Source organism: Mytilus californianus, unplaced genomic scaffold (genome assembly GCF_021869535.1).
Source record: "Mytilus californianus isolate M0D057914Y unplaced genomic scaffold, xbMytCali1.0.p SCAF_4, whole genome shotgun sequence".
NCBI classification, from domain to species: domain Eukaryota; kingdom Metazoa; phylum Mollusca; class Bivalvia; order Mytilida; family Mytilidae; genus Mytilus; species Mytilus californianus.
Window position 1 is genome coordinate 42646113 of NW_026262690.1, and position 72089 is coordinate 42718201.

At 32.8% G+C, this 72089-nt stretch overlaps 3 protein-coding genes and 1 long non-coding RNA gene across 4 annotated transcripts in view; 3 read left to right on the forward strand and 1 right to left on the reverse strand.

Moving 5' to 3' along the window:
- The first annotated feature begins 3323 nt into the window (after nucleotides 1–3323).
- Nucleotides 3324–9241, forward strand: LOC127698373 (uncharacterized). The gene is made up of 4 exons (XR_007980809.1): nucleotides 3324–3632; nucleotides 5752–5912; nucleotides 7851–7971; nucleotides 8922–9241. It is a non-coding gene; the product is annotated as an uncharacterized LOC127698373 (long non-coding RNA).
- A 12722-nt stretch (nucleotides 9242–21963) lies between these two features.
- Nucleotides 21964–29239, forward strand: LOC127698350 (mannan endo-1,4-beta-mannosidase). Its single transcript, XM_052201763.1, has 6 exons — nucleotides 21964–22010; nucleotides 25252–25440; nucleotides 26547–26967; nucleotides 27309–27462; nucleotides 27749–27820; nucleotides 28127–29239. Exons 1-6 carry the CDS (start codon nucleotides 21971–21973, stop codon nucleotides 28352–28354), a joined length of 1104 nt encoding a protein of 367 aa, XP_052057723.1. The 5' UTR covers nucleotides 21964–21970; the 3' UTR covers nucleotides 28355–29239.
- A 22428-nt stretch (nucleotides 29240–51667) lies between these two features.
- On the forward strand, nucleotides 51668–54576 carry LOC127736927 (mannan endo-1,4-beta-mannosidase-like). Its single transcript, XM_052247492.1, has 6 exons — nucleotides 51668–51680; nucleotides 52350–52538; nucleotides 52733–53153; nucleotides 53432–53585; nucleotides 53884–53955; nucleotides 54349–54576. The coding sequence occupies exons 1-6, from the start codon at nucleotides 51668–51670 to the stop codon at nucleotides 54574–54576; spliced, it is 1077 nt and encodes a 358-aa protein (XP_052103452.1).
- Nucleotides 54577–65517: 10941 nt separating this feature from the next.
- The window catches only part of LOC127698361 (deubiquitinase DESI2-like), a 9984-nt gene continuing 3412 nt past the window's right edge, over nucleotides 65518–72089 (reverse strand). The window contains exons 3-5 of the mRNA XM_052201781.1: nucleotides 71376–71469; nucleotides 70988–71129; nucleotides 65518–69904 (exon numbers count right to left, since the gene is read on the reverse strand). Coding sequence (XP_052057741.1) covers nucleotides 69665–69904; nucleotides 70988–71129; nucleotides 71376–71469 — 476 coding nt within the window. The 3' untranslated portion in view covers nucleotides 65518–69664. The remainder of the gene's footprint in view (nucleotides 69905–70987; nucleotides 71130–71375; nucleotides 71470–72089) is intronic.

The window sequence follows — 72089 nt, forward strand, 5'->3', positions numbered from 1 at the left end:
AAAGGAGAAAACAATGAGAAATATTAGAAATTTAAAGAAACAATGGCTTTTATTTTAACAAACAAACAAACAAAAAAATATCATACCTGTATCTGTAAACAGCAAGTTGATCTTGTCACCGTACTGAGGCTTCATCACCTTGTAATGGAATTCATACATCAGTCTCTTTGAAAGGTCTAAAATAGCTTGCCCGGCATAGATGGGTTTATTGAGAGTTAGGTTGATCTGTTGGTTGTGTACTCCAACGAGGTCTTCATTGAAAATTTGGCAGCATAGAAACGACGGCTGAGCTACTAACTTTTTTAGTTTTTCTTCCGAGGCTGAATTGATTAGTCTTAGATTCATCCTAGCACGCAAATTTTCCATACATTTACCAAAAACACTGAAAAAGTAGGAATACTTTTAGATAAGTACTAGAAGCTGACACAAAAAACCACAAAACATAATTAAATCAATGTGGGTAATGCGACAATGAGACAACAAGCAAACTCGAGATCTTGACAACACTTTAAAATCTTACACATTTAAAAATAACATAGATATAGGAAGATGTGGTGTGAGTGCCAATGAGACAACTCTCCATTCAAATAACAATTTAAAAAAAAAGTAAACCATAATAGGCTAATGTACGGCCTTCAACACGGAGCCTTGGCTCACACCGAACAACAAGCTATAAAGAGCCCCAAAAGTGTAAAACCATTCAAACGAGAAAACCAACGGTCTAATCTATATAAAAAAAAAAAAAACGAGAAACATACCTATTACACATCAGTTTGAAAAAGTCCTTCTCAAAGTCGTTGTTTGCCTGTTTTCTCATGTTGGTGTTGAATTCTATGTAGGTTTTAAGCCATGCCTTTTGTTGAAATCCTAATACTCTATGTATTTTAGTTATTTTCATTCCAAGTTCTGTATAAAGTTGTAAATTTTGATAATGCACCACATAGTTTGTCTTTTTCTTCAGAGTTGGAATTAATTTTCGGGTTTTAATCCTAGGTTTCACTTTTTCCACACCATTTGCATTCTTCACAGAATTTAACTTTCCCCATAAATCAGTACTGTATTTCGATAGATCTTTGTCTTCAATGAGTAGATGTTCGGGTGCCAGAGGATAATCGTTATGTTTGTTGTGGAGATGTTCAGGATATTCTATGTCTACTTCTAAAATGTAGCCTTCTTTTGCGTCTGACTCGACTTTCTGTAACTCAAAATGACTAATTTCATCTTCATTTAAAAAATGGAAAAAACCATAAGGCAATGGTTGAGACATTGCCCAACCGTACAAATTGTTAGCATCTAGATACATGATGTGTTTTTTCACATCTGATTCATTAAAGTCGTCAACATATTGATGATTAGCTCGACTGTATTTTTTGGTAACCATACTGACCCCACCTCGTGTTCCAAGCTCTATCATGTTGTACATGAGGGGATCAGTTATTAAATCCAGGCAGACACCGCTCATTTTCAATGCTGCTTGCCTTGCTAAACCTGGACTCGTGAAAAAGTGACTAGCATCCAACTTGTAATATTCAAGAGTCATGTCACGGAATCGTTCGAAAACATCTGCTAAGAGTAGCGTATCTGTTAATACATACAAATTGTGAAAATCCCCTAAGGTTTTCATATTGAACGTGTTCCAGACCTTTTGAGCGTGTTCATACTTTTCATCAGAAATAGCTTCTTTGGTTAAGGAATTATAAAAAGCTGCTTTTGAAGGGAGAGCTGTCTCTTCAAATCTTTCAGAACAATTCACATAATCATAACAGTATTCGTTTTTCTGTAGCAAAAGTTTAGCGTGTTCGTCATTGGGGAAAGCTTTTCGAAATTGTTTGAAATTTTTAAAACCGTCTGCCGCTAAATTAGCAATTAACGTCTCCAAAGAGCTACTTATGCACTGGTATGTGTCTAAAAACCTCAGTTGTCCAACAGAAAAGGACACATATTTCTCCATATTGTTTGGTATACATGTTAATTTTTTGTCCTTGAATTTACCAGCTTCCGACAGCAAAAGGTGTGCATCAAAGTTCCGCAAATTATGAAAATAGACCGGAATGAAATTTGGATTTTTCAACATCAAGTTGCATCTCTGACAGGCTGCCCCTCTGTAATTGCTATACTTTGGTGATTCGTTATCTTCGTTTATACCTAAATGGTCGTGGTCACGAACTTTGATTATTTTGCCTGAAAATGGTTGATTGCATACATAACAGTTTGTAGCATTTTGAAATTGCGTTTCGGTTTCCACACTCATAATTAACTCCTCATAAATGTTCCTCAATATATCATCTATGTATTCTTCCTCTGTAAATATATTTTCAAAAAAGTGTTCGACTGCGTTCTCTCCTCTGTATACAACGGCTGGCTTGGAATATCTATCATTTGAACTGACCACAACGTAGGAGTAACCACATGGAACAAATTTTGTTTTATGTGTTGTTGACGATTGATTTGGGTCTGGTTGACAAGTATCCATCTTTTTTGCAAAGCATTCAAAGTCTGCATAGATGACAAAAGGAACACGCATTTGTTTATGAAAGTCTCTAAATTCTAAAATGGCTTCTCCTTCTTTTGGATAAGTCACTTTTTGAAAATCAAACTTATTACAATATAGTCTGTGTTCATTTAATAAGTCTTGTCTTATGAATCCGTGAAGACATCTTCTACAGTAAAACCGTTTGGTGTGAAATTTAGTCATTGATCCAAGGAAACGATCTAAATTTTTGATCCAACAGTAGTGAGTTTCCCCGTTCTGTGATAAATACAATAAATCGATCTCCCTATCTACATTTTCTAACTTTGTTAAATATAGTGGGAACACTTCTTCGTTTTCAAAGCCAAAAACATTGATTGAAATATTGTTTTGTTTCTCAAATTTCTCCATTTTTGTTAAAGACACAGGATATTCAATATCGTTCATGTTCAATTCATTTTCGTGTGCCGTATAATGTGACTTCCGATATGGATTATATTCCATCGGATGTAGGGCTGCCAGTACAGACCATAGGAAACACTTTTGGTCATCATTTCTAATGTTGATAATTCCACCAGTGGCCTTAATTTTGTATGGTAATTCCATATAATTTGAACCAGCTATGGGTGAGTATGGTAAAGTATGTACTTCGAGGCATATAACTTTATTCAATATCCAGTTAGATCCCTTGTTGATAAATTCTTCCATTACTCTGTTAATCGTTTGGAAAGCTTCATTTAAATTATGATCATTACTCTCATTCTGAAGAGATATGTAACTTTTGCTGCGGAAATGTGGGTGTGCCTTTTCTTGTTGTCCATCATTAATATCTCGAACCATCTTCACTCGAGCATTTACATACCATTTGACATTTTTTTGTTTCTTTTGCTGAGATACTATTATTTCTTCAACATCAGTTTTCGTATTAGCCAAAAAACGTAATAAATCATATTTTTCATCACCAATAGGCATAAGGTCTACACGATTCACTGATTTGTTAATGGCGCTTTTCTTAAAACGAAACCGTTTACGTTTTATCTGACTGACAACTGGCTCCTCCGTTTTAGGCATTCTACCTCCTGTTTGGTTTAACGGATGATGGTTGGCAACATGGGTGAATAAAGAATCAACATCATCAAAGGAGACATCACAGTGTCTACATGTAAGTTGCTTAGATAATTGTTTATCTCGTTTGTTTATTGTGCGCTGTCCAGAACACTTATTACCATGTTTGACTAAATTATGTTTTTGCGTAAACGATTTCCCACACGCTAAACACTGAATTCTGTTAAAATGTGAATTCATATGTCTGTTCAAATTTCTGTTGTATTTGAAAGTTTTATCACAAATATCACAATTTAACTTTGGTCTTTTGACATCAACATTTTCAGCACATGATTTCTTACGTTTGAGTTTATTCTCAACCTCTATGGCTGCCTTCACCAACATACCATCATCAGATTCGTTAAAATGTAAATCATTGGTATGAACACCGCGGTGAGCCATGCTTTTCACTTTACACAAAATGATAACAGCTACCTAATTTCCTCAATTTAAATACACGTGACGATGTCACATGACATCTAAATTCGAAACGATAACCATTTCATCTTTGGTTTTTGTTTACTTTTCTCTTGCAGCATTGTTTTAAGGGACATAGCGATATATGGTTTACTTTCCTCGTGTTGTGTAATTTTTCTCTTTTTGTTTGACTTCTTCAATTTTTCAGGTTGAAAGTCCTCTACTAACTGTTTACTTTCCAAGTCATCGATATTTTCTTGTTTATCTTTCGGCTGATCTTGATCTCGATTTTCTCTTTTTTCCGGCAATGTCTCTGGATTTTTTAATTGTTCATACCTCAGTTTAGGAATCAGAATCAGTTCGCGAGACATAACGGAGATATGTCTTTAGGAAAATAGGAAGCAGTCCTCTTATTTTTAATAAATATAATTTTCTCTGTTTATATGCTGCTCCTTTGGAAACAATTTTACGTATGAGCTTCTTTTTCTTGGTCAGCAAAGTTTTATCAACACTTGAAATGGAGCAAACTCCTTGCATCACATTGTATATTATTTCAACCAACCATTCCAACTGTTCCTTGCTTAGTGATTTAATCGCTTGAGAAATTTGTTTTGCAGTAGCATTCAAAAGAAAATGTGCTAAATAGTCCTTCATTCTGCAGAGTGATATACGATAGGTGTCTGTCCAACTCCACGATCTGTTGTCAACTGATATGTTTTGTCTGTATGTGGATTTAAATCAATAATTAATGGGCGATAGGCTACAGATGTCGCCTTCTTGTATGCATCTAAAAAGTATTTAGACTGTCCGGGAAAAATCTGCCTACCAAGAGTTTGAATTTGTAACTGATCTCTATAATTCCGAAATAAAACAAAGTAATGACAATTGAGGGAGGCTGTTCTCATGGCTTTACCTTTACAATACAAGTTATGTAGAATCTGAATCAAAGTGATTGAATTATGGTGAATTCCTACAGTTAAGAGATGAACCAGTTCTTTACTATCTGCAGATTCCACCATCAGGTCATCTAAAACAAGAACCTTATGCCCTTGTAAAGTCCCCCATTCTGATAAAACATCCATATGGGGGAAACCTTGAAAAAATTCAATGTTTGGTATTGCTGATTTCATTTCATCGAAAACTGACTGCCAAATACTGTAACAGTAAAATATCTTCGACGGTGGTACTTGAAACATACCATCTGCATTTTCAAGAAGGTTTTTGGTATACATTGTTTTTCCTGAATTTGACGGACCAACAATGAATATTGATGTTGGACTCTGAAATTTGAGCAAACTTTCCTTCTCCCACCAGTCAACCATACTGTTCAAGTGAAATAATAAAAATAGCTGAGAGACAAACTGTTTTATATGTAAAAAAAAAGAGAGGCAACAACAACACCAACAATAACATATAAGCATTAATTTTTTATTTTGATACAAGATTGATTCACAACATTACACACATTGTTCACACAGCAATGAAACCGATTGTCTATAAAACTGTACACAAAATTGTCATTCAATTGATAGTCTTCTGAAAACACATCTGTTATCTGTTGCATGGTAAATCCTCTCACACGACACATTAAATAAAACAAACAATATTGTCCACACACAACTGTGTCATCACCTTGTAGTCTTTTCTCGTTTGATTGTATGTATGCATAATTCCGCATGAATTTGTTAAAATAAACAGTGAGTTCTTTTTCTGAATACCCAAAAGAGTCAAATACTTCAAGACTGTTCTTTCTATTACAGAAAAATGCTACCCAATGTCTTCCTGGTAAGCCTGCGACATCTGTATTGGCTATCACACCCATTCCTGGTAGTAGGTGAACTTGAGACAGTTCATCAGATGAGAATACACCAAGAACAGATCGTTGTAAGTCAACGTCTGAAACAATGGCACACTTGAGCTGGTAAGTATTCATTCTAAAATGATGTTTCTTTCTAAATTTATTTCAAAATAAGCTGGAAACTCTGCATACACAACACACGTGGACGCTTTCGGCAGTGGTGCATTGAAATTGACTTCTAGAGAACAAGTTCCTTGTTTCACTAAGTTTAAGTACTGTCCCTCGTCGCTGAAATTTGGTTCTATTTCAAAACAATATAAAGCATTTCCTCCTGCTATATCATTTCTACTCAACTGATTTCCACTGTCTCTCATCCACTTGTTAGTCACTTCAAACATACTATTAAAAGCAGGTAGTATAGTTCGACTCGTGGCTCCATAGTTTAACTGCATAATATTCCCACCTACAGGAACTTGGTTCAGTTTGAGCGTTATTTGACTAAGGTTGAAATGTTGAAAGTTGAATGGATTTAACGTATATGAACCACTAGAACTAGCGGACTCTGTAAAAGCTATAACGCAACGAGTCGGTCGGAGCCCGTTGAACAAATTATTGTAATTGAAACTAAGACTCCCAGCAGGTATAGAAATAAGGCGCACTTCTGTTCTGGTATAGGGATATCTAGCATTTGTTGTTTGTAGTTTCTGCGCATGTGCCATAATGACAGCAGGGTTTAAACGTATTTTGCACACTTTTAACACTATGTCATCGATGATGACTTGAAAATTTGGATCTTTTTCACTTGTCATCAAAGCAAACTCAGGTCTTGAACGGTAAAGTTTAACATTAATAGCTACTTGATTCAGCATGTATCTGTCCAGACTACATAAATCATGAAATAACGGACCTTCTAAATCACACACTTGACTTTGAGTAAAATACTGTGCGCGATCGAATAAGGAAGAATTGCCACCATTTTCTACATCACTATCATCAAAATGTCCTGGTTGATCTTTTTTCCATAACTGGCTAGTCAGCTGAGATTTTTTTGCTTCAGATCCAAAAGATAAAAGAGTTTGTATCATTGCCTTGTATGGATAATGTGTGGTAGTTGATGTCACCAACTTATTTTGTAATGTTATATCAATCTGTGAGAACATAGAATGTAGAAAATTGTTAACTGGACCAACATACTCAGTAGGTTTTAGACTGTCTCCATTGATATGTTTTATTCTCGCTTTTACATATAATTTTGTTTTTCTCAAATCTATATACTCCAGTGAATTTTGGGCTGCAATGTTAAATTCTACTGGCGCAGTTCCAGTTAGCTGTGCTGTTGACCTATGCTCATCATAATACACTGAATCAATCGCTGTCTGTGTTGGTGGTAATGAAAACAGATCCAAACCACTTGGCTGAGCTTCTTGGAACCCATCTAACGATAAAGCAGCCATTTACTTGAATATGTCTTTGAAGGTTTTCACAGAGCTTTGCAGTTTTTTCTTGTTGGTTTTTTTCTTCGTATGTCTCTTCTTGTTTGATGCTTTGGTTGTCTTTCTTGACTTTTTGTGCTTAGTCAACTTTTTGGTGGTTTTACTGGGCTTTTTGGAGGTCTCGTTCGTTCGACGTCTTTTGCAAGAATTGGCATCATAACTAGATGGCTTTCTTTTTAATGTCTTTTTCTCTCTTTCAACCATGTCCTTGGCCATTTCATCCGTTTGATGGACGGGGGAGACAAGTTGAATTTTTACTTTCTCATCAGAAGGGGTTTTGGTTGGTATGCCGATTGGTGTAATGGATGACCTTGAGGTTCCAGTTAGAGACCCACCTCCGATTTGTTTTTGACCTTTGTTAGTATTGTGATGACCTTTTCTGTCTAGCTTCTCATAATAATTAATCCAGCTTCCTACATTTGGCACATACATCTTGTTCATTTTTAAAAGAATGGAAACGATTTGAAGTGTAGTGTTACCGTTGCAGGAATATCTAAAAATGAAGCTAGATTGTTGTCACCATCAGTTATATAGATATCAATATTATAGAGGTCATTTATTTTTACAGGAACATAATGCGGAACTTCGAAAATGTTTGACCAGTTTCCCATAGAGGCTGCACTTAACCTTCGAAGAAGTGGCTTTTGTTCTCCATCGACAATAGATTCACCACAAATATTAGAATACAGGTAAATGGATTCTGATTTAGATATGCTACTTGAAATGTCTGCTTCAACTAAGGCAACTCTCCAATTTCCATTTAAAAACACAGGTGAATTCAGTTGAGAAGAAAAAGTATATGCTTTGTTGTTTGGAAAATAGTTCAGAGATTTTTCACTATTGAATGTTATGTAGATGCTCATCTTCAGGAGTCATTTGGATCTGTGATATCCTCTTCATTCAACCACTGATTATATTTATCTGGCCACCCTTCAATCTTAACTAACCACTGAACCCGTCCATTTCTCTTACGTTTTCGAATTTTTTTTTCTACATACCACATAACATCTTCATCCTTGTTCACTTTAACCATCTCTGATTCATAAAATAATCCTTTTATGGAAGTTCCATCATACTCCTTTATTCTATAAACCGGTATAGCCTGCATTCGAAATCTTTGGCTAATTTTAAAAATTTCTCTTGTGAAATGTTCATCATATGAACGGTCAAATAGCATAGAAATGTAAGAAATACGAACGAAGTCATTAGCCTTAAAGTGGTATGATCGAGGCTTTTTTGATGTTATTTTCTTTGGTTTTAAATACATATATGCCCATATATCTGCTTCGTTTGTTTTGCTGACGTCTTTTGGTTGGATATTGTTTAAGCTTCTATGTGGAGTAGAATTGTATACTTTAACAATATCTTGAAGTACATCCAAGTACCTATGATTTCTCCTCTCTGTGAAGTATCGATACATCATATTTTTCACAGTCTTGATAACTCTTTCAGCGTAGTTAGCCTTTGTTTCTGAATTCTGTGTGGTGAAATATTGTATACCTTCATTTTTCAGATACGATTTCATTATGTTGTTGTTAAATTCTTTTCCTTTATCAGTTCGAATCTTTTTACATTTTCTGTTACCAGCTAAAATTTTCTTCATTGCCTCGACTACAACTTTTGCTGATTTATTTTTCAGAACCTGAATCCACAGATACTTTGAAAAGATATCCACGACGACTAATAGGTATCGAAACTGACCGTTTTCACTTGCAATGTTTGACATATCAGCGAGGTCCATGTCCCACTGATCATCAATTCCAGATACAATTACACGTGCATGACGAAAAGAATGACGGAGTTCCTTTCTTAAAGTGTAACTGTCTTGACTTCGTAATAGTCTTTTTATCCTGGATCGTCCAACATTAGTGATTCCTTTGGATTTTAATATTCTGTATATTTTTTCGGGACCTACATGTGTGTTTTTATATGTGTTTGATATTAAATCATTTATTCTATCTTGTGTGTTCATCTTGGATTTTTTTTCATTCTATGAAAGGTAAGACCTGTTCCCTTTGTATTTAAGGCTGATAGTCTTGGTTTGGTATCTCTACTGAAGTAAAGTTTTGAAAGCGAGAAGGAATTTAAATTTTACTGACACTTTCTTCAATTGAGATACCTAACCAATATGCACTTTGTGAAAATATAATAAAGAGACAAAAAACAAAATACAAGTAACTAACTTTTATTGAAATATCATTAGAAACAGTTCAAGCATCTCATTGTTCGTCTAGTAAATGCAACAGAGGCTTAATCAGGAGTGGTATTAATTTGTGATACACTAACAGTACTCGTCTTTTCCTGCTTACACTAATTCTCCCACTGGCTAAAAACTGAATAGTTTTCCGAAACTCTCGAAGTTTTCGTCTATGTACTATACTAATCATAAGTGTTGCATGATAAATTTTATATGCAATGTGTGAAATGGTTCGAATTTGATCATCGGAACTCTCCTCAATCAATTCTTTTCTTCTTCGGGGTCTATCATAGTAAAGTTCTTTCAGGAAGGTTGAGTTTTCAAAAATACGTCTGTTCATGATGAGTGTTTCACATCAAATGATAACCAATGTTAATGATCGGTGTGTTTTAAATTAATTTAATTCGTTTGTGAATCTTTCTTCCAACAACACCAATCGTTTGCACCAGTGTGACACATTTTTGGTACTTGGTTTATGTAGAATGCACCAATCCTTTAATGTAGATAAAACGTCATTTTTATAGTCATCTGGTACATCCATGAGCTTCACTTGATTGGACATCTTCCTAACCATGTCCTTCTCCGCTATCTGTTTATAAGCAATATCGAAATAAGTTTCTAAATGTTCCATTTTTGTCCACATTAAACAAGTGTGTTGAATCTGACTCGGGTGGTTTACTTCACACCCATAACAATGTTCTTTCACAATATCCGGTAAACAGTCTAAGACCATCCTAGCATACAAATATTTAAGTGTGTGATGCATAAGTTTCTCGGCTTTTTCAAATGTTGCATCCATAGTGTCTTCTCTCTACAACAATCAATCTGTAAATGAACGGAATTCGAGGATCTTCTTATAGTGTATCTCAGTCATTACGTAACATTCTTATTTCATAAGTATGTTGGACAAGGTTTTACTAGATACCATCTTTGCAAACAAACAATTTGGATCCCATTTTATATGTTCTGTTTCGATATCGTCTTCTTTAGTCCACTTTTTTAGAGTAATGTCACAATAAAAACATGTCACTCTATCTCCTATATCGGTGTAAAAAAAAACCATTATGAGCTAGATCTTCTGGCTTTTGTTTAATCTGATCCGGCCAATTTGTATATGTTTGCATTCTATTTGTGAAATACATCATATTCAGATGGGCTGGTTTGAAACGGAGGATGTCTGAAAAGTAACATCCCGAGTCTGTTTCTAAATCCATGATTAATCAGTAAAGACTAACATTTACTTATATACCACCACCACCTGAAGTCTCTACAATTTGTATAATTAAATCGTACTTCCAGTCTTCAACCTTTAATTCAACAATGTCATAAAGCTGCTTTAATTCTATGAATCTACTCAAACCATACTTAAATAATAAGATATATATCTGCCCTTTTTTTGTTGATAACAAAACCTGGTAATGTAACCTCAGAATTTTCATTTTAAAATTATTAACAACATATATCGTCAAAAATAAATATAGTAACGTAAAAAAAAAATGGATGCCGCTCACTTAAATAACAATTTTGACAAGCAAGGCAACCCAAAATTCTACAACGTGGACAACATGGACGTCATCTCAAACGTACCCTGGTTACCAACCAATGTTGCTCTACCTTGAAAAAGTCAGCAACGTGGAAACAAAAATGGACGACAAACATACCCCTGGTTACCGACCAATGTTGCTCTACCTTGCAACGTGGAAACAAAATGGACGACAAACATAACCTGGTTACCAACCAATGTTGCTCTACCTTGGTCAAAAGTATGACACGTGGACACAAACATTCCACCATCACTAGCACAATATTTACATAAGCTGCTCTACCTGCTCTACCTGCTCTACTGTTTTCTTATCCCTATTCTACTACTACTGTTATATGTTAACGAACTGAGGTAGTAGTACTTCGTATATTTCAATTGTTTGTCAATATCCTATCCTTGTGGTCAATTTTGATTATGTTAAATTAGGTAAAAAATCTAACGCCTGAGACACGTTTTTTGAGCCAGAAATAAAATACACTTTCAAAATGCTAAATATTTTGTTAATTGCTGTTGAAGTTCGAATTCCTCTTGTGGTTATCTGTTATGTGTAGCACATTCAATTGAATTGATCACACATTGTCGCTGTTTTTCCACAAAACATCATCTAATAAAGTTTATTTTGTAAATGTGTTAGGAATGTTGAAGAGTGTCAATTATTTTTGTGTCATTCTAAGTAACTGTAGCTTTAATGAAGGAGATGTTAGATCAATGAGACAACAATAAATAATTGAATGAACAATGAATTTGGTACAGATGTAATTATGTTTATATGAATTATGGAAATGAAGTTCATTTATCTGTTACCATTTAGAATAGAAGTTATAATTTCTGTAATAAACTGTTTCTGAGAGATGGTTAACCAGTTAGTCGGTAACTAAATTATGTATTACAGGTCAGAATATAATTTGATTACTTGTTTCCTTGGTATGTAGTATAAGTCCCACTCGAGTTGAATTGCAATAATATTTCCTTACATGTACCAAATGTAGCAAAGCAGTAAAAAATTCTTTAAACTTATACGAACACAAAAGAAAACAATAATTCTAAATTTAATATCTAAATTGTGAATTTGATTTTCAAGATTGATTTTTTTTTTATCTATTGTAAATTCAATATCCGAAAGGAAAAACAAAAAGATAGCTTGTAACCGATGAAGCTTTTACGAATGATACATCTTTTACCGAAATATTCCGTTGTGAAATCTTTCAAAATTGAAATGAAATTTAAATGACAACTATTTTTCAAAGCTCCTTTCGATATCAATGGACCTTTTTGTACAAAATTCTTACAAACCGGCAACACCCGAATACGGTAGACAAACATGTATTTTATAATCAGTAAGGTAACGAAAAATGTTGATAACGACGTCAGCTTTTTTTTTTTTTTTTTTTTTTCATACTATATATCTTTTAATGTGTTTCCTATCTGAAAAAATGTCGAAATTATCAAATGAAAAAAAGTCTTGTCATTCTCATTACCTTTTTTATTCGAAATGTGTGCAAAACAAACATAAGAACAAAAACGTCATTTTGTTTTTGTCAAAAAGTAAGTCTTGATAGTCTGTAAAGATCGTAAAAGTTGACGAGGAATCGCCTTTCCTACTCGAATGATTGTGTTCAAATTTCAAGGATGGATCGGTAAATAAACACTTGCATGACATAATTGTATAGTTACTTTGAGTCAAATAAGACAATTTAAGAGAACATTAAGGGTTAAATAGAACAGACAAAATAGTATCTGGTCCATTTTAAAGGAGGGAGCATCAAGTAGAAAATTAAAAGCATTAACAAAAATACCGACCTCCAAGGTAAATTAAAAACGGGGAAGTTCATAATACATGTCAAAACCAAATGCTCGACTATATCAACCAACAGAACGAACAGGAAACAACTGTCATATTCCTGACTTGGGACAGGCATTTTCCGAGAAAAATGTGGGTTAAACCTGATTGTAAAGCTAGCTAGAACTCCCACTTGTATGGCAGTTGTTTATAGTTCCGTCATATTGATATGTGAGCAATCCAAACAGACACATATTTTGCAGCAAATAACCGGAAATGTAGCATTTAAATCATGCCAATTACTTCCGATCGGATGGTACCCTCGAGGACTGAAAGTCACCTCATTACATTTTCCCATAAGTATGTATACTATTGATTAAGGAGAGATACCGCAAGATCCGATGCAACGCCATCATAATACGAGAAGGAATATATCAGATGTGTAGCATATAAATACTCGGCAAGAACATATAATAATTCATTTTATTACGTTTTGATGGATTTTGTTGTGGTGCTTTAAAATGTTGTAAATAGAATTTTACCCCGTGATTTTAGTAGATGTAAACAGAGTTTTATACCAGTAAACATGGTATATTTGTAATATGTTCATATGTAAATTCGAAATTTGTATTTCGATAACCGGTGGTTTGCATTTCTGTTATGTGAAAAGTGTACACAAACGGTATAACAGTTTGTTTGTTTTTTTTTTTGTAATATTGCCCTGAATATCCTATCTTGCTTGTGATAACATAGGCAAACAGAAAAGCACGTCCTAATTTTTACGGTGATGTTGTTTATATAGCCAGTTAATTTAGATACAATCCATGTAAACTTGTGGATAAAAAAAAAACTATCAATTCAACACTGTAGTAAGATTTTTAATATTGTCTTTATTGTGTTTTTAATAAATTTAAACATAATTTAAAATATATCATAATGGCTATACTGTTATGAACACTTTCTTTCCTACATCCTGTCGAAACTTATTTTGGCATTGCACAAGGTTACGCTTTTCCAAGACTGTATATGGAGTCTTCATTCTTAAGCTGTTCAATTTGTATCTATTGAAACTTTAGTTTTGGAAAACTTTAAATTTATCTGTGAAATTGAATTTGCTTTGCATCAGCTCTTAAAATCTGTCGGGTGAGTTTTTTTTTTTTTTTTTTTTTTTTTGTAATGGTTTCTTCGTATACCCGATCTGATAAGTCAAACTGACTTTAATATTTATGTCTCATGTTGTGCTGTTTCACCTTTGTCCAAGTTATAAAGGAGAGGGTTGAGCGTTCACAAGAAGTTTTTTCGCGTAAATAGTTTGCGATGCTATTAAGCGAATAATTTGTTTATATTCTGTAAATTGTGTATGTTTTTATATGAATCGCTATACTCAAGATAAATACATTTGTATAGTTTATAGGATGCACTTACCTACAAGTTTTGAAGAGATCAATATAATATGATTCTTGTTAAAAATACAGTAAAATGTCAATCAGACAACTTAAACAAAGACAAAATGACGAAGATTATATTCCAATGACTAGTTCAGCCACAAAAAAAAACGATACGGGAAATGGCCGATAGTGTTGTTACACCCTCGAAGAACACATATGAAGCTGTGATATTGTATAGATATAAGCAAAATTTGAGGAATTTAAACAAATTTGTATAATGAACCATAAAAAAGTGACAGATCATAGATTTTCAAAACGGGATGGAGGGCGAAAGGTACATATGTTCCCCATGGTCATGACCCGAAAAGGAACATGAGCTAGTAAATATATCCTATAATTAATTCTATAGGATATTGACATGATGAAAACAGTGTTAACTTTTATAAAAAACTGCTATGAGGCATGATTTCAAAATTCAACACTATTTTGGATTTCATTCATCAATTTTCCTGAGGATGCAAGATTATACTTTCAAAGCTTAACAAATGTCCATGTAAATATCACATTACTATAATTATAATGATCACAATCATAGGAAATTGATATTTTTAACAAGATGTTTCAAAAACAGGAAATTTGATTGAAATGAAGAAATGCTGATCATATTTTTACTTTTTGACCCCACAAAAAAGTATATATATAAAGCGTATTTTAAAAGTTGACCAATTCTTTAAAACAAAAAGTATCTATATTTTCAAAGCTTCTGTTACTTAAGTATTATATTAATCCAACGAGTATCAGATATAGTTTTATAGAATCGTGTTACAGGACAATGTCTTGTCTATTTGGTTTAGATTGTTTGTACCTTGAAATAAATTAAAGAACATACGTATTTCTCTGAAATACGTGCAGCTAAACTAGAATGCGATTTTTTTTTAGTAATACTGAAAGGATTTTAGATCAACTATGGGTCACCGTACGGCCTTCCATTATGAGCAAAACCCATACCGCATAACAAGCTATAAAATTCCCGGAATTACGAAATATGAAACAATTCAAACGAAAACAGGAGCGTTGAGTACTCACAAAAATGTTTAACCCAATTACATTGTTTATGCCACTGTCAGGAGCTTGTCGTTGGTTACGGTTCGCCATATTTATTTTGCATTTATCATTTCAGCATAAATGAGGTCGCCTCCATCTGTTTTGATTCGAGTGCTACTGGTGAGTCTCGTATGGACGAAACGCGCTTCTGGCGTAACAAATTATATATTTGATATTTTTATGCGTTTTAGTTACAGAGTTAAAATGGTTTTCTATAAACAATACAATTAAAGTGTATTTATTGGTTAATTTGAAATTTAACATAATTACGTAGCTTTGTAAATAAACACATCTGATTTTGTGTGAAATCAAGACTAGTTTCATAGAAAATCTGGTTATTTAATTCAATTCATTTTTTTTTTAATTCTAAACTGAAATCTACTGATCGCAATCGAATTGGGATAGGGTCGATATCTCACAAAACTAGTTTGACTCTGCCATATTTGTATGTATGTGCCTATAAGTCAGGATCCTCATCAGAAGTTGTCGTATGTCATATATTAGAAATAGTGTGTCAATGGCAAATCTTTGATTGTTTCTGTTAAATTTGTTAACAATTTTTACATTTTCGAGCTTGAGATCTATTAAAGACACCAATCCTGTCTATTATTAAAGACAGTATTTTGTCCTCTAGATGTATTTTTGTCATTTGGGTTGCTGTCTCATTGACGCTTGTCCCACATTTTTTATTTATAGGTTTTAGTCATCAAACAGTACTGTATTATACCAAGAAGATATATATGATAATTAATACTTAAGCGTGTACTTGTATAGCAAAATAAAACAAGATTTAATAATACCTTTTATTGTTATATGTAAATAGTTCATAGGCAATTTAAAATTTCATAATAATATAAAGACATGTCAGACTGGGGATTATCACAATTTGTCGCTACTAAAATGGATGTCATCTGCATGAAACATGAAAAAATGAACCGGCCATGATGTGTTGTTCATCTTTTAGTTTGATTTTAACTATTTTCTTTAGCAAAATGCTCGGATCCGTTTTCGGTTCAAATTGGAGAATAAAAATACCAAGATACCACCGTAAGGATTATAATTACTATGACTATCGTATATCACTTAACTATTACCCCAAAGACGTTCTTCATATCATATTATATTCAACGTTAACAGTTGGATTTATTTTGATAAAAAAAAAACACAATAATAAAATACTAAATTTAATTCACTTTTTTTTGCCTTGCTTTTATGGCAAGAAATAGCATCAAACACAGTAATTTAAACTTTATATCAGCATCGTTATAATTCCTCTTATGGAACCAAACATTGATTAATTCTTAATCCCATTACTTTTTCATATATACAACAAAGAGAATGGTAATTGGGTTTTATATTGTGTACACTAACGGGGCACTATCTTCAAGGAGACTCTAAGCAAAATGTATCAAATGTCTGAAGCATAAATCACAGATCGTCAAAAAGGTCTTAATCTGGAAAAACCGATATAAGATTAAGTGATTTTTTTCTAAATTTGTAAATAATAAAAGAAGAATGTGTCTGAGGACACGAATGCCCCCGCTCAAGATTTGCAATTAAAATGATACGGACGGACGGAAATACGGAAAGACAGACGGTCAAGGGTAACACTTAATGCCCCCGTTGCCTACGACTGGGGCATAAAAAAGTTCTTCATCTGTTGCAAGTTATAGCACACAAAAGTGTTAATAATTTTCTGCACTTTTTATGAAATACCTGTATGAAATCTACATCTTGATTCTGCAGTATATATCATAGTGTTACCTGGTTTGAATTGTGAACCTGCACATCATATACTTTGAGCTTGCTCTCAGAGACTGGTAGCATTCTTTGATATGGTATTTTTGGGGGTGATCTTATGTCTAAGATTTTGTCGTTCTAGTTTTTCTTTTTCCAAAAAGGAGAAGGTTGAAGAATTTATTACTAAGATATCTATTTAAATTTATAATTATCCAGGTATATTCAACGAGATACGTACAGTGGGACATTTCCAATGAAATAACAGACTGGTCTGGAATGAAATTGTGTACCGAAAGAATAGGCAGAAAAAAACTACATCCTGGTCTAGAATGAAATTGTGCACCGAAAGAATAGGCAAGAAATACATCTGCTTTCTGATCTGGAATGAAATTGTGCACCGAAGGAACAGGCAACGCTTTAAACAAGACCTCTCTTTAACTGATGAATTGATATATGCTTCAAAGAAAAAACTTTCTTCTCCTGCATCATTAAAATATTTCCATACGTCTATATTGTGAATATATATTTTTCGAGAGCCACTGATGAATCTTGCCTAGACGAAACAAGCGTCTGTTATACTAACGTACTAAATTAAAAGCTTGTATCTTTGTTGAATTTTTCCTCTTTTTATTAAGTCTAAACAGATATGGTTTATAGATAAGATCTTATGAAATTCTTCGTGATGTTTACCGGTCATCTATATAGATATAATCTGATTACTTCAGACCGGAAACTTTGTAGGCTTATGTTCTAGCAGTAGGTAAGACATGTCAAATTTTCACGTACTGACCGATTTTGTTTTAATTGTTTTTTTAAGGATTTTCAACCCCCAGGAATAGATTACGTAAGCTATATTTGGCAAAACCTTTTGCGATTTGGGGTCCTCCATGCTCTTCAACTTCGTACTTTATTTTGCATTTTTTAACGTTTTTTTATTCGAGCGTTACTGGTGAGTCTTTTGTAGACGAAACGCTGGCGTACAATATTTTAAGCCTGGTATCTATGATGAATTTATTTGTTAGTGGTGCATAAAATGTGAAATTGTATCAATGCCAAGAAAAAAAGCAAAAATTTTAAGATAACATGTCAAATCCCAATTTAAAAAATATTTCAGTTACTAAATTTTACAGTATCCCCCCTTCGTGTGTTTACTTTGAGGTTTTAAAAAAGTACTATGTCTCATATCTTAACATAATATTAACGTCAAAACTGATATGATTGAAGGATTTTTGGCAAAACAATGTATTAAAAGGACATTAATACAAACCTTATTGTATTGGAACTGAAGTTATATATTCTCTTTTTCGCTCGAGCATGTTCACACTATACGGACTTCATTAGTATGGGTGTGCTCTATACAAAAAAACTGCCTAACAGAGTTATGAGGAAAAACGAATGAAATCGACACACTATAAGTTTTAAGGTCACCATCATGAATTGGTTGACCGAAACGACATGCCTGTGTCTCAACTCACTAACGACATATTTTCTCGTATTAGATCTTTAGATACCAGGATACCAGAATAGTCGTCTTATCTTTATAGTCTTACCGGTTGTGTCCTATTCCCGATTGTGACATTAAGATTGAGAGTGGATTCACATGGCGGATGATACATGCGTAGCAGGAGAAACCATACCCTTTCGACGCACCCGGTCTTGTTTCTTTTGGAGTTCTGCAATTCTATTCAGTAATGCTTTGCATGTATTTCAATATGCCTGTGCTGTTTCTATGCATTTGAAATAATTTGCTGCTTTTATATTTTATCTGCATGCTCTGTGTTTTAATGTTATGTATATGTTAATTTATATTCGGTAAAAAGCTCTCAAGAGCTTATGTTTGTATTGTTATATGTGAACCGAATCAAAATAAAACTTTCGTATTCGTATTTGTATTCGTATTAGTTTTTGTTTGTTACCTTGATTTGTCTTCGTAATCAATTTATGAGATTTGAACATCGGTAGACAACTGTAGACTTAATCAATCAGACCCAAATTATTATATGTTGGTTCACCTTGTCCTTCGATACAGAATTAAAAAAAAACGTAAAACATTAGCGAAAGGTTCCATACTTGTTTATGTGTTTTTGTATTCGCTCTGATGAATTTCTAGGTCGGTTACTCTAATATTTGTTAATTACTTGGATGTAGGTAATCGACTCTATCAGTAGAAAAGAATATGAATTCAACATAAATGAAACGAAAACTAGCATTACTTGTTTCTTTGCGTGTCAAATTAAGGCGTATTTTTAAGTCTTATATTACTAAAACGGAGATGGAGTAACGCCAAAATTTATCAGATTTTTTATAAACAAAATAATTTCTCTGTATCAATAATAAGATTATGTGGGAGTGTTGTATAAGGGGAAAATATCGTAACCAACAAATCAGGAAATATTTAAATCGCTATTGACTTAAGCTTGTCACAAATTATATCACATCCCTGATTTAAAACAGACACTTTGCAAGCAAACAACAAAAGTTTGAGAGATTGGAGGTGTTTTTTATTTATAACTATACACCCCGCACAGCCACACAGACCCCTCTCTGCAAGAGTTGACTTTTGGGTTCTAGTAGTCCAAAACTAGCATATTACCACATGTGTTTACTTCCGCATCCCAATCCGACCGAACACACATCAACTATTACTTTACACATCAAGCACAAAAACAACTCTAAATTTCACAGGATTTGGAATAGGTGGGCCCCAAACTTGGCAACGTTAGGAGTGGGACATGTACAAGACTATATATTAACCTTATATGTTGCCCTTTAAGGGGGCCTAAGTCCGCCTCTGTTTATTAACCAGAAGGTATTCAAAATTGTGTTAAAGCGTAAAAAGTATATAACACAAAACCACTATTCGAAGGAATGCCGAGGTCTCATTTCAAAGTTGTATACTGAATTCTGGAATATTGAAACTTGTAGTTAAAATACTAGTTACGTACTATAAAAATAAGGAGATGAGATATGATTGCCATTGAGACAACTATATATCCACCCAAGTTCAAATGAAGTGTATGTAAGCAACTATATGCAAACGTTCTGCCTTCAACAATGAGAAAAACCCATACCGTATAGTCGGCTATAAAAGGCCCCGTCATACAAAATATAAAACAATTCAATTGAGAAAACTAACGGCCAAATTTATAACAAAACAATGTACGAAAAACAAATATGACCGACATGAACCAACGACAACCACTGAACTACAAGCTCCTGACTAGGGACAGGCACATTAAGAATGTGGCGGGGTTAAACGTGATGTGAGCGCTCAACCCTCCCCTAACCTGGAACAGTGGTGACACAGCACAACATATTATTATGACTGTTAATAACGTCTTTACACTAAATCCATTGGATGTTAAATGTGAACTGATTGATATTTTGGTCTTAGATGCATGATTTTTTATTAGTTGTTATTAGCTTTGAACTAGCTGTCAGTAACTCGAAAAGATATCTACATCTCGCTTTTAAATAGATATTATGAGAAAGCAATAGGATTTCAAAAATGGGACAGAATTCTAAATTTAGATAACAATACAAGGAAAAGAGAACAAATGTTGTACTTCATCTTTAACTATATCCAAGATAATAAATTGAGAATGTTAAGATGGAAATTTCTACATTACATTTTACCAACCAAACAATTACTTTTCTCTTGGAAAATAACTAAAACTCCTCTATGTAATATATGTAATGTCATTGAAGATTATGATCATTACTTTCTGACATGCAAATATCTAAAATCATTTTGGGATCAAATAAAACTAATACTAGACAAACTTAAAATAGGACATCATATAATATCACTGGCATCACTTTTGTATGGATATAAGATAAACGATACAAATTATTACAATATCAACGACTTTCTAACAATCGTACTTTTTACTATATATAAAGTGTATTACATATCCGAGCAGAAAACAAAACAAATTAATGTGTTTGAAATTTTTAAAGGTGAACTTTTCCAACATTACGAAATATTGACAAATAAACAAGGCAAATATAAAAACTTCTACAATTTGGTTGCAGAAAAAATTAATTTATCTTCTTAACTAAGATTTATAATATATCATAGTAATTTCTTTTTATCCTGTTATACATTATTTATTAGCAAAATTGTATGTTGTGTACTAACAAGTACTAACCTTATGAAATGCTATATACTAACGTCAACGAGACCGGGATAAGGTACCGGTACTTTATGTATCTCTAACAAATGTACATTTCAAATAAAATTATACAGAATTAAAAAAAAAAAAAAAAAAAAAAAAAAAAAAAAAAAAAAAAAAAAAAAAAAAAAAAAAAAAAAAAAAAAAAAATCCTGATTCACTTCTTACCTATGATGTAAATTATAGAGTGTTTGTGTTTTTTCGGATATATATAAGTGGACGAGTGGAATTTCTTTGCTTTGGATTAATAGACTAGTTTTTAAATTGTATTATCGGTACCTAGCTATGCACCAGACACGCACCTCAAAAATCCATGCCTCAGATTCGCATTTCGACACTTAATGTCTCTTCACAGATGCTCGAAGCCAAAATATTTGAATGTCCAAAATCTAATAAAAACGTTGAAGAGCTGATAAAACCAAAAAACGAACAAAAGAAAAGTTAAATCCGGATAAGGAATCAAACCATTAATAAGGAACATTAAAGTTTTTATCTGCGTATTTTGTCGTTTACAAAATTTAGGCAAAAAGTATTTTGCAATATTGAAGTAAGAAACAGGGAAAATAAATAGGATGCCAAGACGGTTTATTTTGCCCTCATACATAACAAACATTCTGATATTAACCTCTTGCTTTCCCTTTTTTAATGAAGGGGTTGGAGAATGGATAATTGTTATATTTGATTGATATGCTTTTTACAACTTTTTGTATTTTACGTGATACCTGCCTTATTTTATTTTTTTTTTATTGTAGATTGGCAGAATGCTGTTGAGTGTTTTAGCTGTACTCTGTGCATCAGCAGGTAGTCCAATACATTAATTTTTAATCAAAAATTTATTACATAAGTGTGTTTGAGCATGATGAATGTGTTTTTTTTTTTTAGATTATTTTCTAGTTTTTAATAGATGCGATCCCCCAACCAACTTTTACTTTAAAGCAAATTGTTAATGATTTATTAACTGTGAAGATTCTTTATTTTACAAGAGTTATATTATGCGAAATCTCTAATATCGAAAAATTATTTCCCTTCTAGAAATGATTCTCCTCCAAGCCGCCATTTTTTCTCTTTTTTTTATATATGTTTAAACACTGCAAATGCTCTCTTCTTATATATATACAATATGGCAAATGCATTAGTGTGTAAGGTACCAATAAATCATATAGAAAGACAAGAGGCATATCTTTTAAAGAAAAAAATATAGATTTTGTTTATACTGCTGAGCATTTCAATAATTAAGGACGACAGAGTTCATACAAGATTTATAACTAGAGGCTCTAAAGAGCCTGTGTCGCTCACCTTGGTCTATGTGCATTTTAAACAAAGGACACAGATGGATTCATGACAAAATTGTGTTTTGGTGATGGTGATGTGTTTGTAGATCTTACTTTACTGCATATTCTTGCTGCTTACAATTATCTTTATCTATAATGAACTTGGTCCAGTAGTTACAGTGGAAAATATTTTGTAAAAATTTACAAAAATTTACAAAATTTATGAAAATTGTAAAAAATTGACTATAAAGGGCAATAACTCCTTAAGGGGTCAATTGACAATTTTGGTCATGTTGACTTATTTGTAGATCTTACTTTGCTGTACATTATTGCTGTTTACAGTTTATCTCTATCTATAATAATATTCAAGATAATAACCAAAAGCTGCAAAATTTTCTTAAAATTACCAATTCAGGGGCAGCAACCCAACAACGTGTTGCCTGATTGGTCTGAAAATTTCAGTGCAGATAGATCTTGATCTAATGAACAATTTTATCCTGTCAGATTTGCTCTAAATGCTTTGGTTTCAGAGATATTAGCCAAAAACTGCATTTTACCCTATGTTCTATTTTTTGGCATGGCGGCCATCTTGGTTGGTTGGCCAGGTCACCGGACACATTTTTTAAACTAGATACCCCAATGATGATTGTGGCCAAGTTTGGTCAAATTTGGCCCAGTAGTTTCAGAGGAGAAGATTTTTGTAAAAGTTTACGGACGACGGACGCAGGACGCAGGACGACGGACGACGGACGCCAAGTGATGAGAAAAGCTCACTTGGCCCTTTGGGCCAGGTGAGCTAATAAAAAGGGCTTGTTCTGTTAACTGATTCAGATTGTTAAAACAAACGATTTTTTTACAACATAGTTTCAACGTGTAATTAAACCTTATTAAAACAACCTTTTTACACCAAAAGTACTGAACTGCAGAAACTAAGCATTCCGATGATTGGTTCATTAATTGGGATTTTCTTTCGCAAAAGTGAGGAACAGACTATCAATCTGATGAGTTTAGCCTTTTTCAACTGATTTTTATAGTTTGTTCTTGTGTTGTGCTGTTACGCCACTGTCGCAGGTTATGGGGAGGGTTGAGCACTCACAAACATGTTTAACAATTATTTATTTTGTAAAAATATTTCCTTTCTCTATTGGTACTGTACACGTATACCTAACAACAAAATTATTTTCATTTACCTGTGTTTAAATTTATTGTATGATGGCTGATATTTTTGTTCGAGCATATTGTTTTTCTTTAATTGTTTAACATTTCTTACCGATATAACATGTTACTTTTATTATTCTTCCCTTAGTTTATTTATTTTGTATTTACATTGTGACATGGGTCAAATTTATTTGTTCAGTGTATGTTCAATGCTGTTAATATGCCCTTTGATTGAGTTAAGCTATTTCAGTTGATATTTTATAGTGTGTCTTTCTATGTTGTGATGTTACACTATTGTTTCAGAAAAAGGGTGAAGGTTTGGTACCATTTAAACATTTATACCCGCTGCATTTGCACCTGTCCTAAGTCAGGAATCTGATGTTCAGTAGTTGTCGTTTGTTGATGTGGTTCATAAGTGTTTCTCGTTTCTCGTTTTTTATATAGATTAGACCGTTGGTTTTCCCGTTTGAATGGTTTTACACTAGTAATATTTGGGGCCCTTTATAGCTTACTGTTCGGTGTGAGCCAAGGCTCCGTGTTGAAGACCGTACTGTGACCTATAATGGTTTACTTTTATAAATTTTGACTTGGATGGAGAGTTGTCTCATTGGCACTCATACCACATCTTCTTATATCTATTAACTCCGCCACATTCTGTATGTGCCTGTCCCAAGTCAGGAGCTTGTAGTTCAGTGGTTGTCGTTGGTTCATGTCTGTCATATTTGTTTTTCGAGATTTGTTTTGTTATGAATTAGGCCGTTAGTTTTCTTAATTGAATTGTTTCATATTTTTAATATCGGGCCCTTTTATAGTCGACTATACGGTTTGGGGTTTTCTCATTGTTGAAGGGCGTACGGTTGCCTATAATTGCTCATATCCACTTCATCTGAACTTGGGTGGATAGTTGTCTCATTCGCAATCATTTCTCATCTCCTTATTTTTATATTATAACATTTATCTACAAAAAGAGGTGGAATTAGCTTGAACCTCGACCTTTTTAAATAATGTCAAATAAATTTCCTTAATATGCATGGTAATAACTACTTCACATAAAAAAAATTCTTCTTCAGCTACCGTTAGTCCAAGAAGATTCGTAATCTTATTCCTTAAATTCTAATCAAACTCCAATGTAAGATGACGTTTTTTTTAACGTTTACAAATAATCTTCACTTCATTTAAATGAAATGTAATCGAAAAAACGGTCATAGGACAAACAGAAGATTTTTAAACAGACAAGAAGATTTCAGTTTCTTTATATTTAATTACTAATTCATATACATCACGTGTCTGGTGTGCATATTTTTTGCTTATTAGCTTCTCAAGAGCACATCAAGAGTCTGTGTTAGGGCACAAAAACTTCCTACAATGTATCTATTCAGACATAATTAATTTGAAAATTAATAGCTGATATTATCCCCATGAAGGGTTCTATCAACAGAATACGGATTGGTTTGTCACAAAATATGCAAAGAGTGTCTTTAGTTTATTACTCATCCAACAGTTTTGTTAATTGTTTTGGTCGTTCTATGCATAATAATGACTTATATAGTTCTTCTATTTAAAATTTTTGTCAAGCTTTTTTCTAAATTTTATTTTGTTAGTATTTTTTCCAGGATGTCAGGCCAGACTGAGTGTTAGTGGAACCAATCTTAATTACAATGGACATCACATATTTTTATCTGGTGCTAACCAGGCTTGGGTCCATTATGCACGCGACTTTGGCCATAACCAGTACAGCAAAGGAAAATCAACGTTTGAATCGACCCTGAGTGACATACAGAGTCATGGTGGAAATTCCGTCAGTAAGTGAAATAGGGGGATGTTGGTGGTGGTAATTACTATGTCATTCAAGTGTTATTGTTTAAATATGATATGTTTGTTGTATATATTTATTATTGTACATAAATATATAATTGCTGTCATCTTGCATTTTTGTAATTTTTTGGAGAGGACTATGTTAAGTTATTATAACTCGTATTCAATCCTATTATTTATTTAGACAATACAATATGTTTTGACTAAACTAGGTCAATAAAAAAGTAAAAAAATATTTTTGAAATGTTCTTTTACACTAAATGACTGAGGGGTATATATAACGTTATATTACAATGAATAGTTAATGGGTTTATAACGATTATCCCACCTTTGATGATGTATATTATCTATGTTGTGTTTTGTATATTGTTGCTTGTCTTTTGATTGTTGTTCGTTTTTTGCCACATCATTGTAAATATAAAAATAAGGAGATGTGGTATGATTGCCAATGAGAACTATCCACCCAAGTTCAAATGACGTTGGTGTAAGCAATTATGGACAAACGTACGGCCCTCAACAATGAGAAAAACTCATACCGTATAGTAGGCTATAAAAGGCCCCGACATGAAAAATATGAGACAATTCAATTTATAATAAACAATTTACGAAAAACAAATATGAAAGACATGAACCAACGACAACCACTGAACTACAGGCTCCTGACTTGGGACAGGCACATACAGAATGTTGCGGGGTTAAACATTTTTGGAGCGCTCAACCCTCCCCCTAACCTGCGACAGTGTTGTAACAGCACAACATAAGAACAAACTATAAAAAAAAAACAGTTTTGAAAAAGGTTTAACTCATCAGATCGATACAAAGCAGAAAACATCAAACAAAAACACAGACCGGACGTGGCAGGGTATTTATCCATCCCTCATCCCTAACAACAAAAAAGACACTAAGTACAGATCTGAGAGTACTCGCAGTTACTGACAGGTATTTTGTTTTCAACTTATGAGTTTGAATATTCCTTTTGTATCTTTCGCCCCTCTTTTACCGACAATAATATAAATTGCCATATTTTTTATTTTTAACTTTACGGCTAAAGAATGTTAAATATCATTATATTGATATATTTTAAAATGAATAGGAGTATGGCTGCATATTGAGGGAGAATCAACACCCAATTTTGACAACAATGGGCACGTAACTGGTATAGATAATACATTGATCAGTGACATGAGGGCATATCTCCAGGCTGCCCAAAGACATAACATTTTAGTATTCTTTACTCTCTGGAACGCTGCAGTAAAACAAAGTACACATTATCGTCTAAATGGACTCATGGTGGATACAAGCAAACTTCAGTCATACATAGACCATGCTCTAAAACCAATGGCTAACGCTTTGAAAAATGAAAAGGCCCTGGGTGGATGGGATATAATGAATGAACCCGAGGGTGAAATTATACCAGGACAAAGCAGCTCCGAACCTTGTTTTGACACAAGACATCTATCGGGATCTGGAGCAGGATGGGCTGGCCATCTGTATAGTGCTCAAGAGATCGGCAGGTTAATAAATTATGTTGATACTGGTTGATGTTTTTCATATTTAGGGGGAAATAGATGTTACATGAGAAAATAGGGCAAAGTATAGAAGGGGACAAAACAGTAAACGACTAGATGAGGAAGTTATGCCTGTGACAGGGACTCGTTTTATTATTGAATTCATTTAAGTTATTTTTTTTAGGTCTATGATAAAGTTGTGAAAAATATCGGACACACACATGTATACATAATAACATTAACGATACCAATTTTTCTGATATTTTATTATTATATTGCTAATTGTGTGAATTCATTAAAAAAATATTACAAACTATAAAGAACAATGAGACTTGCTTAAAATTTAGATTTGTGAACTGGCAAGCAGCAGCTATTAAGGAAGTTGACCCAGGAGCAATGGTTACAGTTGGATCATGGAACATGAAAGCTGACACTGATGCAATGGGATTTCATAACTTGTATAGTGACCACTGTCTTGTAAAAGCAGGAGGGAAGCAAAGCGTAATATAAATATCTAATTGTATTGAGTTATACACCTATTTTTACCTTTTCCGGTTTTAAACTTATACTGTCCGAACTTTTTCTTAATCTGGCATATGTCTGTAGGTTCTACAACACTGCTTTACATTCCTGTTTATATGCTTTTATAAAAGAAGATTTAACTGATTTCTTTCGTATAATTCGACATACGGCACTTATATTCTATAACATTGTAAAATAAATATTCGCCTTCAACAAATAAATTCCATTTCAATAATTTTATCATTTTATCTTTATTACTTAACAGGGTACTCTGTCGTTTTATCAAGTGCATAGCTACGACTGGCAAAATCATTTTGGGAATGAATCTCCCTTCAAAGTAAGTATTGAAAATTCAGTTTGATTGTGTATATGTTCGCAAAAGTATGTGGTTTTCTTTTCTTGTATCAAACTCTTCAGGTTTAGAAAAAAATACAAGAGTATGTTAACAACAATATTGGATTTCTTCTTTTACAAAGAAATTTCTTGTAACGTCGACTTTTAATCCATCAGATAAAATTAAATTATTTACAACAGTTACACTTTAACTGCAGGTAACTTTCAATAGAAATTTCTAGAACGAACAGAAAGGGCTGGTGTGAGTCTTTGGGGCAAGGGTATTCTGAGATGTCAATTTCTTTTCCAGCATTCCTTTTCCAACTTCCGACTTAAAAAGCCTATGGTAATTGGTGAATTCAATCACGAACACGGTGCTGGCATGTCGAGTGAATCCATGTTTGAATGGGCCTATACAAAAGGTTATTCCGGTGCATGGACTTGGAGCAGGACTGATGTCAGCTGGAGTAATCAGCTACGCGGAATGCAACATCTGAAATCCAGAACTGACCATGGACAAGTTCAATTTGGTCTTTAATGAAAACTCTATTATATGTCTGTTTAAGTAAAATATTGGGATGTTTTTGTAAGGTTACCCACTGCCTGCGCAGATCACAAGGAATAAATACTAGTTTTTGAAATATCACCCAAAACAAATTAGAATACTAAATTCCTCATGCATAGCTTTTGCAATAAATATTGCTGGAAAACAAACATGTGCCATGAAATTTGTGTATCTGCAACCATTTGAGCCCTCAGAATGCAAAAAGACATTTTTTAATACTTTCAGAAAAAAACTGAACATTTGTACCCTGTTCTCTGCCTTAAAATTTATTTGAGGTCATATGCTAGAGGCAACAATAGTTTATCGAGTTCAAATATAGTAACTATAGTTAAGAACATACAAAGAAGGGTAAACATTAAAATCAGAGGGAACTCCTAACGGAGCAATACCGGGTATTTCGTCAAAGAAGCATCTTATACTATGTTTGCGTCAATTGCCATGCAAATCTACAGTCTGTTAAAAAGTCACAATGCATATGCAGGTCAACAATTAGGATCTGTAGCTACACATTATACAATTATATATCAGTTATCAATTGTGTCAACTTTTCAAACCTACAGGCATTGAAAAATATGAACAATGAAACGGCACTTTCACAAATTATCCATGGCTGCAAAGGTTTTGATATCATAGTTTAAGGCAGTGTCGTTTATCATTGATCGGCCAAATTTGAATACTTAGAAATAAGAAGATGTGGTATGAGTGCCAATGAGACAACTCTCCATCCAAGTCACAATGTGTAAAAAGTAAACGATTATAGGTCAAAGTACGGCCTTCAACACGGAGCCTTGGCTCCCACCGAACAGCAAGCTATAAAGGGCCCCAAAATGACTAGTGTAAAACAATTCAAACAGGAAAACCAACGGTCTAATCTTTGATCAAAAAACGTGAAATGAGAAACACTTATGAACCACATCAACAAACGACAACCACTGAACAGCAGGTTCCTGACTTAGGACAGGTGCAAACAAATGCAGCGGGTTTAAACGTTTTAACAGGTGCCAACCTACACCCTAACTTGGGACAGTAGTGTAACATTACAACATTGAAAGACACACTATAAAATATCAATTGAAATGGCTTAACTCAATCAAAAAGACATATTAACAAACACAAGTAAACATACACTGAACGAATTAATTTGATCTATGACACAATATAAATACATTATAAATATAAAAAGGGGGGGGGAGATGTAAAACAATGTAAAAAAGACAACTTCCCTTTTTAAAGATAAATCTGTTCCAAAATCTCTTATTTTTTTATGAATTTATTTACACCACACTTATTGCGACTACAAACAAGTGCTACATGATCTCAATATTGACTGCGTTTTGTCTAATCCTTCTGACCCTACGTTATATATCTTGCGACTTTATTAATGCAAATTCTCCACGAAATGTGTTGACTAATGGGATTCTAACGGATTCTAGTGAGGATATTACCAGACATTAGACAAAATGTGAAAAAGAAGACATCTATTATACTTTTTTTCCCAAAGGGAAATGATTGAAAGGTATGAATTATGCTAGTAATTAAACAAAAAATAATAATGATTCTATGAACACTAATGCTTTATATATCTTTAAAAAGAACAGTTGTTATTAAAGGCATTGTTTACTCCCAATGACAAATTGGTGTTGTCCCAGCAAAACAAGCAGCCACTAAACACTATTAATTTTGTGTGAAAGCATATAATTCCCTGGTACATTAATTAGACATTAACATTTCAATAAGAAATTCAACATAAACTCCAATAGCAGATTGAAAGAGAATATCCCGAAATAAGCAAAGGTTTGTTTTTTATTCTTTTTTTACTTTCAGACAAATATGATAAACTTGATATTTCTTCACTTTTTTTAATACCAACATTCCACAAGTTTCCTTATACATAACATTACATCGCTGGGTCTACCAAATACTCAATGAAACCTTTTTGCAAACTTCAAACATCTATATTATTAGCAAAAACGTCTGTGATTCAGAGTAAGTTTAAAACTACATTAACCCTAACCCTAACTCTAATCTTAACCCTAACCCTAAACCTAACCCTTACCCTAACCCTTACCCTTAATCCTCTTACTACGAATGTCACTCGGGAAATCCCACGTACAAAAACGTATCCTTTGATAAGGATGAGATATTGGCAAAACACAAGTCCTTTCAATGAACAACAAATTTGAAGACCTACATTGCTTCTAATGTATTGGATACATAAACTTCACAAAGCTCCGTACAAACTACGGTATATTGTCGGCTCATCTACATGTTCAACCAAGGAATTGTCCGTTATATTAATCAAAATTTCGTCCGCAAGGAAAGAGGGATTACAGAAATACTGTGACAGTATTTACTCGCGTAGTGGCATTAACTATATGATTGTGTATTCTTAAGAACTCAAAAGAACTAATGGAACAATTTTAAATCTCGGTAATTCTCTGAAATAAATTCTATCAAAAACTTTGATTTTTCCACCTTTAACACTATCATATCACATGAAAAATTAAAAACCCTTCTTAAACAGATAATCCTCAATGCTTTCCTCCATATAAATGATACCATACGCTACACATTTATTGTTTTGGGATATAGTTCCTCCCCTTTTTGTTAAAAATGAGGCCCTCAAAAACATGTTACACCGAAAAACACGTGATCAGTATGCTGGAGTTTCTTATTGACAACATATGTGTTGAATTTGAAGGTCGAATTTACCAGCAGGTTATTGGCATTCCTATCGGAACCAGCTGTTCACTTCTCCTGTTAAACCTTTTCTTATTTTCATATGAGTCGGAGTTCCTTCAGACACGTGTAAAAACAAGAAGATCAAATAAGCTAGACCATTTAATTTCACATACTTATATATTGATGATGTTCTTTCAAATAACAATCCGAACTTTTCTGATTGGGTCCCATTAATATATCCTCCATAACTAGAATTAAAGAAACAACAGATACAGCTTCCTCTGTCTGTAGAGATTTACCTCGAATTTGACAACAGCGGTCATTTCAGTACCAGAATCTATGGCAAACGAGACGATTTCAATTTTGAAATCATGAATATTCCGCACCTTAGCATCAATATACCAACTTCACTCGCGTATGGAGTATAAATTTCCCAACTCATACAATGTTCAAGAGCTTGCAGCTGCTTTTTAGATTTGTAAAACATCATGTGTTTGAGCAAAAAAAAAATGTTCATCGAAAAATACCAAGACCTAATTGATAAATATTCAGTGTTTACTTCACAAATAATACAAGATGGTCTTGAGTTAAAGATTCTAGGTGCTGAAGTTGTGTATCTTTTCATTTACTTTACAGTTTTCCCTTTATTCGTCTTCGTGCTATTATGTTTCTTTCGGTCGTATGACTTTTGACATGACTCGGTATTTATGCATCCCGCTATCGGGTTTATGACTTTTGACGTGACTCGGTATGTATGCATCCCGCTATCGGGTTTTTGACTTTGGGCGTTCCTGGTACGGTTGGATCTTAAGGTGAGATTCGGACGCAAGAGGTTTTTACCGTGTTGTTTCTATTTTGTTTACCCTGGTATTTAAAGTTTACTTAATTTGTACTTTATCGAGAAAGTGTATACTTTACTGTATACGGTATGTACTATCAACTACAAACACTTTTTTATCGGCGGCTTTTTCAATTTAAAATCAACTACAAAAACGTTTTTGACGCTTACACATGTGCAGGAATGGAAGGCGGAAAATTTTTAAGCCCATACTTTGTTGAAGAATTCCATGACTTTGACGAGCTTAAGTACAAAAGAACACGTGTATATGTGTCTAAAGTACTTTTATCCTTTTACTAACAAGAGTTATGCATTTTTAACCCACCACCAAGCATAGTTTGTCAAAAAACATTTAGACTTCATTCCGTCTCGTTCTTTTCAGTGGTCGGCCATGTTGATTTTATTATCCAGGACATTGTAAATATTACCTGTGAGCTAGACCATGATAGTTTTCCTGACAGCAAATGGTAGATTTTTGTATATGCACTGCACCTTTGTTTTTACTTTTTACAATACATTTTAGTTATTATTGTTGTGATTTTTAAATACTTCCGGTCTACCCCGTTTTTAAGTTTTTAACAAAACATTCTTATTTTATCTTTTATCTTTTACTTTTATTCTGTGTCTTGATTAAAGTCTGTTTAAAAGTTCTTCCTATCCATTTTACCACCACATTTACGATTGTAGTATTGGTGACGTAACTAAATCCTACAAAAAAAAACAATTTAAAATGTAATGTAAAACAAATTTCCCTGTTGTATATTAAATGTACCTATCTTTTAAAATATATGTCTAATTTTGACTTGCCATCCGCATATTAGCAAAGATAATCCTTTGAACACGGACACAACAAGCCAAAAAGCCATTTACACCTAGTCGTCCAGCTGTACAAAGAACTGTAAACTATAATGCAAATAAAACAAAAGCGTTGACTCAAAAGTTAGAAGCTACTGACCGTGATCATAAGTAGCCCTAAAAATGGTAATCTTGTGTTGACATTTTCAACTGCAGCATTTGAGGCATTTAGTGCAGTTATTCAAACACTTTATAATTCACAGCCATTTCAAGACATTAAATATGAATTTGAAACTCGTATATCAAAAGATGGTATTACAAGGGCAGAGGAATCTCTTGTAACATACAAGAGTGGGTTAAAATTATATTATATATATTATTGTTTTTAACAACTTCAGTCGTTAATGTGAATAGTAGACATTTACAAACTTTCTATACTGATCATTTACACTTTTTGTGCACTTTTAGAAGTAGACAAAATGATGCAAGATATGAGTAGTATTACTGATTCATCTAATGTTACACTGATAAGGCCTCAAATGTGAGTTGTGACACAGTCAGCTTTTAAGGAAATGTGTTGTCCGCAGAGATTTAATAAAGTATAAATGAAGTTGATGTTTGTCTGGTCTATGATAAACATTGTGCAGATAATGCAGTTTTGTGTGATAGGTGCAACGCTTGGTTCTCACTATGATTGTGAAAACATATCACCCTCTGATAGACAGGGCCTTGAAAGTGATAATTATTACTATTGCACTAGCTGTAGAGACTTATTGGCAATTTACAATGTTGATAGATCTGAATCTGTGGAGTGTAATCTATCTGCAAATAACTTTACTGACATTAGTTGTCCGTCCATTGTGACATTTTTGATAGCAGGGGAGCTTGGGGTGATACAAATAGTTAGAGTAAATGTGTGAGCACAGCAAAGATTATTGGAAATTTTCGACGACAAATAAAGCTTAGTAAAAAAATGTATAGACATAGCTACAATTTGCTATAGTGACACCAAAATACTTGACTACTTACCTGAAAAGGAAAAACAGTTATAAGCTAAAGAGCGTGAACTTGATAATAAAGAATGTGCTCTCTAAACAAAAGAGCGTACTTTAAATGTTACCAGTAAGAAATTAGCTGCTGTACAATCCTATATATATATATATAGGATTGTACAGCAGCTAATTTCTGTAACAATTCCATCTTCATGCATTATATATCATGTACTGTATTACGACGCTAGATTAAAACTGACGAGGAAAGGTAACACCCGGCCACCGAAAGCTTTATTATTGTGAAGCCTAGGTGGTCGTGTGGTCTAGCGCGTCGGATACAGTGCAGGCGATTTGGTGTCACGATATCTCAGTAGCATGAATTCGAATCCCGGCGAGGGAAGAACAAAAAATTTGCGAAAGCAAATTTACAGATCTAACTTTGTTGGGCTGATGTTTAGACGAGATGTATATACAGAATGTACACAGCCATGTATCACCATCACTGCTGGTGATCCGATGGAGAAATCTGTTGTAGAGTTGTCACTGGTTCAGACGTACTTATAAATATAATTATTTCTCTGACTGTATCTTGCATTAATTTGTAGGATCCTTTACAATAGATATTTCAGCTGATCTGTAACAATTCCATCTTCATGTACTGTATTACGACGCTAGATTAAAACTGACGAGGAAAGGTAACACCCGGCCACCGAAAGCTTTATTATTGTGAAGCCTAGGTGGTCGTGTGGTCGTGTGGTCTAGCGCGTCGGATACAGTCCAGGCGATTTGGTGTCACGATATCTCAGTAGCATGAGTTCGAATCTCGGCGAGGGAAGAACAAAAAATTGGCGAAAGCAAATTTACAGATCTAACATTTTTGGGCTGATGATTAGACGAGTTGTATATACAGAATGTACACAGCCATGTATCACCATCACTGCTGGTGATCCGATGGAGAAATCTGTTGTAGAGTTGTCACTGGTTCAGACGTACTTATAAATATAATTATTTCTGTGACTGTATCTTGCATTAATTTGTAGGATCCTTTACAATAGATATTTCAGCTGATCTGTAACAATTCCATCTTCATGCCTTATATATCATGTACTGTATTACGACGCTAGATTAAAACTGACGAGGAAAGGTAACACCCGGCCACCGAAAGCTTTATTATTGTGAAGCCTAGGTGGTCGTGTGGTCTAGCTCGTCGGATACAGTGCAGGCGATTTGGTGTCACGATATCACAGTAGCATGAGTTCGAATCCCGGCGAGGGAAGAACAAATAATTGGCGAAAGCAAATTTACAGATTTAAAATTGTTGGGCTGATGTTTAGACGAGTTGTATATACAGAATGTACACAGCCATGTATCACCATCACTGCTGGTGATCCGATGGAGAAATCTGTTGTAGAGTTGTCACTGGTTCAGACGTACTTATAAATATAATTATTTCTGTGACTGTATCTTGCATTAATTTATAGGATCCTTTACAATAGATATTTCAGCTGATCTGTAACAATTCTATCTTCATGCCTTATATATCATGAACTGTATACGACGCTAGATTTAAACTGACGAGGAAAGGTAACACCCGGCCATCGAAAGCTTTATTATTGTGAAGCCTAGGTGGTCGTGTGGTCTAGTGCGTCGGATACAGTGCAGGCGATTTGGTGTCACGGTTTCTCAGTAGCATGAGTTCGAATCCCGGCGAGGGAAGAACAAATTTCGCAAATTTACAGATCTAACATTGTTGGGCTGATGTTTAGACGAGTTGTGTGTATATATATATATATATATATATATATATATATATATATATATATATATATACTTCGGAAAAGAAAATTGAATTAGAACAGTCTCTTATATTAAGTGAACGTGCTATAAATATCCAAAAGGTCAACATTGAATTTACAAGATTGAAAGTAAAGTAGGGCAATATCTAAATGGTGATAAAAGTATTGATATTAACAACAATAATTATGGTTCTAGCTATTGTCATGCGCATAAAGGGGCTGATACTCTAGTGTATAACGTACAGGCGACAGAGGGGTATCCAAGTTCTCCGGAAACGATATCACAAGATACAGTCACAAAGATAATGAATCTGTTTCAGTGGGGAATAATGATTACGTAGAGCCTAAAACTGTTGACATAAATTTGCATACACCTACTACAGCAGCCAGTAATGTCGAATTGATACATACATCATGTGACATTAGTAAGCAAGTTATCATTTCAAAACCAGATATAGCTTTCTTCAAGAAAAAAAGTACGAAGAAAAAAGTGTTATGAACTTTAAAACAAATGCCGCGTGTACAGAGCTACTTGGTAAGGTAGATATACTAGCCATACAGGAACACTGGTTATGGTCCTCGGAAAAGTCAAAATTAGAAACTTTCGCTGTAGAACGCGCTTTTAGTACTACTTTATGTACCGATGAACATGACCCTATTAATAATAGACATGGAATGCGGGGATGGGCTGAATGTGGGATATTATGTTAATTTGTTAAATTTCATCCAGATGGTGTGTTATAACTATTGACTCTTAGCCGAAGCCAATGTGTATTGAGGCTGTATATATGCCCTGTACTGGTAGTAAGGAATATGATCGTAAATATTAGCATTGTTTCGATGAGATCAGTGAATTAACTGTTAACTTTTCAGATCACACCATAATAGTATTAGGAGACTTGAATGCCTCATTGAACTGTAAACGAAAAACAACAAGCGACAAAGTGTTTTAACTTCAATACAGGAAAGTAATCGATGTGTACCGAGGAATTATCTTTTATGTAATACATTTTTTCACTATAATGATAAAGCTTTGGCATAAATAGACTTTATTTTAGCCTTTAATGATAGTAACTTTCTTACTAAGATAAATATATTTTGTATGTCGCCATTAAATTTGTCGTCACACATGCCAGTCAACGCCACCTCACAGTATAATTTTCATGATGTTTAAAAAAACTGATGAAGACAATATTGTTACAATGAACGAAGTAAATTGGGAGAAATGTGATTCGTTAAAGTACCAAAGCTTACTTAATGAAAAATTTAAGTCTTTAGACATTACATTTGGAACTTTAGATCAACAATTTCAAAAAGTGGCTGCTATTTTTAAAACTAGTCCAGAGGAATTAGCCGTGGTGGTGAAAAAACGTTGGGTTCGAAAATTGAGGCCTTGACCTTCACATTTAAGAAGTCTGTGTAATGACAGTAAACATGCATATACTATTTTCAAACAGGATAGGGGTATAAAATGTGAAAAAAACAATTTAAAGGTGAACTGTAAACTGGCTAAAAAGAAACTTCGACAACTGGATGGCAGTAGTAGGTATAGACTGTTATATAAAATAATGGACTCTTATACTTCAAATCAAATGCTTTTCTACTAACTTGTTAATCTACAGAGATCTTGACAAGCTAAGAAACTGTCTAAGTTAGTTATTGACGGCATACATCTTGAGTCTTAGCAGAAATAAGGGATGGTTGGGCCTCATACTTTGAACAATTAAGTACTTTGTCTACAAGTTCATCATTTTGTAAAAATCAGCATCAGATTGTTCAGCGTAATATCCAAAATATTTTGCAACTAAAAAATTCAGATGATCCGAGATTGCAATTTGGAACTTTAGATGAAATATCAGAAGCTATAAGCAAAATGAAAAAAATGGAAAGTCACATGATGAATTAAATTTAATGAGAGAACTGAGTGAAATTTTTCAGTCTGGAATTATTACACCCATACACAAGAGTATTGGTAAAACTTTACATGCATGACCCAAAGTCTTAAAGACGTATCACTGTTTTCAGTATTATGGAGAAAGTGTTTGGAGATGATACATTTATCTAAAATGTCTCCGGAGTTGGATACACGTCAAAATAAATTGCAAAGTGACTTTACTAAACGGGTACCTTTTACAAATGCAGCTTTATTATTTACTGAGGCTATTGCAGATGCAAAAGACAGTAAGAAGAAATTTTTTGTAGCTTTTATTGATGCTTTTGAAGGTTTTGATGTTGTATGGCATGACTCGTTGATGTTAAAACTGTTTTAATCAGGAGTAAAGAATGATGACTGGTCTTTAGTATACAAGTTGTATCAGCAGATGCGATCAAGGGTTGAATGAGATGGACATGTTTCAGGAGTTTTTGTTGAGCAAGAGGGAGTTAGACAAGGTGAATTATTGTCCCCTACACTGTATAAATTTTATATTGATTCATTATTAGATTGGTATCAAAACAAGCGTTTGGGCTTCCGAATTGGGACAATAGATGCTGCCTCACCAGCGTGCGCAGATACCGTATTACTAGCGGAAGATGCAATCTCTCTACAGACAATGTTTAACTTATAAAAAACTTATACACATAAAGAAAACCGTATAAGTGAAACTAAAAATAAAAGTATGACCTTTAATAATAGAAGGAATGAGAAATGTTTTGACGAATTTTTGTGGAAATTTTTCTTCATATAAACATGTTGGAATTCAACGAAATTCAGTTGAAAAAGGTATTATGAGAGAATAAGAATAACTAGACATACTTATTATGCTCTAATTGGTGCTGGAGTAAACCCATGTATAATACATATGTACGCCCACGTCTGACTTGGGCTAGATTGTGTGACGCTCAGTAGAAAGGAATTGGATGAAAACTTTTTTCATAAATCACAGCTTGAAATACTGCAAAATCTGCCAGAACGAACAGCTGATGCAGCAATTTAAATACTGTCTGGTCAGATGCCAGTTGAAGCATTTTTACATACTCAAATTTTAGTTAACTTTGGTAATATTGTGAGACATAATGATATAGTGAAAGAGATTAGGCAACTTGTACTGAATAACAACACCTCTCACAGTTGGTTTATATATATGAATGATGACATATTTTCATTGTATGACTTTGAATCCATATTTGACATTTTAAATTATATACAGAATAAAGAAGGTTGGAAAAAATTATGTGTAAAACAAATAGAAAGTTTTTGGAGACAGAAAATAATGATTATGGCAGAAGGAAAATCTGCTCTTTGTTTTTTTACATCCAATATCAAGGAAATCTGACACTGTTCATAAAATATGGACCAATACAGGACTTGATTCCACTTCTATTATGAAAGCTAATGTTTAAGCTAGATTACTGGCAGGAGTGTATACACTGCAATCAAATCGTATTGATTTAATAAGTAGGAAGTAAATGCGATATGTCCATTGTGTATGGCTGACATTGAAGATACTGAACTTTTCCTGCTACGGTGTAGTAATACATATACTGTGAGGAGACCGTTTATTACAACGCTGAGAACTCTGCTATGTGGCATTGATCATGAAATAGAAAATCTAGTCTTTTCAAACAAGTCGATGCTATTAAAAGTGATTTTGGATGTGTAAAGTCAACAAATTCCAATATTAATACAGACTATCTTATTGATGGAGAAAACAGAGGCCATCGCAAGTGGAATGGTATATGTCTTACATCATAGAAGATGTGCTATACTGGATTTACTTAGCGGTTAGGGTGGCAATGTCATTTAATACTGTTTAATATAATATAATATAATATTAAAAGTAAATTGAAGAAATTAAGATTTCAAATAACAGTTGAGACTTAAATTGACGGTCATTTGTCAAAGGTAGGCTTTGTTTCCTTATTTTTGAAATACTTATAGTTAAGGTCATAGTGGTAAAGCTTATGGTTTATGTAAATGGTTTAAAAGTGGTTAAAATTTGATTGAAATAAGTACACCACTCAAATAACTCTTTGCAATTGTCTTAAATGAGGTAAAAGTTAAACTTTTTATATATCTCGCCACATATATATATTGTTATGCAACTCATGCTATGAGCTGTGCACAAATTCTTTGAACGTAAATTAAACTTTTTGTCCTTAATTCAATTTATTGTATCTCTTTATTGAAATAGGGGTTATAAAAAATTGAAAACAACACGTTTAATAATTTCATGCGTGCGAAGCGCTTTTCTGGATTTACCTTCATCAGGAACGCTCAAAGCCAAACATTTGAAATCCGAGGGATGTACAAGTACCGAAACAGTTGAAGAGCTTTATGACAAAAATACTTAAAACAAATAGCCAAATTCATCTAAGGTCAACTTTGCCTGAGGGAGTTGAATCCTTAGTTTCTTTATAATTTGAAAGTTTATAAACGGACAATTTTAGTTGACTGGTGCACTGTAAGGCAACTTATGAAAAGTGCTTATAGAGGTGTGTTAGGATCAAAATCAACAGTAGTAAGTAAGAACTTATATTCTGCATACCAGTGATGTGTGTTTCAAGTTACAGATTGTGACAGGAACTTTGATATTTTAGTGACACGGAAGGTGCTTTTAGATTTTAGTAAATGCCACAGTGCATACACCTTTACAGTGTTATACATAGATTAGTGCTTTATGGACGTTCGTTGTAACATTGATGCCTTAAATGGACAGTCTAACGTTTGTAGTATGGTGATGGAACAGATCCCTGTACGTAAAATTGTGATTTTTTATAGTTTTATGCTCCTTGTACTATGGTTTGGAATTGAGCACCTTGCGGGGATAGAATTCCTAGCTTATAACTGGATGTGAAAATCTGCAATTGTGATATTAACTTGGTGGTATGTACGCCGGGTAGTGTTGATATACTTTATATCAGTTTCTGGAACAATTGATTTAGAGACGTAATTTTACTGGTTTGTGCACTGAAATTCTCAGTGTAAATTGTTTCATGCACATGCACACAGTTGCTTACAGTAAAAATGCTTACCCGTATTATACTTCAAAAGTATTGGTACTCTAGACAGTGGAGGGAAGAATAAAGAAGATGTTGGCGTTTTGTCAGATTTATTTGTACGTTTGTTTGATTTTTTTTAGTCAAATGTGCTGTTTCTTTGTGTGATGTATGATTACACAGTTTTGACTACTGGGTCCCAATTAGTATCACATAAACCTATCATGTCTGTTTTGGTTGCCCATCCAACTTTGTCAATATAACAGAATTATAAACAACTGCCATACAAGTGGGAGTTTTTGCTAGCTATAAAACCTGGTTTAACCCACCATTTTCTTCGGGAAATAACGTTTGATTTTGGCAGTTTTCATGGACTTCCTCTTTTCGATTTACCTTGTAGTTCGGAAGTTTTGATATACTTTTTTACTATGTAGTCAACAAATGAGTAAAATTTGCAATGTTTTTATTGAAAAGTATCCCGTATATACTCTGTATATAAAAAATATTAGAAAAAAAAATAGGATTCATATCTACCGACCCTTCTTTTCTTAAGGGGGAACCCACACACTGTATTGTCTGCATAAAAATATGTAAACGTGAATATTATAACAGATGCTGTAAAAGAACTGTTATCAGCACAAATTCCCTCTTAAAAATAAAACATAAAGATATATCTAAAAACAACCATTGTTAAATGTTCCAGACTTGGGTCAGGCACATGAACATTTGACGGGGTTAAACAAAGTTTTTAAGAACTGAACCTTCCCATTTTTATCTAAAAAGCAACACCGTTACTTAGAAGATTGTATGATATATATATATATATATATATATATAGCCTAGTTGTTCGAGTAATCTAGGGCGCTGGACACAGTGCAGGCGGAGTTGCCACGATGTCACAGAAGCAAGGGTTCGAATCCGCTGAGGGAAGAACAAAAATTTGTAAACGCAAATTTACAGATCTAACATTGTTGGGCTAAATTTGAGACAATTATATATATATAATAGATAAGATCTAATGAAAGTCTTCGTGATCTATACCGGTCATCTGTATAGATATAATCTGATTACTTCAGACCGGAAATTTTGTGGGCTGATATTTTAGCAGTAGGTAAGTATTTACGTTTGCAAAAAGTCTTTCAATATTTACTAAATTTAACAGTATCACGATTTCGTGTGTGTAATTTGAGGTTTAAACAATACTATGGCTCATGTCTTAGCATATGACTAAATCATAAACGTCTTAAGATAGGTCCAACTTATATATTGACGGATTTTGGCACACTAAAGGACTTCATTAGCATGGGTGTTTTCCTTATACAAAAACTCATCCAACACAGTTATGAGGAAAAACGATTGAAATAGACACTTCCTAACTTTTACGGTCAACATCACGAATTCAGGTTTTGTCATTGGTGTCGTAATCGAAATCGACATCTGGTTATTAAATAAGTGTATAAGTTCATCGATATCGTGTCGACATTGTTGATATTGACGATATCGACATCTGAATCAGTCCTGGGCATGTATGACAGTATTACTCTAAGATAATTGTGTTCATTTATAGAGTTTAAGGAAAATTTATTCATGTAAAGCTGTGGCTGAAATGGTTTGTAAATTTTCCAGGATATATATATATATATTTTTTTTTTTCCAAAAGACCAAAAAAGTGAAAAAGTATACTTTAACAAAACGCATTCGACTAACAGGTCGAACAACAAATGTTCTTACACCCCAGTTCTATTGTTATACTTCATAGTTTCTATTTCTAAAACAAGTGTAAATTGAATAGATCTATTGTTACGAATAACAATTGATTTTGACCACAGGGTGTGACGAGCGGGGTTTCTGGAAACCCCTGCTTCTACATCCCGAAAACACAGTCCATTGTTATTCATAACAATAGAAATTGATTATTTTTTTAAATAGAATGAACATAAGAAATTACTAATAGTGTTCACTACAAGTTGTTTCAAGAAATATTAAAAAAAAACATATTTTAGAAAATTCTAATTGCGAAAATAATATTAAGCATCTGTTTTGAATAAAAAAAAAAGAACCCCTTCAAAATTTAATACTCCTTTGCTTGAAGCTAAAGTTTTTGATCCCAGTCATACAGTGGCGGATTCGAAAGGGGGGGGGGGGGGGGGTCAGTGGTTTAGAACCCTCCTTTTTTTTGACAATCAATGTATTTGAATGGGGACATATAGTTGGAACCCTCCTTTATTCTTGGTTGGGAACCCCTTTTAAAATAACGATTCTTACTCCCGGACCCCCCACTCCCCCTGGATTGCCCCCAAAAAGAGAGTTCCTAAATATTCAATCTGTATTTTTGTATGTTGAGCGTGTCCGGTCGTCGGGTTTCTAATCCAGACACACCTATCCATTAGTGTGTCCCGAATATGAATGTTTGTTTATTCTTGAAGAAGCGGGGGGGGGCTTTTTTTTTTTTTTATAAAACCGTAACATATGAAATATATTTATGATTACCTTCATTAAACTGATACAGGTAAGTACTTTGGATTATAATATTGCCTTTATCTTTAGTCTCTTCTACCAAATACAACGCTTGACCCAAAATGTCGTCCGTCTTATACCCGTCCATATTGACAACTGCATACAAGGAGCATGATGTTTTTTTTTGTAATAAGAATACACGAAACGGTCAACCTTGACCTGCTGATCCATATTAGCACATGGATCTAACGGGAATATGCAAAGCAGCAACTTTGACATTTGTGAAATCTACTCACTTGTCAAAGTTTGAACGAAGATAGTCAAAGTAAGGTTACTAGTAGGGCTTCATCTAAAAAAAAAATTCTTATAAATCATGGTTTGATATTGTCAATAAATATGCTATCCGTTCTTTTTGATTTAATAATCAATGTAAACAAATATAAGGTTTAGCATCGGGTGTAAGTTAGTTATACACCTCGGGATACGGCGTGTCTGGATAAGAAACCCCGACGTTTCTAGTTCTGGAGGATATATTAATGGAACCCAATCCGAAAAGTTTGGATTGTTAATGGAAAGAACATCGTCAATATATCTGAATGTGAAATTAAATGATCCGGCTTCTTTGATCTTATTGTTTTTGACAAGTGTCTGAAGGAACTCCGACTATATGAAAATAAGAAGAGGTCGGCAAGGAGAGTACACAGTTCGTTCCCATACGAATGCCGACAATTTGTTGAAAAAGTCTACCCCCAAATTCAACAACTATGTTGTCAATAAGAAACTCCAGCATACTTGTTCCTGGGTGTAGCATGTTTTACCTTTTTTGTTCACTATTAACAAAATATGCGGTATGGTATCCCAATGCAATAAATTTACAGCGTATGCTACCATTTTAATATTGAAAAGCATTGTGGATTATTTCTTTCAGACGATTTTTTAATTTCACATGGGGAATGCAGGTATAAAGGGTCGAAACCTCATAGGTTTTGATAGAATTCATTTCAGAGAAAGATCGAGATTTAAAATTATCCAGAAGTTCTTTTGAGTTTTTTAGAATCCACATATGGTTAATACCACTACTCGAGTAAACAGTTTAACAGTATTTTTGAAGACCTTCTTTCACTGCGGACAGAATTTTTGTCAATCTAATCGACAATTCCTTTGTAGAACATGCAGATGAATCAGCAATGTACCGTTGTTTGTATGGAATTTTGTGAAACTTAGGTACCCAATACAAACTAGGTAAGTCCTCAGATTTGCTGTTCAATGTAATATTCATTAGTCCTTGAAGGACTTATGATTCGTAAAAATCTCATCCTTGTCAAATGCTATGTTTTTTGTATGTGCTCATTTATTCCTAATTCTTTTACAAAACAGTCGTAGTAGTACGATTTACATAAAAAAAAAAACAATTGAAGCTTTGTCTGCAGGAACAACAATATATTTATCGTGAAGAAATGATATACATTTCACAGCTTCTTTGTCTCTGAATACAGACTTTGGTTGATCATTCACACAGTTTTTCAACTTTTGGATTCGACGTTTGTCAGTGACCTGATCGCTTTAACCCATTCTGACGAAGTGTCCAGTTCAACTTCTTCTCGTTTAGCCCATGCTATACAAATATACTTTTTCACTTTTTAGGTCTTTTGGAAAATGTTGTTTGTGCTGTATTTGGACCCTTCTACCAAGAAATTTGTTTTGCATGCAACTTTTATACGAGTGCATGCAAAACAAATTTCTTGTTAGAGGGGTCTAAATACAGCACAAACAACATTTTCCAAAAGACCAAAAAAGTGAAAAAGTATATTTTAACAAAACGCATTTGACTAACAGGTCGAACAACAAATGTTCTTAAACCCTGCTGACTGCCATTGGCGATTGCCAAATAAACGGATCACCGATGTAATAAATGGATCTTAATTAAAAATTAAATACTAAACAGAAATCAATAAACTTGCGGAAAAGATGGTATACCGCAAACAAAAGGTGCAAAGGGTTTTGTACTCCATATCCGGATTTCGACAATTAATGTCATTTTAGTGATTTTAGGAATCAAACGGTATTTGGAAAGCCATACAATTTGCCTCAAATTAGGATAGACTCTTGAATTTTTAGGAGTCAAAATAGAATGAACGGATCATAAAAACCCGAAGGCAAATATAATACAAGCCTAAATGAAAAAATATAAACAAGTCTAAATTGAAAACAACGTTCAAACCTATGATTGCGTTGGATAAAAACCGCAATTTTTATACGTGTGCATGCAAAACAAATTTCTTGTTAGAGGGGTCTAAATACAGCACATTTTCCGGATATGGTGTGCAAAAACCTTTGCACCTTTTGTTTGCGGTTTACCATGTTTTCCGCAAGTTTATTGTTTTCTGTTTAGTATTAAATTTATGATTAAGATCCATTTATTACATCGGTGATCCGTTTATTTGGCAATCGCCAATGGCAGTCAGCATGGTTTAAGAACATTTGTTGTTCGACCTTTTAGTCAAATGCGTTTTGTTAAAATATACTTTTTCACTTTTTTGGTCTTTTGGAAAATGTTGTTTGTGCTGTATTTAGACCCCTCTAACAAGAAATTTGTTTTGCATGCACACGTATAAAAATTGCGGTTTTTATCCAACGCAATCATAGGTTTGAACGTTGTTTTCAATTTAGACTTCTTTATATTTTTTTCGTTTCGGCTTGAATTATATTTGCCTTCGGGTTTATATGATCCGTTCATCCTATTTTGACTCCTCAAAGTTCAAGAATCTATCCTAAATTGAGGTAAATTATATGGCTTTCCAAATACCGTTTGATTCCTAACATCACTGAAGAGACATTAATTGTCGAAATCCGGATATGGTGTACAAAAACCCTTGCACCTTTTGTTTGCGGTATACCATCTTTTCCGCAAGTTTATTGTTTTCTGTTTAGTATTAAATTTTTAATTAAGATCCATTTATTACATCGTTGATCCATTTATTTGGCAATCGCCAATGGCAATCAGCAGGGTTTAAGTAATAGTTATACACCGAGGGATAGGTGTGTCTGGATAAGAAACCCCGACGACCCCTCTAACAAGAAATTTGTTTTGCATGCACACGTATAAAAATTGCGGTTTTTATCCAACGCAATCATAGGTTTGAACGTTGTTTTCAATTTAGACTTGTTTATATTTTTTCATTTAGGCTTGTATTATATTTGCCTTCGGGTTTTTATGATCCGTTCATTCTATTTTGACTCCTCAAAATTCAAGAGTCTATCCTAAATTGAGGCAAATTGTATGGCTTTCCAAATACCGTTTGATTCCTAAAATCACTAAAATGACATTAATTGTCGAAATCCGGATATGGAGTACAAAACCCTTTGCACCTTTTGTTTGCGGTATACCATCTTTTCCGCAAGTTTATTGATTTCTGTTTAGTATTTAATTTTTAATTAAGATCCATTTATTACATCGGTGATCCGTTTATTTGGCAATCGCCAATGGCAGTCAGCAGGGTTTAAGAACATTTGTTGTTCGACCTGTTAGTCAAATGCGTTTTTTAAAAATATACTTTTTCACTTTTTTGGTCTTTTGGAAAATGTTGTTTGTGCTGTATTTAGACCCCTCTAACAAGAAATTTGTTTTGCATGCACTCGTATAAAAGTTACATGCAAAACAAATTTCTTGGAAGAAGGGTCCAAATACAGCACAAACAACATTTTCCAAAAGACCTAAAAAGTGAAAAAGTATATTTGTATAGCATGGGCTAAACGAGAAGAAGTTGAACTGGACACTTCGTCAGAATGGGTTAAAGCGATCAGGTCACTGACAAACGTCGAATCCAAAAGTTGAAAAACTGTGTGAATGATCAACCAAAGTCTGTATTCAGAGACAAAGAAGCTGTGAAATGTATATCATTTCTTCACGATAAATATATTGTTGTTCCTGCAGACAAAGCTTCAATTGTTTTTTTTTTATGTAAATCGTACTACTACGACTGTTTTGTAAAAGAATTAGGAATAAATGAGCACATACAAAAAACATAGCATTTGACAAGGATGAGATTTTTACGAATCATAAGTCCTTCAAGGACTAATGAATATTACATTGAACAGCAAATCTGAGGACTTACCTAGTTTGTATTGGGTACCTAAGTTTCACAAAATTCCATACAAACAACGGTACATTGCTGATTCATCTGCATGTTCTACAAAGGAATTGTCGATTAGATTGACAAAAATTCTGTCCGCAGTGAAAGAAGGTCTTCAAAAATACTGTTAAACTGTTTACTCGAGTAGTGGTATTAACCATATGTGGATTCTAAAAAACTCAAAAGAACTTCTGGGTAATTTTAAATCTCGATCTTTCTCTGAAATGAATTCTATCAAAACCTATGAGGTTTCGACCCTTTATACCTGCATTCCCCATGTGAAATTAAAAAATCGTCTGAAAGAAATAATCCACAATGCTTTTCAATATTAAAATGGTAGCATACGCTGTAAATTTATTGCTTTGGGATACCATACCGCATATTTTGTTAATAGTGAACAAAAAAGGTAAAACATGCTACACCCAGGAACAAGTATGCTGGAGTTTCTTATTGACAACATAGTTGTTGAATTTGGGGGTAGACTTTTTCAACAAATTGTCGGCATTCGTATGGGAACGAACTGTGTACTCTCCTTGCCGACCTCTTCTTATTTTCATATAGTCGGAGTTCCTTCAGACACTTGTCAAAAACAATAAGATCAAAGAAGCCGGATCATTTAATTTCACATTCAGATATATTGACGATGTTCTTTCCATTAACAATCCAAACTTTTCGGATTGGGTTCCATTAATATATCCTCCAGAACTAGAAATGAAAGAAACAACAGACACGGCTGCCTCCGCCTCATTTTTAGACTTGTACCTCGAACTTGACAAAAGAGGTCATCTCGGTATCAGAAACTTTGTCAAACTTTTGAAATTATAAATTTCCCTCACCTATGCAGCAATATACCAATTTCAACTGCATATGGGATATACATTTCCCAACTCACTCGGTATTCAAGAGCTTGGAACTGCTACTCAGACTTTGTAAAACGTCACCAGTGTCTGAGCAGAAAGTTGATGAACCAGGGTTATGTCAAAGAACGTCTCGTCCTTTTTCTCAAAAAGTTCATTGGAAGATACCAAGACCTTGTTGATAAATATTCCGTATCAACTTCACAAATAATTAATAATGGTCTTGAAGTATAGATTCTAGGTACTGATGTTGTTTATCATCTATTTTACTTTTTTTGGTATAACTTTAATTAAACGTCTTCTGAGATTTTGTCTATAACTGAGTCGGACAAAGATATCGGATTAAGTGCATGTTGTTTGGACGTATCTGTAGAATCAGGATGATGAATTAGATCCATGCCTAGAGAATCAGGGACAGATTCAGAAACAATGTCAGATTTGTTTCTTTTTGCGTCAGGATTATCAGGTGGTGTAGGATGCCTCGTAAGTTCCTGACGCTTTTCAAAGTTTGGTGTTTGTGATATTGATCAAGAATGCAAATCAGCATACCGTATAGCAGGTTTTTGTCGCTGGTTTAAAATTTCGCGATTAAGAGGCAACAAAGTATTCAAAACATTTTGGCGGTTTTTATTTTGGCGTATTTCCCAATTCCCAGATAATTATTTTGGCGGATACTGAAATGCTTGCAGTTAACAAGTTGTAAAATTGCCAGTGAAACAAGATAATCATCCAAGCCGCCATTAATACCTGTTTCTCGGAATCCACTACGGACAATATCTTATTGATGTCTTATTTATTGATTATATTCTGATACAGTTAATCAAGAGAATACCCGTAACTTAGATATTAGTCACAGGTGTACAAACTTCTTGTAAATGTCACGGCTGATTAGTTACGAAATTGACCGGACCTTTGATGTTCTAATTAGGTTAAAATTAGGTAAAATACCTGACAGAGTACCTTACACTCTTATATTATTCGACACTAATTATAATTAATAAGGGTATACATATTTTATAAAATATATGCATGTACAATGCCCTTTTGCATTTATGTTGTTTATTTAGATTATTGACCTGCCGACCGAAAAAATAGATTGTTCACAAAATTCTTTCGTTTTAGAAAGTACCGAACGTATGCAAAAATAAATCCGCGAAAATAAGCGAAAATAACCCGCTATATGGTATATATTTATGTAAAGATACTATTATAAACTTTACGACAAACATCGATCATTTCAGCTTCCAAATTGTTAACTTTCCATTTACATGTACCATTATTACAGCAGCGCCATAATAAAGATTTCAAATAAGTGTGAATGAGAAAAACCCATACTGTATAGTCGGCTATAAAAGGCTCGACATAAAAAATGTGAAACAATTCAATTGAGAAAACAAATTTATAACAAAACAATTTACGAAAAACATATATGACAGACATGAACCAACGACAACCACTGAAGTACAGGCTCCTAAATGTGGCGGGGTTAAACATGTTTGTGAGCGCTAAACCCTCTCCTAACCTGGGACAGTGGTGTAACAGCACAACATTAAAAAAACTATACAAATCAGTTGAAAAAGGCTTAACTCATCAGATCGATACAAAGCAGAAAAACAAAACAAAAACACAGACCAGACGTGGCAAGGTATTTGTCCATCCCTCATCTCTAACAACAAAAAAGACACTTAAGTACAGATCTGAGAGTACTCGCAGTTACTGATAGCTAGTTCAAAGTCACAAACAACTAATAAAAAAAAAACATGTATCTAAGACTAAAATATCAATCAGCACATATCCAACATCCAATTGATTTAGGCTAAGGACTTCATTAACAATCAGAGAAAAACATGACCTTGTGCAATGCCAAAATAAAGTAATCGAAAGATTGTAGTACCGTGAAAGTTTATATGTGTATAACAATAATATTTAGTATGGTTTTAATTTACTGATAACAAAATCAATATTTAAACCAATAAAAACAATATTCAAAGATTTTAATTCCAGTGTTGAATTGGTACCTTTTAGAATAAGTTTATTTAAAGGATTGATAAGTTTCCCCGGATCGTATCTAAACCTTCCGGAAATTTTCTAGGAAAGGACAGTTATTGCAGTTTATATTTTATTTATTTAAAGTAAGTTCCTTTGGGTAAATTTCAGCAGTATATTTAGAGAATTCTGGATTATTTAACGAAAAAATATCATCAAGATAACGGTAAGTGTTTTTGAGTTTATCCATTAAATGGAATTTAGACGGTTCTATGCGACGGTCATTTAAGTGAGAGGTTTAGCTAGCTATAAAACCAGGTTCAAACCACCATTTTCTACATAAGGAAATGCCTGTACCAAGTCAGGAATATGACAGTTGTCTTACATTCGTTTGATGTGTTCGAGCATTTGATTTTGTCATTTGATAAGGGACTTTCCGTTTTGAATTTTCTTTGGAGTTCGGTATTTTTGTTATTTTACTCTTTACTGAGTTTGGCCATAAACTGTGATTCATAACAGTATAAGAACAAGTCTGCTAACAAAGGAGCACAATTGGTGCCCATAGGAATACCCGAAACCTGTGGATAAACTTTATTACCGAAACATACATAAATGTTGTCAAGTAGACAATTTCATTCCATTACGTATAAATAATATTCGGACTCACTTTTTAAGTATGAAGTCGCTTATATGGTTTTATTTTCTTATATGTATGAGTTGGAGAGTTGAATTATTTTGCTTTGGAAGAAAGTAATAGTTTTTAAAACTGTTGATAAGACACATTAAAGTTTCTATCTGCGCCTTTCGTTGATAACAAATTTAAGAAAAAGTACTTTACAATATTGAAGTAAGAAAACAGGAAAAATGAATTGGATGCCAAGACAGTCTATTTGGCCCTGTCGATGCATAACAGACATTCAGTGGTAACCACTTTTTTTTTCCTTTTTTATGAGGGGTGAAGAATTAATCATTGTAATATTTTATCGATATGTGGGTTGTTTTTTTTTTTTTGTAATTTACGTGATACCTACCTATTTTCGTATCTTTTTTATCATAGATTGGCAGGATGCTGTTGGGTGTTTTAGTTGGACTACTTACATCAGCAGGTAGGGACTACACTGTAAGTACATCAATGTTGTACCCAAAAATGTATCTAACAAAGTAATACATTTGTGTGTTTGAGCATGACTCATAAATATTAATTCTATCAGTTTATTATCAAATTTTCATTATTTTGAATAAGTATTTATATAAATAAACATTACAAATACTTGTTTTCTATATATACAACATGGTACTATATGGCAAATGCATTAGTGATTGTGAGAGTTACCAATAAAGTCAGACAAAAGATATATCTTAAAAAGAAAAAAAAATATTTATACAAGATTTTTATTTACTATGTACGGACTCAGATTGTTTAAAAACACTATTTATAAAACATAGTTTTAGCGCGTAAATAAAGCTTATCAATTGCAAAAACAACCTTTTTACACTAAGATGTTTTGATATGCAGAAACTAAGCATTCCGATGATTGGTTCATAAGAAGTGAGGAATAGACAATTAAAAATACTTATCCACAACCTCGACCTCTTTGAACATATATGTCAAATCAATTTCCCTAATATACATGGTAATAACTATTCAACATAAACGAATTTCTACTTCATCTACCGTTAGTCCAAAAAAAAGTCGAATTTCCAATCTTATTCCCTAAACTTTAGTCACTCCAAAGTAACATGAAATTCTCTTTCTTTAGATGTTTGCAACTAATCTTTACTTCATTTAAGTGTCCTACCATAAAGAATGCAATGGAAACAATCAGTATTTTTTGGACTTCAAGATGGATAGGAGGAAGAACAGAAAATATGTAACAAACGAGATAATTTAAGTTTCTGTATATCGAAACATAATGCGTCTAGTGAAGATATACCTTTGTTGGTTAGCTACGCAAGAGCTGTTTTAGGGTACAAAGACATCCTAGCTATCATATATCCATGCAGACTTAAATAAGACAATTTGAAAACTAATCACTGATAGTATTCCCATCATGAATTCACATCGCCAAAAACAGGTTTATGAATGAAATTACTAACATATTTGGGGAAAAACAAAACATTTGTGCAAGTAAAATTGATTGATGTGACAAATCAACAATATCTATATTAGTCAGATGCATTTCTTGTTTACCTTAAAGAGTTTTTGATTTTTCTTCAATTAAGTATTTGATTTATTTGAATTTAATTCATCTTCAACTATTCCCCTAATCACTACTAGTAGATATTTTCCATTCCCTTTACTTTTTATATACTGAGTATGAACCTTTAGCGAGGGAGTTTTTTGCATGCAAAGAAGGATATGTTCATCCTTTAGGAACATTGCCATAACCTTTAGTGCTCTCTGTTGTTTTAAGTTTATTGCCTATCCACTAGTGTTGTTCGATTTTATTGTCCTTCTATGTATTATAATGCAACTTTACATTTATTTTACTAGGATGTCAGGCAAGACTTAGTGTCAGTGGCACCAATCTAACTTACAATGGACATCAGATATTTTTATCTGGTGCTAACCAGGCTTGGGTAAATTATGCACACGACTTTGGACATAATCATTACAGCAAAGGAATACCAACGTTTGAATCGACACAAAGTGACATTCAGAGTCATGGTGGAAATTCCATCAGTAAGTGGAACAAGGAGTGCTGTTGTTGGTGGTGATGATTAATAGGTTACTAAAAAGAACAAATATTTTAGTGATCTTTTAAACTAAGTTATAAGTTGATATTCTTAACCTTTAAAATTATGATGCATATTACCAACAATGATATCTAAATAAAGTTTAAATTCATTCTTAATAATATATTTTAAAATAAATAGGAGTATGGCTGCATATTGAAGGAGAATCTACGCCCCAATTTGACAACAATGGCTACGTAACTGGTATAGACAATACATTGATCAGTGACATGAGGGCTTATCTTCAGGCTGCCCAGAGACATAACATTCTAATTTTCTTTACTCTTTGGAATGCTGCAGTAACCTCAAAATCTCATTACCGTCTTAACGGACTTATGGTAGATACAAGAAAACTCCAGTCATACATAGACCATGCCCTCAAACCGATAGCTAACGCTTTGAAAAATGAAAAGGGCCTGGGTGGATGGGATATAATAAATGAACCCGAGGGTGAAATTAAACCAGGACAAAGCAGCTCAGAACCTTGTTTTGACACAAGACATTTATCGGGATCTGGAGCAGGATGGGCTGGACGTCTGTATACTGCTCAAGAGATCGGCAGGTGAATAAATCAATATGTTTTCATATTTAGTTAAAAATATGTGTTAGATGATAAATATAAGCCAAAATATTAGAAGGAGGACGAAAAAACATAAACGACTGGATGAGTAAGCTATGTATGATGACATGGGTTTTGATAGATTGTAGCCATCTAGGTAAAAAAAATAGTTCATAGAGTACGTTGTGAAAAATATTGGACATCTTATGTATATGGATCAATGTTGAGAATTCATAAAAATTATTACAAATTAAGTACAATGAGACTTGCTTAAAATTTAGATTTGTGAACTGGCAAGCAGCAGCTATCAAGGAAGTTGACCCAGGAGCAATGGTTACAGTTGGATCCTGGAACATGAAAGCTGACACTGATACCATGGGATTTCATAACTTGTATAGTGATCACTGTCTTGTCAAAGCAGGAGGAAAGCAAAGTGTAATATATATCTTATTGTACCGAGTTCTAAACATATTTTACCTTTTCACTGTTTTAAACTTAAACTGTCCGAACTCTTACTTATACTGCTAGCTGTAGGTTCTACATCGCTACTTAACATTTTAACATTTCTGACCGTAGACGTCATGTTTTTATAAAAAGAAATGTTACTGAACTTTTTTCCGTATAATTTGACATACGACTCTTAATATATTCAATAACATTGTAAATAATAATCGCCTTCAAGAAATAAATTCCGTTTCGATAATTTTATATTGTTACCATTATTACTCACCAGGGTACTCTGTCCTTTTATCAAGTTCACAGCTATGACTGGCATCAGCATTTTGGAAACGAATCTCCCTTCAAAGTAAGTATTGAATATCCATTGAAATTTCGTATATTTTTGCAAAAGTATGTGTTTTTCTTTCTTATTTCAAACTCGACATGTTAAGAAAAGAATACAATAGCATGAATTCACTGGGTTGTTAGTACATTTGTTATCTCTTCTTTTCCAAGGAATTTTCTTCTAAAGACGACATTTATGGTTTACTTTTACAAATTGTGACTTGGATGGAGAGTTGTCTCATTGGCACTCATACCACATCTTATATCTATTTAAAATCCCTCAGATAAAAATATTTACAAAAAGGTACACTTTAGCTGCAGGCCACCTTTTAATAGAAATTTCTGTTATGAACAGAAAGGGTTCGCCTGGCCCTTCGGGGTAATGGTATTCGGATAAGTCAATTTCTCTTTCCAGCAATCATTTTCAAACTTTCGACTTAATAAGCCCATGGTAATTGGTGAATTCAATCAAGAACACGGTGCTGGAATGTCAAGTGAATCCATGTTTGAATGGGCCTACACAAAAGGTTATTCTGGCGCCTGGACATGGAGCAGGACTTCTGGCAGCTTGAGTAATCAACTACTTGGAATGCAACATCTGAAATCTAGGAGTGACTATGGACAAGTTCAATTTGGTCTTTAATTGAAACTCTAAAAAAATTTAATATGCAGACTTCAGGATCTGTATAAAACGGGATTTTGTAACCTTCTCTAATTATACAAAGAATATAGTCATCCTCATTTGTACTTTGCCAATAATCGTAAGCGTTGCGTAACCTATTTATCGGTGAATTGTTAGAGTTAACCTTTGTAACTGTATGTTTAACTGTGTAATCAAGCTTGACGAATTGTAAATGCGTATCATTTGAAGTTGTACTTTTGTCAGAACTATCAAAGTTATTTTAGCTTTGTTTTCGGCTTTGATGATTTGTTTTCATCTTCAGAGTTGTCGGATAAACTATGAGTTTCATATTCTGTCACCGTTTTCCATCCATTTTCGGATTGATCTGCCAATTTAACTAGTTTTTATCTATTACGTAATATATCCAAGCCTTCACTTATACTTTGTGTCTGTTCAGTTTGCTCCGTGTCTTCTCTCAGAAAACATCTAGCGTTGGCTACTTTGTAATTAACTTTGAACTGCTCTTCGTTCCCTTTTATCTTAAAAATGTAATTGTCTGAATTCTTCTCTTCAATCTTGGTAAGCTCTGTTTCGGACAACTATCGTCGATTTTCATTCGTCGACTTTTAATTATTCTGTCCATATGTTGTATAATATCATTGTGTGCCATTGTTACTGCTTCCTGCACACGTTGTTTTATCAAAGAATCGAGCTGTGCCGGCTCCGACATTTTGACAGTATTTTTCCGCTATACTGCGAAACGTAGAAAAATATATGTATTTGCAACCCTCTCTGTCCTCTAAATGCAATAAGATATTTTTAAAATAAATTCAGATTGATATTTTAGTCTTAGATACATGATATGTTTATATTAGATGTTATCGGCTTTGAACTAGTTGTCAGTAGCTGCGAATACTTTCAGATCTGTACTTTTTGTCTTTTGTTTTTTGGTTTTAGGGATGTATAAATACCCTGTCAAGTCCGGTATGTGTTTTTGTTAGATGTTTTTTCTGCTTTGTATCGATCTGATGAGTTAAGCCCTTTTCAACTGATTTTGCTAGTTTGTTCTTATGTTGTACTGTTACACCACTGTCCATGGTTAGGGGAGGGTTGGCGCCTTCATACATGTTTAACCCCGCCACATTCTATATGTGCCTGTCCCAAACTCATTAAGATCCGGTAGAGTGCACTCAATATTCGTTTTTCTCCTGATGCAATTCAAAATACTAAGTAAAATAACAAAAATAAAAGATGTATGTCGTCTCTACCCTTACCAAAGGTATTCCTAATTCTAGAATTTAAGACTGATGATAATTACTAGAAATAGAATAACTAACGAATATCTTGTTTTAGGCAATTCATACCTTGTGAAAACGTCTGTGCTATATAGAGGATGTCCTTTAACTGAATTATTCAAATAAAGTGACTATATATTAATCGCACCAATCCTATTGAACTTAAAATTAAGCTTACTTCAGTTACAGTAAAGTCTGCACAAATGAGGGTTGATTGAGTTCTAATACTTTAGGGGAAATGTTTTCCCACTGTTTACAAATGAAGATGAGCTCATCATGTTTTTTAAATTCATGAGCTCAGCATATATCTTACCTCCAGCGCAAGTCATGAAAATATTTTATACAAACAGAAGTCAAAACAAATGTTGATTTCATAGCTAGTAATATCAGTCACTACTTATATACCTAGAAGAACTAAAGTGAATTTAGTTTAATGCCCTTGGTATTATTTAATCTAGGATAATAAAAAGATTAAGATTATGAGTGCAGCTAACGACAAATCTGCCTACGTCACAGGAACCCAGAGAATTTTTTTTTTATTCTGAAATATCATAACTTAGAACTACAGCATAAATAATGCATCAGCTGATTTAAAATGAAATATAACAAAAACATATGATTCTAGCCCGGATCACGAGTCGAGAAATAATTGGAAATCCCATGATGAATTTAACAATAGACTTTTTGACAAAAATTGCATGTTGTTAGCTGAAACTGACAAAATCTCCGCTATAACATAGATTGAAAAATATATTTAGAAAAGGCAATTAAGATGCAATGCCTTTTAGAGCTTTTTAAGAGACGATCTTGGTCTCTTTCATGAAAGTGATATGCCATTCTTATATTTATGCCTCGAGCATCATTGAGGAGACATTGATTGTCGAAAGTCGCGTCTGGTACAGTAAAATTGGTACTATTTATGTTTTTGTATACAATGAGACAAGGAGTCTACACAATTGTTCACATTTTAAAACGCTAGAACTTAGACTTTTCTGACCATCATCATCTCAAGACTATACTGAAGGATCAATACATAAGACAACAAAAGAAGAGATTAACAAAAGTGATCAAAATGCAGCTTGTCCTTAATTAAGTAAGAAGTTATCAAAAGGAAATTTCCGACAAATCATTGAACTTCATGAAAGAAAGCATTTGTAAATAACCAGAACTTATGACGGCAATGAAAGCAAAAGTACAGAATATAAATATCATGATTCCGATTTCAGAGTAAACGACACGTGTGTCTGAAAAGTCATGTATTTTTAACAGGTACACTTTAACCAAAAGCTTTGGAAGCATCTAAGGCAATATTACATGAGAGGTTGATAGCTTAGCTTAAAGAGATTATAGGTAATTTTAAAAAACTTATCGGAGCACTGATAACTGGACTTGTGCTATCCTCTGGAACTAACAGTCCTCTGGTCATCACATAAAGAAAATCTGATAAAAACAAGGAGCAAATAACTCGCGTTTGAATAAAATTAGCAATCGCTTGAGGAGAAAAAAATACTACTTATATATTAAAAAGGGCAAACAGAAATTTTGTGAAACCGCTATTTACAGTAATGAACTAAGGACAGATATACTTAATGTAATAACTTTACAAAATTGTGAAATTTTTACGAAGGAGTCGATGGTGCGAATAATAATTAGCAAAAACGGCTCCAGATTTGATTTGAAAAGATGCGTCATCCCTGATTTATGAATTAATTAAAAGGAAAAAACAATAGTTGCACATTCTAACAATCGGAAACTTATTAGATCTCATAGATTGGGAAGCCAAAGATTGTATATTACAATAATTTCGTTCTGAATAACACCAATGTATAAAACGCTGACACTACAGGTCATTTGAGCATATGTTACTGGACGTAAATCAAGCAACTACACATCAATCAATCATCGACATTGCTGCATATCTTAAAGAAACTATAAACTATACAAGGACGGACAAGTATAGTTTGCGAGGTATAAACCTTTCTTTGAACTGGTTCAAGCTAAGTGGTATGATTTTACAAATGATATGTCTACATGCTTCCAATGTTCGTATATGACGGAAAATGCCATAAAACTAAATTGATGTCTTGTATTTAGTGTATCAACATATTTTTTCCAAGCTAAACAATACGTCAAACACATTTTTTTAACAAACAACTTTCATTACATTCGCTTTGAGGCCAATGCAATCATTACCGAATAAATCAATAAAAATTAAAAACAAATACCATTATATAAAAATAAGAAGATGTGGTATGATTACCAATGAGACAACTCTCCACAAGAGACCAAATGACACAGAAATTAACAACTATAGGTCAACGTACGCGGTCTTCAACAATGAACAAAGCCCATACCGCATAGTCAGCTAAAAATGGCCCCAAAATGACAAATGTAAAACAATTCAAACGAGAAAACTAACGACCTAGTTTATGTACAAAATAATGAACGAAAAACAAATATGTTATGCAGCAACAAACGATAAGCAATAAGTGTAGGACAGCATGCCCAGAAAATTTAAGATTATTATTAGCAAAATAAATCTAGTCATGAACTCGTAAATCAGGGATGACATCTCTTTGAAATCAAATTACAGTGTATAAATGTACTGGAAGGAAAACAACGGGTTGCCCCTCAACTATACGTGTTGTTATCATGTCTATCAATCAACAAGTATGAAGTTGGCACGATCAACCTGGTACGCTAATTGATGGTCAGTCCTCAACATATCCAATATTTCTTATGAAAATTCAAAAATGTTATAGTAATCTTGAAACCAAAATTATTATTGATACTTTCTCCAGACCTTTAAAAAAAACCTTCTTTGGAACCCCCTTTAAAATATTGACAGTGGCTAACCAAACAAGTCTGGTGACACGTACAGGTACCCAATAAGTACTGCAAGAAATTTAAATAAGATAAGAAAAAAGAAAAAAGTTCAATATTAAGACTTTTCATTTGAAATCCAAGATCAACCTATTTATAGTCGTCATTTGTAAAAACTACTCGCTCGGCAGCCTTTAACTACGGTAATACCTTTTCACATCTCTTTACAAATGATTGAGCAGGATGCACATGCACAATATAGATATTCCTGAAAAAGTAAAAAGCCAGAAACCAAGATTTTGAAGAATTTCACATGTACAGCTGTCTGATTTTTTGTAACTTTGACCTTGACCTTTGATCCATTGACTTCAATATCAATATTTTTGATCTAATGCCAACTTTTTGCCACTTGCAGAAATCTTATTAAAATCCAACATGTGTGTCTCAAGTTATATTCAGGAAACAAAAAATACACCTCAGTTTGTTTAAGCATCTGTTACCGTGATAAGGTCTTTCCCCTCTCAATGTCTTTCATCTACACAAGTGTCATTCAAATTCATCAAAAAATACTAAGTACTCAAGTTTTCATCGTTTATCTTGGACTGACATACAAAATATGCACCTTATTTTCTGCGTCTTTAACGTATGGTACATTGATAAGAATTTTCTACTTCCCAAAATCTTTCATTCACATAAGTTTCATTCATTCGTTTGATGTGTTTGAACTTTTGATTTTGCCATTTGATTTGGGACTTTCCTTTTTGAATTTTCCTCGGAGTTCAGTATTTTTGTGATTTTACTTTTTTCATAAGAACTTACTGTACATCAAATAATTACAATCACTCATGTTGTGTTCGGCAAGTGTACCATTGGCATTTGGCTCTTCGATAGCTTTACTTACCTTTGTACTCATTTTTGTATATTTGCTTTGTAAATGCTTATATGTATACACAAAGTATACACACTTCATAGAGTATATATGTAGAAAACTCCAGCGCACAGAACAGTGGAAGGCTTGTTAATTATTCCCAGTCTTATCTTGTGTCCTGATTGCAAAGACTGTCAGCCTCTGCAAATCATGCAAGTTCTCCATATAGGCAAGAAGCAAACTTTGATGAAATATTAAACACCCACTAGTGATGATACAATGATAGCATCATCAATCATCATTCTAAATCAAAGCATTATGAACTTGGAAGTCATTTTCATCATTATTTCACTAAGGAATATAATAGAATTTATGCATTTTTACAAATCACCCCTTTCAGCTCTCGAAATTCTGAGAAAAAAATGTGTTCTTCTTTTGAGATACTTCCGTAAAAAAAAGATTGATATCACTAATGGAAAGATTAGAAGAGCTGTGTGTACAATTTCAAATCATATTAGTTTTTTCTATGTTTAGAATGATAAAAATGTTTGTCAGTTGATAAAATGCGATTAATGTGTGTCAATGTCAGAGGGTCACTTATTTTGCATATATTTTTCATTTGTTAGTCCCCTACCGACGAAGTCGAAGGGGACTTTAGGTTTGCACTCTGTCTGTCTGTCTGTCTGTCTGTCTGTCTGTCCGTCAGTCCGGCAAATCAGTTTTCCACACTTTTTTTCTTCGTGCTTGAAGATATTGATTTGATATTTGGTGTATTGTTTAATCATCACAAGTTACAGATCAAGTTCAATTTTGTTCCGGTCTAATGATTTTGTGCAGAGTTATGGTCCTTGGACTTAGAAAATTCACTCAAATAATCAATTTTCCACATTTTTTTTTCGTCATGCTTGAAGATATTGATTTGATAATTGGTACAAAGTAGGGATGTCAACGAGTACTCGAGTATCGCTCGGTAGTACCGAGTATCGGATACCAAAATAATACTCAAGCTAGGGTGATCTGGTAGGGGTGATCCGGCTCAGATCACCCCTGGTAGAACAAAGGAGCTGGGATGTAATTTAAAATACCACCGTTACAGAGGTGGGCTTCAAATGAGAACTGTTACCCAAGGCTAACAATTCTTGCAAAGCGTATATTAGCCATTCCCGCAACATCGGTACCGTCCGAAAGAATTTTTTCATCAGCAGGATTGTTAGTAACAAAATTACGAAACCGACTCTCACCAGAAATAGTGGACAAAATAATATTTCTGAAAAAGAACAAATGCATACCCCGTAGTGACCCTCAATGATTGTTAAACGCATCAGCGACTTCTAATCGTCTCACCTTTGTAAATATGTTTTCTTTACGATTGAGGAATGTAACTGTTGTGTGATCATGTGAGACTTTGTAATAATTGATGTCCAATTCGTATTTATTAAATTGTTTATTAGATAATTGTTTACTTAATTACTTCATTTAATAAATGATCTATCAATTCTAGTCTCACATAACTAGGGGGATTAAAAGTAAATTAGACAACGACTGACAAATCGTAAAATGTGTAACTTATGTAATTTTACACATCTGTATTTTACCGAGCGAGTACTCGAGTATCGCTCTGTAAAACCAACGAGTACTCGAGTATTTATTTCTAACCGAGTTGACATCCATAGTATATAGTTTTATCATGTCAAGTTACAGATCAAGTTCGAATTTTGTTCCGGTCTGATGATTTTGTGCAGAGTTATGGTCCTTGGACTTAGAAAATTCACTCAAATAATCAATTTTCCACATTTTTTTTTCGTCATGCTTGAAGATATTGACTTGATATTTGGTATAAAGTTTACACCATGACAAGTTATAGATCAAGTTAGCATTTTGTTCCAATACAATGAATTTTTAACCGGTAGGGGATTCTGTATTGACAGGCAATACTCACAGAATGCTTGTTATTTTATATTCTTGTGAAATCATGTTCACAGTTCAAGTTTCAAGTTTACAGTTTTTGAAACAGAAGAAGTTACTACATAAAGATTCATCGAAAATTGTTATCCTTGTATTTCCACATATACAACACTGGGACAATAAACAGTGACATTAAAATTAAACTAAAATCTTTGTCTTCCTAAATTCACTTGTGAAATAAAATTATTGTCATTTCCATATTCTTACAATAACGTTTTTGTTCTATTGCCCAAAGATGAAGAATTTAGCAATATTGGTGTAACTTCTCTTAACATTTCAATTTTAGGAGGTGCACTGATGTTTTTCAACTTTGTAATTAAAACATTTGTTAATCTATTGATTTTGATATGGATTGACAGAGGAATCTTCGAAGGAAGGTGAAGTATATTTTGATATTATGTTTTCAAAAAAAAAGGTATTGAAAATGCACTTTTTCAATTAAGAAAAAATATTACTTGACTACTTTTTTATCTTATTAGGTGTTCATTCTTCACTGGAAAAAAACAACATTGTCTGTTTTCAAATAAACATATACAAATACAGTATACATCTGTGTACTAATAAAAAGCAATATAATGGTGACAAATAAATATTATTGTAGAAAATGCTCAGGTAAGAGTTATGCAGTTCTGTTTATTATTTCAAGCAAATCACTGATAATAACAGCTTAAATTAACCTTAATTATTGACTATAATTTTACGATAAAATATACCCTGCTTGCGTTTTTCTAATACAGATTTATTTTTCTTTGAAATAAATACACCTTATTAATCCTTTATCATTGATCTTTGACAAATAATTTACAGAACAATTCTAAGGAGTGTACAATAAATATTTATAGATAAATACTTTAATGTACTATGTCTATGTATCACCCATCTAACATACTATTGTGGTCAAGAATTGCGTATTGATTTGAGTATTAAGTCTAAGTCATGTATAGTATAATTTATGAAGTATATATGTCTTTGATTGTGTTGTGTAATAAAGTATCTGTTAAATTTTGCAAAACAAGAGTTAGTTGATGTGGTCAATCAGTACTACTGGCATTCCAGTTAAAGCTCACAACTTTTGGTGTAATTGTTTATTAATAAGGACAGTTGTCAATCATAGTAGTATTTTACTCTCACTTGATACAGAAGACCAAACTAGCTAGCAAATAGACAAACTAATGACATACATGCTTAAATAAACTGCTCTAAAGAAATAACCAGTTTATTTTACACTTCATATGTGCATATTTAGAGACAAGAGAAGTATTTGGAACTTTATTTCAGTGTGTATGGATTTAGTGGCTAATCCTACTACATCTTGGTTTGTAAGGCAGATGCCTTTGGATATTTTTAGAATCATAGTATTTGAAAAAGTGTAGGAATCCACTTAGATATCAATATGCACCTTGTACCAAATTATATTCAATTACTTACACAAGAGCAAGATACTAATAAACACTTTCATAGTTCTTATAAACTTCTTAAATTTGATATCTTACCTTTCAACATTAATTTATAAATAGTAATATCTTATAAATTGGATTGAAAAAGGACCCTTTATACAAATGTATTTACTTCAAATTAAGTAGCTGTTCGACCTCTCTTTTTTTTTAATTTATGAGCAAATTGCATGTCAAAAGTTTGTAATAGATAATTAAAATCGTGTTTTGTAATTTTGGTATGTCATTAAAATATTATTGGTTTCATAATATGCAATCAGTTAAAGAATTATGCATCATCTTAAAACCCGAGTGAACACATTGACCCTGATTGGCTGGACAAAAACATTAATTATCAAAGTTTTATAGCAATTGGCTCTTCAAATGATTTTTGCTGAATTTTGTATCGAATTTTCTATATCTACAAATGTTGGCAACAATGTTCGAAACGTTCAATGGAAATAATTTTGGATGAATTTAAAAAAACATTTTATTAATTTCAAGTTCATAAATTATGTAGTGAATATCAAACTAAGGTTGCAACTTTATCCGGCAGAGTAGACATCAGATAGGTTTGGTTGTTTTGTTTATGCCCTATTGGTTTTTATGATTTGATTTGTATGTTGGCTTTCCAAAGTTTTAGTCTTCTGCATATCGCATTCAAGATTATTCAACAAGCATGTGTCTTATGAAGGGAAATCAGTATCATCTGTTTGGCTTTATTTATTCTTAGATCACTTCTGATAAATCACTGTGTTCAAGGCCAAAGAATAATATTACTCTGTCATATAAAATGAGGCACTGGCCTCCTGTGATCTTTTTTTGTTCATGACTGATTAATAACAGATATAAATGTCACAATATTCCAATAAATCATTTATTTAACATCATCCAGTGCACAGTTCAAAAACACATTTCAAAAATGTTGTATATTAATTGAGTCAGACTACTGAAACAGAAATAACAAATGCACTGACAGTAGTTGATAAAATTGCAGTTTATGATCATCCCTGGCGAAAATAAAATACAAATAACAAATCGATTGCTGAGATAAATGGAGAGGACTGTCATATTCTAGATTTTGAACAGGTGCTTATAACACAATAGTTTTGTTCATTTCTACCTCGAGATCAATCTATTTATTATTTTTTCCTCTACTTAATTATACAAACATTTTATGGAACTTTGTGCTTATTTTTATTGTACTTTATCTTCCTGGCTGACTAAAAGGTTTTCATAAAACAAAAACATTTACACCTAAAGTTTCAATAATATTTGAAATTCTTAAATCAGATGAAAGCTTTACAGCATTTTTTTAGATTCCATACATAAAATGCATGATTCTGATGCATAAAATTACTTTTATAGAAGTTGGAAAGTTGAATGTAGTTAAGCACATGATGTCCTTCAAGCATTTTATACTGCATGATTTGTTCAAGAATATTGTTTAGCTAATAAATAAAAACAATGTACAGTGTACAAACAAACATTTTGGCAGTGTAAAAATATAACACATGTCATCCTTACACTATCAATACAACATGTACATGTATATATAAAAAAAAGTAATAGCATCATAAACAAATAATATTATGCAACAAAGTATTTGTTTTTAAACATGGTAGAAATTTTAAATACATTAAATGTTACATGTAAATCATATTTTAAGTTTCTTTTGAACTCTCAATATTTCTTTTTCTACTTGATCTATAAAGGTCAAATTCCAGTAAATTACTTTTTAAAATTTTTCATTCTTCTTAAATTTTTTCCTTCATAATATATTATGTGTAAATCATTTGCATTTAAATAATGTATAACAACCATGCAATCACTATATTGAATTTTGATGTATAAAAATATTTTTTATTTCAATTTTCAGTAAAAGTCCAGCATGTCCAAGTTGTATGCAAAATCTTTGACATCAACCATTCCTTTACCTAAATGTTAAATGTGCTTAACATATTGTTTCTGTATCACTTACCTTTTTGCTTTAAGTTTCAAAGTTTCCAAAAAAAGAGAAGTCTCAAATGACACCAATCTTATAATAAATTAAATACAAAAAATACTTTTGTGAAAAGGGTAGCAATACAAAAATTAACCAAGCAGCCAATAAAAACTCCTTCAAACACTCATACCCATCTCAAACCTACAAATATCTTATCAGTAAATATATTATACCAACCCCAAATCTGCAAATATATTCTTCCCACCCATAATCTACCAATATCTTTTATTATACTTCAACACCACATTTTTATTGGTTAATACGAGGGAGACAATATACTCTATTCTATGGTAAATACTCTATTACCCTTCACGGAGACGCTTGATCAAGTGTGCGCTTTATTAAATACGACTCTATCCTATGGTAAATACTCTATTACCCTTCAAGGAGAAGCTTGATCAAGAGTGCGCTTTTTTAAATACGGATGGTTGTTATTTACAAGACGTCATAGTTTATTACTTTGAATTTGAAATTTAATCGACAGTAATAACAGAACATTCAGTATAATAAATTAAATAACACATATCTGAGAGGGTGATAGCGTAGATTGCTACCCCTCGAAAAGACATTGTCAACCTTGGCTTAGCAATCTGCTCTATCACCCTCTCAGCTATGTGTTATTTATATACTACGAACCCCAAAGCTGCAAATATCTTCTACCCACCCAAAATCTGCCAATATCTTCTACCAAACCCAAATCTACATTATTATCATAATATTCTCAACCAAGTTTAGATTAAGGCCAAATAAAAAGATTGTGATCTTTGGTTTTCTAGCTACTGATTTAATAATAAGCTGAAAAGGCAAAACTGCACATAATCCTATTTGTTGTGCATGAAAACCATAACAACCTGAATGTAACTTACGGGTTTTGTCACTTACAAAGCATCTTTTAATGATTGAGGCTAAATTTGTTTGATTTTCATGTTTTCATAGAAGTAAATTTCATTAGGTCAAAAATTAATTACATGTAAATACAAAAACATTAACAAAAATAAGTATCAATATAACATGAAATGATTTCCATAATGCACACAAATACATATCATTACACAAAACTAATCATGTAGGACATATAGCTTACTGAATTATGTAACAGTACAATAGTTATAACTAAGGGCATCTGTTCATTTTCTGTAAATAATTTGAAATATGGTGAAACATTGTAATATCAACAAGAGCTAAATATCTATTAAATTAGCATTTGTCCCTCTGATAACTTGTAACTTTAAATGTGATGGAATTAATGATTAAGATATTATCTAAAATTGATTCACTTTGCAAAATTTTTATTTTTAATAGATGCTCCACATAACAAGTGTCTCCTTTTCTGAAAAGATGAAAATGTATGCCTTAAAATTCATCTACACACTGAAAACATCTAACAAACGATAGTTAAAATATTGACTTGTACTTCAAACATTGATCAAAGATTTTCATATTCTTGTTCTTCCAAACATTAACATATCATAACATAGACATGGAACAAAAATATTTTAAAATGGTCTGAAGGCAGGAATTCAACTAAGCTAACTACATGGTTAGATGTAATAATAAAAGTTTGACCTTGCTTTCAACTCAGGTCTTAGAATATTAGAAAAGCAATAAATTAACTTCTCTGAGAATTTGTGAATGGAATGTAAAAGGTATATTGCAAATCTAGTTATAATGGAGTAATAATACTTAGAAAGTTTACTTTAATTTTAAAAATTTGTATTAAATCCAAAATCAGATCAGTGAATTTATGCGCAGATATTACTAAAAAAGAAATTATTGTCTTTTTACTAATTATATCCATAGATTTCACAAAATACTAAAGTATTTTAATCAAAAGTTAATTTCTGAAAACTAGAGTAGCGATTGTTTTCTGCCTAGAGGTCTACATCATTTACAATACTTTTCTACACTCATTGCAGAACATTTTATTTACAATATTTTTCCTCATTCCATTCTGCATTTTGATTTTTGAATTAGTAACACATGGCAGGTTTATCATTTGCAAATAAATGTATCCTTTAGTCACAATATATTTCTGGTTAAAAATTTTCTGTTTAACAAATGACTCTGATTGCAAGCATCTTTCTGTATTAACCTATATCAATACATATACTCCTCAGTAGATCAAAATTAGTTAAACATATACATTTCTGTGAATGAAATATTAAGAGTAAATTACATGTAAATACATCAACCAGTAACAATAAATGTCATTAAATTTGGCAGAAAAAATCGAGATTTTGACAATTTTATTCATTTATAAGTGAATAATTTATTAGAAAAAAAGAATTTTGTATCATCTAATTTTACATAACAAAGTAGATAAACTTTCAGTGATGAAATATAAAATAGAAAGGTAAATTTTCTATACTTGATGACCTACAATGCATTAACACATTAAAACTTGTTTGAACTTTTGTACACAACCAGTATCATCCTACATAAAAGTACATTATCATATAAGTATGATATTTGTCAGTACATGGTGACAAACATAGTAATGTACTGGATATAAACACACAAATAAACATTTAAAATTCACATATATACATGTTCATTTTCAAAATTAACAACTTTTTTTATGTTACATGCAATCTCACAATTAAAATGAACAAAACAGGTAAACAAAACAATTTCTGTACACCTGAATTTCATAAATATTTTATCTGTACATACTTCTGTATTGAATACATAATGAGTGCAGCAATATTTTAACAAATCCCTGAATTTGCCAAAATCTACATATAGTATACTATGAAAGGCCTCATTTCACACAAAAATAATATACATGTTTCATGGTTATTAGCTTTTTCCTTTCTAAAAAATAATTCTGCATTGTGGGGTGAGGGGTAATAGTTCATTACCTCTTTTTGATGTGAAACATTTACAAGATATATTTATATATCTACAATATCCCTGTAGAATTTGACTGTTAACAAGATAAATTCCTTTATCGCATTTGTTTATTTTCCTCTGTGTACATCTGTTACATTTCTTATTGCATCACCCAGTACTGCTATTAACAATATCAATGCTTTTTACATGTTGTCAAAAAATATAATTTTAATGACATTACATTCAAAAACCTAATTTTTTCTGCTATAAGATGCAAAAATTAAACAACATAATGACATTTTATAGTTATTGACTGGATTCAAGGTGAACAGCTATGTTATTTGACCCAAAGCAAAGAACCACAGCCAGAACCAGGGGGTAATACAAAACTGTTGTCTTATAACTGTATAGTAATACCTTTTATTTCAAGAAAGAAACATGGTATAATCAGTAAAACAAACACAAACAGGCAATCAGAAGATCACAAGAGTTCAATTTTGAAATAGCCAAACAAATGATCAACAGATTACTGCCACTACAACAGTCCCAAACTCTGCAACAGATAGTTGGAACAGATGATTCATGACTTTAAAACAGCTATAATTCCCACTATTTAACATGATACAGTTAAATCATACCTGCCAACTTTTCAAAACCTCCATGGGGGATTTTAAGCACAAAAAGACCTGGACTAGTGCATGTTTTATACATGCCTAAAGCATATTTAATAAAATGTACTATGATTTTTGAGGAGTATATATTATTCAAATTCCATTAAACTCATCTGAATAAATATTTTGAGGCATAAAGTTCATATAATAGAGGAATTAAATAGTCAGGCCAACCCCCCAGGGGATATCCCCATAAATCGGGATAGTTGGCAGGTCTGTTAAATAAGAAATTATTATGAAGGTATAACAATATAACCTTTAACCAAATATATGACTTCATATTATATTGTGTTTGGAGACAGAAAATCTACAAACTAAAATATTCATCTACATATGTATTGCATCGACATTTTATGTTATTCATAGTGACTAGTGAGAAATGACAAGATCTGATTATCACTTAAACCACATGATATTCAACTACAGCCATTTAAAGGTAGCACAATATGAAGATATTTTTACCACAAATCAGACAACTTTAAACTAGAGTAGTTACTTGCATACAGCTCCAAAATGTTTGACAAACTAAGAGAAATTATTCCAATAGTTTTATAACCTTATAATAACCCTTACTACTAGCTTATCATTTCATTTGAAAAGAATTTCAGGTAGGATTCATAACTAAAGGGATTTCTTTTTTAAGTTAGGATTCAAATTTATCCAGATTTCTTTGAAGGTCCAATACTTAATTTTCCATAAGTTATCTTTTTTTTCATATTTCAAAGTTCATTAGTTGCATCAGCAGAATTTTTAAACATTCTTTTAATATCATAAACAAATATCGATAGGATAAAATCAAGTCATACTTAAGAGTTTGCAAATGTATTGGATTAGATCTTGAGATTTTTACATATTTACAATTAAGTATGTCAAATCAAACAAAACTGACCTTAACTATGACATAGCATTATATGTTAAATATTTCTTCACAAGTTCTTTAATCATCATCAATACCATAAAAATGTGTATGCGTCATGGCATTGTCATGATTGTCTTTATTTTTTCAAAAGATCTGGTCATGTAGTATTTAAGATATAATCTGGAAAACTTAAAAGTCTTGTTGGTAGACATACAGGTGGATGCACATGAAAATCGCTGTACACTCACAATGTATTAAGTTAAATATTCTGTTTATCTTATTAACAATTTTTATAACAAAAAATCTACATTTGTACATTTGCAACCAGTTCTACACATATTTATGTTTTACAATCAATCTATATTCTTCTATTGTGTACATTTTGAGAGGAATGAGCTTGATCTGATTGACTATCAGTCATTCTGCCACCATGTAGATGCTGAGCCCCACTTAAGTCAAACTCTTCTTGATGAATAGCTTCCTGAAGTGCCATAGGTGTTAACCATTCTTTCGGTAAGGCTCGTTCTAGGAATGGTATACATGTACTTATATGAGCAAGTCTGTTAACCCAGCTTGGAAGTTCCTTCCCACATAAAACCTTAAATACCAGTAATAATTTCACATAATAAAATATAATCAACGTGCTTGTGAGCACTGAAAGGTAAAGATTGCTTTCAATTCATTTTGCAATTTTGTGAATTTTTCAATAAAACATTGAATTGTATTTTGCTAAGCAAATTAAAAATTTGAGTTGGAGTTATCTTCCTTTGTTCATGATTATATACTTGTAGTTGAACCTATTTATATAACAGATTCATACACCATGCATTACTTATGTAATTCTTAATAAAAAAATGTTTTTTTGACAAGTATGGTAATTCAGATACACATCATTTTGTAACTTAAATATCTAAGTATAACATATATCATCAATAAATTGCATGACATTGACTGGATAGGATCTAAATATTAATCACTTCACTCTATTATTTTGTTTGAACTATCAAAGGTAGTGATCAACCTTGGAAGATGTAGATATCAAGTCAGTACCATAGGGCTTTGATTGCATTTCATGCAATCTTTACCCAAAAAAAAACAGCTCAATGTTAAATTGAATCTTGATTTGATTTTTTTTAAAACTAAATGTGTGTATTTTTTCTTTTGCAACACCTGGTTGACCTTAATCTTGACTCTGACCTTGATATTACATAAGGTTCATCCTTTCCTCATCGGGAACATTGTACCATGCATGGTGAAAATCAAATATGTGGTTTCTTAGTTTTGAAATCAGGTGTTGCGGATACATATGCACAAACAGGATACTATATATATCCATTCTGTAATTTTGTTGCAAGTGGATAAGTTTAAATTATTCAAGTTATTTCTGTAGATATGTTGCTTTACGTTAATTGTTCTTCTGTTTATGAAATTGTTGTTCATTTTTGTTCAAGGTATTTTTCTCAAAGGCTATACACATATATGTAAAAATATTCAATGGCCCTTTATATGCCATTAGTCGTAAAGTCAATATAAGAATTTGTGAATAACACACATTTAATCAGCAGTAAATCTTAAGAACCTTGAGGAAGTATATGTAAGAAAGAGGCATCAAATAAAGTATGAAGTGTATATTTCAAATGTAATATATTGACACCTAACTATAATTTACTGTATGACTTACTTTTGTGATTTCTGTCGTGAAGTGATTGCAATTTTTATTTAGTAAATGATATTGGTCCCCTCTAAAATCTTTTCCTAGTTGATCTACAATCTTCTTGACATCGTCTGGAGTAAAATCTGTGCTACCCAGTTTTATTGTTTGTCTACAATAATACAATTTCTTAAGACATAACAGTTAATTCGATATGGTTAAATGATCTGAAAAACACTTATAAATCCTAAATATTCCACAAAACAAATATTTTTAAACCTTTCATTTAGTACTTAGATGTATGATTAAAGGGAGAGAATTCTACTCATTTTGAAGTCTTAAGGCTTCTGTACCACAGTCAAATTCAATAAATGTTTAAGACATTCTATATATTATTTTGATATAGTTTAGTACTTACTTAAATTTAAATTGGTCACCAAGAGATTCTGAGTCTTTTGGTATAATATCAAATACACCAGTAAAAGGAAATGGATGCCCACCATATGCATATTCTGAAATAAAAAAACACATCATAAATATCAAATATATACTTACTACTGTATCATTATTCAGACATCAATTATTAAAGATGTCAGTCTCTCAAATATCACTAATGCTTTCTGTAATTATATGTTTGGTGTTTCATGTAGTCTTGTTTCATAAGTATTTCCTCAAATGCTTATCCTATCATTTTTTGTTCTTTTGATTTAATCAACAAACTGTGTACTACAAATCAGATAACATTTTTTTGTGTAACATTTTAAAAAAAAAAAACAATAAAGAAAAGGAGCAATGACAAATCTCCTAGTTAATTTTACTCATATCAAATTTGATTGTCTTTGAATCTCAATATTAATACTAATTAATATTAATAAATATGGGTCACTGACAAAATTCTTAAACTTGATCATGAGGCATTAATGCATGTGTTATGTATGTTAAGATGACCCAATATTTACATGGACCACCTTTACTATTCAATATGTGTGCACTGACAAAACATCATTTTTCAATGAATTGTCATATCTAAACATTGACACATTCAAGTATGACAAAGAAATGAAGAATAAACATATAAACAAATAAATGTTTGCAACACTATAGTCAAATCCCACCTGTATTGACAAGGAGA

Excerpts from the sequence above, each read along its gene's own strand:
- LOC127698350 (XM_052201763.1), top strand. The coding sequence starts at position 21,971 with ATGCTGTTGAGTGTTTTAGCTGTACTCTGTGCATCAGCAG. Across the intron at positions 22,011-25,251 it reads TGTACTCTGTGCATCAGCAG|GATGTCAGGCCAGACTGAGT; the intron begins GTAGTCCAATAC and ends TATTTTTTCCAG. Across the intron at positions 27,821-28,126 it reads GGAATGAATCTCCCTTCAAA|CATTCCTTTTCCAACTTCCG; the intron begins GTAAGTATTGAA and ends TTTCTTTTCCAG.
- LOC127736927 (XM_052247492.1), top strand. Across the intron at positions 53,154-53,431 it reads ACTGCTCAAGAGATCGGCAG|ATTTGTGAACTGGCAAGCAG; the intron begins GTGAATAAATCA and ends CTTAAAATTTAG. Across the intron at positions 53,586-53,883 it reads AAGCAGGAGGAAAGCAAAGT|GGTACTCTGTCCTTTTATCA; the intron begins GTAATATATATC and ends ATTACTCACCAG.